Raw genomic sequence first — 60,948 nt, 5'->3', positions numbered from 1 at the left:
AACATTACATTTGTTTTATAACAATTTGATTCAACTAATTCCTAGCTAGATCAAAGTGTTAGAAGATAATAAAACTAATATTACTTTCTTGCAAATATAGTAAAACACTTCTAATGTTAATCTGATCAATTAAATAGTGTTTGGTTACTGTTTTGAGATAGAAGGGGCGGAGATAGTGGAGACAAAAATATGTTTGGTTGAAGAGATAGAAACAGAGACATAAAAATAAATTTATTTTTGGGACAGTTTTGGAGTAATATTTCTAAAATATCCTTGTAAAAAGCTCTTAATTCTAAAATTATTCAACTAAAACATGAAAAAATAAAAATAATTATTATCATGATTTTAAAACCCAACTTAAAGGTTGATTCGGGGCAATGGTCAGGTCATTGGTCGTGGCCTATGTCATAGGTATGTATATAAGGAAAAGTTGCATAAAAATTATTTTTCTCTTTTTTAATTCTTGTGACTGTCATAACTCTCCTCTCGTCAAACCAAGAATTTTAGTTTTTAATCTTGAGTTTAAGAAAGGTGAAAGTAGCAAGTAAGTGAGTTCCCTTTCATGCTATTTTTTATTATGGTTTGTTTATGGAAGGATTAAAGAAGATATTATGGTTTATAAGGATTTGAAGTTTATATTGTTAAGATTGATTCATGATTATTATAGGTTTAAAGTTAAGTGATTGATTTTGGGTGTGTTGTTAGAAATAAAGATTAGTGAATTGATTTGTTTAATTAATTTTTTATGGGTTAAGAAATTTGTTCAACTTTGCTTGAAAATCTAGACAGAATGGTCTTGAGGTTGAAGATGATAAAATTTTATTTTAATCATTGACTTATGAAAATTATAGTTTAGTCCCTTAACTTTGGAAAATTATAATTTGACCCCTAAATGTATTTTGGGATTCTGGGTAGTATTATTATGAGGTTAAGGATGATGAATCTTATTTTGATAATTGATTTGGAATATTTTGAGCTTGGTCCTTTAATTTTAGAAATTTACATTTTAGTCCCTGGACTTTAAAAAAATTAAATTTAGGTCCTTGGTTTGTTTCTGGACATAATTAAGGATGGTTTATGGGTGAAATTTCAGTATGGTTATGTATTTACAGTTTGATCCTTTAATTTTGGTAAAATTACATTTTAGTCCCTATTTTTGAAAAATTATCGCTTTAGTCCTTAAACTTAAGAAGCTAAACCTAGTTTTCTTTTATGCATTGAAATATTTTATTTGTGTTTTTTTTTCTAGTATGTTCTGTATATTTGTTGTAGGTTCTCCTAACGATTCTTAATAGAATTTTCAGGTCTTTCATCTGATATTCCTTTTAATTCTAAATTTTCTAGGTAAGTGAGATAATCTTTAATATGAATGTAATATAAAAAAATATGCATGTCGATTATATGATGAGTACAACTAGTTAATTTATTGAATATTTATATATGTTGCTTTATTTTTTGAGTACTTATCTATTCTTGAATTTGCACTTGTATTCCGTTAAACTAAATCCTATTCGATATGATATACATTACTTAATAATTATGTGAAAATCTATTATGCCTTGATATAGAACTTGTTAGTAACTTCATGTTAAGAAAAAGTAGTAGTCTATGTGCACATAGTATTCTATATACCTAGCTGGTGAGAGAAGCATCAACCTGTGACGACTGATCCTCTCACAGTGGTCACCTTTGGGTGTCATCTGGTCACCCTTTGACTTGTGTTTATCCTTAATATTCAGATTTGAAAACATAAAAAAAAAACAAGTCTTTCAAAAGTAGCCTATAACATATTAACATTTCATTTGTGCAAACCAGACTACAATAGCTATATTTTTTAAAGTAAAAGGCCACTTTACATGTATAATTGCTAGAATGTAAAGATATGAGACAAGAAAAACCCATATTTTTATTTTAAATAAGTTTATTGCAGAGAAACAAAATCTAAACTCCAATAGCTTTCTCATATGTAAGATCACTAACAACACAAATAAGACTTAATCTTCAAGAAAAAATATGCATATAAGTTTCTAATTATACCTGCTATCTTTGATGCACTGAATTTTTTCCTTGAAAGTTGGAGTCCTTTAATATACTTGTTAATATGCTCTCTGGTCCTTTAAGATAATAAGATTGTCGCGCCTTGGAAGCATAGATTTATCAGAGATGAAAGTAAGAATGTGACAGATGGGGTTTTTGTAGAAGGAAGAAAGTACATGGGATTTCTAGAGAAGGAAGAGGGGAACATATTGTTGGGAATTCCGACCGGTGATGTTCTGATATTTGCTCATATTGAAGGCTTAAGCACACTGTGACAATATTTTACATGGTTCGGCAAATCGCCTACATCCACGGGAGAGGTCTATTTTATTAGAGATAGAGAAAGGATACAATAAATACATGTAGAGGAGGAGGATTACATCCACTCTACTCAACTCATCAACTCTCTTACTGCACTTGCAACTGCTGCAATGGCAGCAAGGTTGCTGCCATTACAGCCCCTCACTTTCTCTCTTCTTCTCTACATTTCTTACAACTCTCACAATTTTGCTCTCTCATAATGCCTCTATTTATAGGCATTTCATGGCAGCTCTTCTTGCTTTGTTGTCAACATTGGTGGCTGCCAAACTCCAGCTCATTCAACAATGGTGGCTGCCAATAGTCAATGGTTGGTGTCAACCATTTGCTGCACATGCAATGGCAACCAACCTAACACATATGTCTAGGTTAGGGTTTTTTCTGGAGAATGAAAGGTTTCTCTCGTGAGATTAGTATGGTTTTCCAAGGTATGCGTGCACCAATTAACTATTAATTTGCAATTATTTTTTACTTTCTTTTCATAAAAGTATAATTCTAATCTTTTCTTTTTAGCAGCATATTTTTCATTGTAAATTTTTTGCTACCATATTAGAAATGAAAAATCCATTGTTGATTTTTAATATATTATTTTTTTTAAAAAATATTTATTCCTTTTTAACAAAGGATTTTTCATTGCTAATTTATAAATCTATTGCTAATATTAAAAATTTAATATATACATAATCCGTTGCCAATCCATTGCTAAATCAGCATCTGAAAGCAAATTAACAAAGAATTGAGAAGCTCTTTCAATTTCGTTCGGGACAACCTTGGACCGTGCATATTTCTTGTTTTATGTTTCAGTGAGTTCATACCTCATAGTCTCGAGACACGGCTGAAATGTCAAAGCTTAATTTTTGATAGTTCAAATAGACGCAAATGCATGGATGATATTATAGTTGTCTTTGGTCAGCGTGAAACGGTAGTGTCGTTGATTACAAGCTATATTTTGTCCACCCGGGGATCGTTACAGGATCAATTCCCACCGTGGAGGATATATAAAGGTGATGGACGAAAACGTAACAGGGTTGGTCATTAATTAATGAGCAAATTCTTGATAAGATTGGTCAACTACTCATGTCTGGATTACTCTAAATATATTCAAATTTTCACATTTAGTGTACCATAATGGTTTAATTAGAAAGTTCAAAAGGGTTAGGAAAAAGTAGTGGTCGCCTTACCAAGATCGATCAAGTCTCGAGAGAAAAACAGGACGATTGATTGCCATAGTGGGCTCAGAAGTTTTATTTTTGGAAAACTTTTGGTGACACGTTTTAATTTCATCTACTGGAAGTGTATATATATATATATATATATATATATATATATATATATATATATATATATATATATATATTAAACTAAGAAGTAAATGCCATGTTTTATTTTTTTTATATGATTTTAGGTGCAATTCATATTGTTACATGTCTGATATATCACAAAGTAAATATTATCCATGAAGGAATAAAAAGTAATTAAATGCCATGTTTTATATATATGATTTTAGGTGCAATTCATATTGTTGGATGTCTGATATATCACAGAAACTACACATACTTATATTAATTGAATTACAGTAAAAGATAGTTAAGCTACTTTAGAGTATGCCCAAATCTTTTTTAAGTTTATTTTCCATGAAAGAACTCAAGTTTTTTTTTAAAAAAATCTTTATAAAATAGTTTTTTTGATAGATTTTTTTTATAAAAATTCAATGAATCTCCATATACACATCAGTGTACGTATCAGGTGGTGCCATCATCAGATGATCTAAACCAGGAAGCGGTCTGACATCAACATTAATCAAGGTGGCCTGGTCTTTTGAGAGACAACAGTACTGGTCCCATTAACCTGCCTCTTATTAAGAATTCAAGCTCTACTATATGTAGACCTCATGATTTTGATTTACAAACGTGGAAAACTGATCCTCAGTGTGTTCATCGTGTAAAACCGTGTTTGTTTTCCTAGTCTACCGCGCGGATTGAACATTTCTCAGAGGAATTTGAAATGGTCAAATGAATTAATCCCATGGACAATGGCAATGACACTCTCTCCTAGCTATTTCACTTACTAATATAAGCATTGCAAGCTCACTCTATCGAGCTTGACTTGCATTGCTTTGAACAATTAGATTCTCCTTTTGTTTAATGTCTAAATGGAATTTGAGAATCATTCATCATCATCAATATCTCCATTGCCTCAAAATTTATCATGCAAGCCATGCAACAACCCTATTAATTATATTTATAATCTAAAGCAAGCACAAGAAAGGCCGGTTACAGTCTTGAAGAAGAAGAAAGCAGGAAGGAAGAAGTTCAAGGAGACTCGGCACCCGGTATATAGGGGGGTACGGAAGAGAAATGGGAATAAATGGGTATGTGAAGTGCGAGAACCGAACAAGAAATCAAGAATTTGGTTAGGGACCTTCACTAGCCCAGAAATGGCAGCTAGGGCACATGACGTTGCTGCCTTAGCACTGAAGGGAGAAACTGCTACTTTAAATTTTCCTGATTCAGCTTTGATACTTCCTCGAGCGAAGTCGTCTTCTGCTAGAGATATACGAAGAGCTGCGCGTGATGCTGTTGAGGCCTTTATACCTAGTGCTTCTTCGTGTTCTCCCCCCTCACCATCTCATCATAAGAACTTTTCATGCGTGACAAGCTCAGGTAAAGTTTTGAGTCCAGCTTTAAGCGATCTCAATCCACATGAGAAGGGCATAGAAAATGTTTTCAAACCTTCATTAATTGGCATGCAAGGTGTTGAGGTACATGGAAAGAAGGCTCTTAATGATGACCCTTTTTCAATGGTCATGATGTCATGCCCTAACAATTGCTCGGAGAAGGTGTCCCATCAACCCAATGCACTGTTCTTTGATGAGGAGGCATTGTTTAACATGCCAGGATTACTTGATAGCATGGCAGAGGGTTTGATCCTAACCCCACCAGCTATGCAAAGAGGATTTAATTGGGATGACATGGTGTGTTCTACGGACTTGACATTATGGGAGGAGGACTAGCTAGATTCTTGGTGATCATAATTTAAGATGTTTTGCTTCTTAATTAATTTGTTTTTGATTTATCATGCATGCGGCTATAGACTAGTACATAATAAAGTTAGGACAATTCTTGATCCTTATATCCAGCTTTCTTAGGATTCATGTTTGAGATCTTCAAGGTATAAATCTCAAGAACCTCAAGTTTTAGCTATAGATCTCAAACCCCCTAACATTAATGTCTTCTTAATTTTCATGTTCATAGGCTATATAGCTGATGGTTTGCATTAATCCTCTTCTGTATTGAAACATGATCTGCTTAATTATTAAACCACAAACTAGATTTAACTTTCCCTTTTTTCCTTCGATTTATGTTATGTTGAGAGAATCTGATCCGTATATTTGAATTTTAGTATAAAGATCAACTATATGTGATCGATATGCCTATACCCTCTACCCTATTGGAAATACTTACGAAGTTAGGGTTTGTTTAGCATGTAATAACAAATTAACAAAGCCACTAGCTTTTTCAGGCCAGGTTAAGCAAGAATTTAATTTATATTACAAAAATATCTTTTCATGTTTATTAAGTGCGTGTACACACACACACACACTAGATGTTTTCACAGTTTTCTTTGTAATTCTCCTACTATTTATACTTATCTCATGTCTTCACAGTACACTTTTATGGAATAAGTATCTTATTTCATTTCACATTCATCAAAAATAGTAAGAAGAAAAAAAAACGGGATCCCTTTATCTATTAATAAAATATGTAGTTGATTTTTGGTCACTGGCATCTCTTTTGAATAAACATAAAATACCCTGAGATCATCTTTCGACCGGATAAAACCACCTCGGTCTCTGGAATAATTAACCTGAAGACATGCCAACGTATGGTCCTCCCTAGACAAGCTCGTCGATCAGGCCAGAGGACCGAACGAGCAAAAAGTTGAGTCGAGAAACATAGTACATCCACAGTATAAATTTTAGGTCGTAAATGTTGTTTTGCTGGCCCGATCGAGGCCACATGAGTAGATGCCAATTTTCAAAGGAAATTATGACCCCCTCATTCCTTGCGCAGCATCTTTTGTAGAAGCTAGCCTAGAGTATCCATCAGGCTACAACACCAAACAACCGAACAATTAATGTGTGTTTGTATTTGAGGTGGAGGTTGAGGTTGGATGTGGAACCACTAAAAAAACCACAAAAAGCAAGAAAAATTAGTTTTTATGATTGAATTTTATACATAAATAGATTGTACCCTACCACAACCTCAACCACAAAAACTAAACCAAACACACCCTTAACTGTCTTCTTCTGGACTCCCGAAGTACAAATTATACACAACTCTACTCTTAGGAGCCGCAAGAGAGGAAAACTGTATCTTCACCTAGGAAAAACCCTAGAAATTAAGTTTACACCTTTCTTTCTAGAGGATCCACGGGTCAGACAGAGGACAAATTGTGTGTCCCCACGCCATATACAGCTTTCAAACGTAAGTGCCCAAAGCTAGGCATGTGAGAAGAGAATATTGTAATAGAAAGGAAGGAAGAACATTTTTGTTTCGTGTTTCCGAAAAAAAATTTGTAATTATGTACGTGAAAAATGTGCAACAAGTTTCATGTGCTCGATCGATAGTGGGACTTAGAAATCAGTGGATCCCATGACATGATAAATTTGTCATGCTAATATGAGTTAGGAGTTAATTTAGCTAGATTGGGTTTTTCCTAACATGATTTATATATAGCTAGAGGAAGAAGTGATTGTTATCATTATATATATAGCTACACGATTTATGTAATTAATTTCCTCTATTTTTTCATCTTCTTATTCACCACTGATAGAATTTGAACCTAAGATTTACAAAATTAAAAATTTTAAATTTTAACCACTAAAGTTTCTTTCTATGCTAAATTAAGAACATTAATTTATACTTACCGGCCAATTTACAAAAAGCCAAATACATAAAATACATTTATTTCATGCCTCCGTTTAGATATATACGCAAGCATCATGATTTTTTTTTACAATGATAATGACATTATAGAGAATTTATTCCAATATTCATATAATATAAGTTATTTTTAAAGTTTAACATGGTTAGTGAGTACTAAATTATTAACTTGCGCTATGTTGTGGGTCTAGTTAATAATTTCTTGAATATAAAAAATATTTGGATGTTACTAATTTTTTTTCTAGTAGAAAAAAATTTAAACCATATGCATGGGGTTGACTTTGTAGGTCCAAAAAAAACCTGAGCGACCCATAAAAGCATTATTTTACTAAAAAAAATTTAAAATAATATTTTTTTAATATTAAAATAATAATAATATATTGGATTGATTTGAGTTAACTTAGATTAACATTTCAAATTCAAGATCCAAGTTATGAGACTATGATAACCCAATATAAATCAAATCAAATCAAATCAAATTATAAAATTTAATTCTCAATCAATCTAATGTTGAATGATGAATTTGAAAAAAAAATAATTAAAAAAAACCAACAAAAGTGATCCGAGTTAACATGTCATACCTGCGATCTAGATCATAAGATCAAGATAATCTCATAAAAAATAAATTGAAATAATTTTTTATTTTTTATTTTCAATTTTCAATCAGTCGAATGTTAAAGGATGTGATTAAAAAATTCAATTTAAAAAAGAATATAAAAAATAACTCGATTCAATCCGCCAAACTTATGACTTGAATCATGAGATTGAGATAACTTTATAGAAAAAATAAATAAAAAATTATCTGATTTATCATAGGTTAACTTTTAGTTATGAGACTAATATAACCCAGTAGAGAATAAATCAAAATAAATTATAAACCTCAATTTTCAATCGAGCTTGTTAAACTCAATATTAAACATTAAGATTTGTAAAAATTTTAAGTAATAAATGACATAAAAAAATCAGCCAAGTCAATACAGGTTAACTTGTTAAGTATTATTTCTAAGTCATAAGATCAAGAAAACTTAATAAAAAGTAAACAAAAAAATAATGAAGCCTAATTTCCAATCAAACATAATATTAAATAATAAAATTAGGGGAAAAAGTAAATAAAAAAAATACAGAGTCAACTAAGTTAACTCATCAAACTTGCGACTCGGGTTATAAGAAGGGGTCAGCCCGATAAAAAGCAAATCCAATATTGAATAAGCCATGATTCGGGTTATAAGACAAAAACAATCTCTTAAAACAAAACATTGATTTAACTAGGGTAAAAATATCAAAACCTACAATCTTAATCATGAGAACAAGATATTCTCATAAAAAAAAAATCAAAACATATTATGAAACTCAATTCTCAACAGATTTAACGTTGAATAATTAAATTAGAAAAAAATTAAATAAATAAAAGGACACAAAAAATAACCTCAGTTAACTCAGGTTAACCCGTTAAGCACCATTCTTGAGTTATGGAGCTGAAACAACTTAATATAAAACAAATAAAACAAATCATAAAATTTAATTCTCAATCAACCTAAAATTAAATGATAGAATTGAAAAAAAAATTAATTAAAAAAAACTCTGAGTCAACTAGATTAACCTACTAAAGCCGTGATTCATACCATGAAAATGAGATTACCTAATAAAAAATAAATTTAATATTAAAAGATAAAAATTTTAAAAACTATTATTTCAATAAATAGTATTTTATGAGAAGAGGTACAATAAAACCTCTCTTTTAGTTTTTTTTTTATTAAAGTTAATTCTCTTAATTATCATTTAAAATTGTATAAAGAAAAAAACTAAGGTTTCTTATCAGTTTAGTTATGTATAGTCCGATCAATAGCCAATTAAATATATTTGTTTCGATAAATTAAATAATAAATTTACATATAAAAAAAATTGAATTCTTGGTCGATAATAATTAAAATGCATCACAAAAAATATCAGTCATTTTCTTGAAAAAAAAAAATTGTTCCTGGAAATGGGCTGAAATCTTCAAACGAACACATCATTCCCTTCTTCTTACTTCGTTGTGGGCTTTTAAGAGGTCCGTATCTCACGAGAATCGGCCGTAATCTGGGCCAGGCGCATATAAGCTCGGTTCGTTCTAGGTGGAAGTACATAAAAGCCATCGATACCAATGTTATATTATCCTTAGAAATTGCTAAAATAAGTTTCCAATTTATTTTTATATATTTAATTATATTAATTTAATGTCTAAATAAAATATAGTTATTTTATATACACTTCTATTTATTTTTTTCAATAAAAAATTAAGTCACATATTGATGTAAAAAATGTAATAACATAAGTAGCTTATATGTTATTATATCTTAAAAGTTGTGTACAATAAGTCTTTATATGGATAATTGTATAATTATATCCTTGATTTTAGTTAATACATCAAAAAGAGGATAGCTCATATAAAAATTAAATTCGGAAGTTATATGAAATTCACCTGAAAAGATTTAGTTGAAAAGCAATTTATATACAAAAAATTATATATTATATCTTAAAATATCTTAAGATAAAACATGTATTATTATAATTTGAGATTTATTTTAAATATGTTTATTTGTGAAGCAGTAATTAAAAATATATAAAAAGAACAAATGCTAATTAATTTGTATACTAATCTCTATTTCAAATAATCTTAATTTTAATTAATAATGAGCTCCCCGCTAACATGTTGGTTGTTATGATTTTATGTTATTTTATTTTTTCAGCCTGCAATGCTTCGTGGCATCCTTGGATCCAAGTTTTTTTGTGGCTGGGCGGAATTCGTGAAAGTTTCATAGGAGCTTCCAACTCCATTATCCTTCGAGGGGACGGGCAAGCAGACAAAGCTTAGTTTTCTTATAATAATGTCACCATTACGTTGACTAGCAATATTGCTTTGAAGGTTGTTGTGCACGTCATGGAGGGTCCACTGCCGAACCCACTTGGCATTAGTCATGCCCTCTGCTATAGTCAACTTCAACAGTGCATGCTTTCATGGCATCTTGTCTTCCATCAGAGAAGGCTAGGAGAAACCGAGTAGCAGTTACAACTTGATTTTCCAGTTGAACTCGGGAACATATGTTCAAGAGGTTGCCTCCTGCTGTTTTAGATAATGTAATGAGAGATGAAGAAGTTTGATTGTATTATTATATTGTAAACCACCTTGTTCTATTTCCTTGAAACTACTCAATCTGAATATTTTATTGGATATAATACCTTGTTCTATTTCCTTGAAACTACTCAATCTGAATATTTTATTGGATATAATCATATTTTGACGTCTTGAGAACAAGTCCAGAGGTCGGGCAGAAGCTAGGAATAGTTTTGTATCTTCTGCAGAGAAGGTTTGAAATGTCCAGCAAGAAATCTTATTAGTATAAATTTATAAAATAAATAAATTGACCTCAGAATAGTTTAATGGAAACCAATACAAGTTGAAAAAATGCCGGAACTTTCCTCCGAACTTTGAGCTTTATCTTCTTTCTCTTTTTTTTTTCAGGTTTCTTCCTATCTAAGAAATTACTAGGGGGATTTTAAAATCTGAATAAAATTATTATGTGAATTGTGTTTAGAATCTGCTGAAATTCTCTGAAGAAATACATGGAAACAGAATTAAGGCTCATCGGAGACCAAATACAGGAAAATGCAGGAACCTCTGATGATCATGTCACTAGCATCACGGAGGCAGACAGGCAATGGCTAAAATCAGTGGAAACAAAGACTAAGCTATTGCCAAAATTGTTAAACAATTCAGCCGGCAAGAGCTCTTGTTGCATCTTTAGAGTGCCTCAAAGCCTCTTCGAGATTAACAAGATGGCCTATCAGCCTCATATTGTCTCCATTGGTCCTTACCACCATGGCAAAGTGCATTTCAAGATGATCGAAGAACACAAATGGCGGTTTCTTGGCGGTGTTCTTGCTCGAACACAGCAACATGGTATTGGAATCAACGACTTCTTCAAAGCCATAGCACCGATTGAGGAGAAGATAAGAGATTGTTACTCTGAGACTATTGAATGTAGCAGACAAGAATTCATTGAGATGATGGTGCTCGATGGATGTTTCATTATTGAGCTCTTCTGCATCGTTGGAGGGATAGTGCAAACAGATATTGATGACCCTATATTCAATATGACACGGATGTTTTTCTTTATCATGCGTGATCTTCTCAGGTTAGAGAACCAAATTCCCTTCTTTGTTCTTGAAACACTGTTCGAGACCTCAATCTTATCTTCAAGAAAACAAAATGTTTCATCCCTTGCGGAACTAGCCTTGGAATTCTTTGATTATGCTGCTGAAAGACCTCCTGAAGTCCTAAGAAGGTATAAAGACATTAGGGGGAAGCATTTACTAGATTTGTTTCGCTCGACTATCATCCCTTCATCCCAAGAAGTGCCTAGAAAAATCAGTCCATTCCTTCAATTGATTCAATCTGCCAAGAAGCTCCATCAAGCTGGAATAAAGTTCAAGCCAAGGGAGACTGACAGCTTCTTGGACATCGATTTCAGCAATGGAGTCCTTGAAATCCCACTTTTAACAGTAGATGATTTCACTACGTCTGTCATACTCAATTGTGTTGCATTTGAACAATGCTATAACCATTGCTCAAACCACATTACAAGTTATGTTACCTTCATGGGCTGCCTCATCAACGCCCCTAGTGATGCGGGGTTTTTATGTGATTACAAAATAGTTGAGAATTACTTCGGAACCGACGAGGAAGTTGCTCGTTTCTTTAATAATGTTGGCAAGGATGTTACTTTTGATATTCAGAGGAGTTACCTGTCAAAAGTGTTTGAGGATGTCAACGAGCACTACAGCAACAATTGGCATGTTAGATGGGCAGGGTTCAAGCATACTTATTTTGACACCCCATGGTCCTTCATATCAGCTTTAGCCGCAGTTGTTCTACTCATCCTCACTATGATACAGGCCTTCTTTGCTTTCTATGGATATTTCCGTCCTCCTAAACAATAATTACATCCTGCTGTTCTATCTTGCAAATTGTATAATCGGAATGCACTGAGCGATGAAAAACCATTCTCCTTGCAACTCTTCGCTGTTTTACCAAAACTCTGTAGTCTGCAGTCCCAAGTAATGATAGTTTTCATGAAGCCTATGATGACAGTTGTACATTAGGCTTTTGCTTGCTCAGAATCATTTTTCTGCGCGTAATTTGACAAAGGAAAACGCAGCCAACGCCTAATTTGCTTGCTTATTATTATTAATATTATTATTATTATTTAAAAAAAAAGCGCTCGGTTGAATGACAATAAGTGTGTAAATACTAAATAGCCATCATTAAACTCTATGCCACAATAAACTTTTGAAAAAATTATGAGCCCTTTAAATTTATTTCTCAATGTTTTTTTTGTCAAATATCTTAGCAAAAAATCATAACATGAAATCCTACTTGATTTTAACAAAAATAATCATCAAAAGATGTCAATTTTAAAAAGAATTTTTATTTAAAGTTTTGGCTTAAAAATTCTCTATTATCATACTTTAATTAAAAAAACCCAAGAAAATTAAAGAATTAATTCATACTTAGACATTATAAATGATTGATATGACAAATCCTACATAATGTTAAAGACTAACATTCTCATGTTCTTAGATTCTTAAGATTATGAATCTTCAAGAGTGTACATATTTCACTCTCAGAATTTGTATTGTAGAATAAAAAATCTCCAACCATGGAGTTTTAAACATGATCATGCTTTGTCTTTTGAAACCACAACTTTACGGCCGGCTGTATTTGGGGTTGTGTTTATACTATAATTTCAATAAAATTTGAACTCTGATTTTGTTTAAAATTATTTTATATATATATTTGAATTATTTTAATCTCTTGATATCAAAAATAATTTTTTTCAAACTAAAAAAAATCTCTAGTTTAATTACTTTCGGATAATGTTAGTGATGCAAGGAATGACAATGTAAAATGCTTTGTAGGATGTTAGATTTGTGGGTTTGAAGATGGTTTGTACAGTCAACCGATGAAGAAAGCTTTATATATAAAGTGTTATGTCATTGAGGCATTCAACAAATGCCTACCGCTGGAACGTTTTATTGTTTTGTGAAGGAGTGCTTGCTTTCAACTAGTATTGGTTTGGCAACAAGTAAGCCAGTCTGCCTGAACTTGGAGCGAAGGCAGGCGAGTGATACCTCGACATTATCCTTCTCAAGCAAATCAATGATGTATTCGGCCCTGCTTTTCTATAGAACCTATTCCTTTGTAATTCCTTCATTTATAGCTGTGTTTTTCATCAGCATTTTGAACATATTTAATTTGCAGAGAGCGTTAAGATTGGAAACTTTCTAATGAAAGCACTTCGGACGTGCAAAGTTACAGGAGCAAGTATGGCGCGTAAAAGTATTGAGATGTTGCAAGAAACTAAGATTAGAGAACTCCAGATTGTTCTAGGAAAATCAGAGTATAATTGATGATGACAATTCTTATGATGAAACAAGGACTGTTATTAGCAAAACTGTTTACTTACATAATACATTTGAACAGTAAAGAACCCAAAATTCTTACAAACACATGATATTCAATGGGCATTCTCTCATTCAGTTAACCAGAGATTTCAATAGCCTTGACACCGTCCCCAGATTTCTTGAGGTCCTCTTTAGGCACAGTCACAGTAAGAACTCCGTTTTCCATAGAAGCCTTGACCTGATCCATTTTCGCATCCTCGGGGAGCCTAAACCTCCTAAAGAACTTTCCACTGCTTCGCTCCACCCTATGCCATGTATCGTTCTTGTCTTCCTTCTCCACATTCCTTTCTCCGCTAATCTGAAGCACCCTGTCATCTTCAACTTCGACCTTCACTTCCTCTTTTTTAAGCCCTGGAAGATCTGCCTTGAAGACATGGGCTTCTGGTGTCTCTTTCCAATCCACGCGGGTGTTTACAAAAGCTGAATTTGAGGTGGAAGTGAAAGGAGAGAAGACCTTGAATGGATCCCAAATGTCAAAAGAAGAGAATGGATCGAAAATGCTTCTGCCTCGGTGGTTGTCAAGGAAGCTTGGAATCATTTCCATCTTTTCCAGAAAATCTTGTAGCTTGATGGGTTGCTGTGAATCACCTGACTGGTTCCTTGTTCTTGATTTCTCAACGTCATGTGAGAGGCGACACGGGTTGGTATTTATAGGAAGTAAACGAGCCATCTGGTACATTCTGGACGGTCGCCTGGGACCCTGTTTCAGGAAAAATCTGGGTCCACACCCAGATTTTAATTTGAGAAATTGAGGAACTTACTCGAAAGTTCCTGTTTCTTTGTGGCTGTAGATTTAAACTGTGGGCCGATTGGGCTGGAATACATAATGGGCCTAAGCCTTGGTTTCGTATTTTGCTTTTGGGCTTTGTAATGTTTGATTTCCCTTACAGCAGATGATTTATCTTTTGTATCAGTTTAATATAGGGGTGATTTATGGATTCCGTTTTAAGATCCCAGTAAAAATTTTCATTAAGTTGTTTATGGGTTGGGAAAGCTCTTGGTGAAGACAACCCATGGATCCTTGTAAAAAAAATTCAATAATAACTTTGAAAAGCTTATAAAATAGTAAAAATAATTTCATTAAGTTGTTCATGGGCCTAAGCCTTGGTTTCGTATTTTTTTATATATTAATATTACAAATAAATTTTAAAAAATAAAAACTATATATTTTTAATATATTTTTAAACAAAAAAATATCTAAAAAAGCAACTTCTATTCCTTTCCTATACTACACTCGAAATATATGAGTCTATTTGAAGGAATAATTGCGGATGTTTTTTAAAATACTTTTCATTTAAAAATATATTAAAATAATATCTTTTTATTTTTTAAAAATTATTTTTTATATGAATGCATCAAAATAATCTAAAAATATCAAAAAAATATTAATTTAAAACAAATACAAAATTTTAAAAATTTAAATTTTTTTTAAAATACTTTTAAAACACAAAAACAACCAAACACATGCAACTCAATTTGAAAAAGACCATTAGTTTACAATGTATATGGTATCCTTTTCAGCTCATTCACTTAAGAAATTATGGGTCACCTTCAACTCTAATTTCCAAAAGAAAATAACAAAACTAAACAGCCAAGAAAGATGGGACGATGCATTTTGGCACAGGGCCAAAAGCCAAACTACTCGCCTTCCTAGGAATTACTTGCACGCACCCACTTCTTCCTATCCTACAGCCGTCTTGCGCATGAGCTCAATTCTCTGGAAAAAATATTTCAAATTCCGGTTGCATATACCATCTTAACACAGACAGACTTCAATGGCAACATTTGGGTGCAATGACACTGATGCGAAGAAAACTGAAGTCAAAAGCTTGCAGGTTCTTAGACCTGTGGGTTCCCAAGGCGGAGGAACTGACGGACTTCCTTATCTGTACCATCGACCAATGCACAAAGGTCTAGCAAAGGCAGATGATGATTATGTCACCGAGGCATTCAAACAACTTCCTATGCCAGATCAAGAGAAACTTATAGAAGAACTTTCTAACCAGCTTCATCAAGATGTTATGGTTGAAAAGTTGTTCGACGAGAGTGAAGAAGCTTATAGACTGAGATGTTTCACAGAGCTGCGTATGAAGCTTCCATCGGATAGCCGCCAAGGTTTCAATAACGAATTTCGCCGGAGATACTATTCAATCAGAGGTTCTTCTTCACAGTCCCTACATTGATGCTTGGTGTTTGGTTATGGTTACCCAAGTCAAAGCCCAAAATCATTTATTTTTTTTGGAAATTGATTATTAGCACCAATTAGCAACAGAGAATAACAATCCAGAATTTTTAAAAATCAATTATGCACTAGTATCGTTTTAATTAAATAATGTTTTTTTTAATGTTAAAAACACTTAAGAATTAACAATATTTAATAATTTCCTCCAACTGCAGATACATAAACTTACAAATCGAGGTGTTTTGCAGGGTTGCCATTGAAGCTTCCCTTTAATAGCTACAATAGATTCGAGAATAATTACAATCATTGTTATCCTTGCAATATTATAGGCACACTAGTTTCTGGAACAATTGTTTCTGGGATATGTGAAGGATTTGGTCAGCAGATCGTTCAACAGATTTTTGAAGGTATAGTAGGTGGAAGTGAAGAGTCTTCTTTAACACTGGAGTTCTTCAAGGTGAAAACCCTGGATTTGCGAGGAGCAAACGAAGTGGGAACCGGTACGACTTCTACAACCACTCGGTAAAAATAGCAGGCTATGGAAGGACGTTACAAATTTGATCGTGGCAATCAAATAGATATGGTAGCTTTGGTGAGAATCTGAGACTGTACTTTTGATGTTTCTCCTAGAGGTCTTTTGTTGCTCTTATGAAGCCTTCAGGATGATTTTGATTCTATCTGTATGAAGTAATACCTATAAACTACTAATTATTGTAAGACGTGAAATATATTTATTGTAACACAGGATGAGATTTTAATTCTATGATAAATTTGTGATTATAGCGTTGGCTTGATGGGGTTTGGATTTGCAGTTAAGAGAGCCTTCCTCTGTCGCCAGAATTAATGATCTTTCAGAGGCAGTCTATGTTGAAGTTCAAGGCGATCAAGAAAGTATAAAAATATATTGTAAAGAAACTTCACAGGATTGTTGAAAGAACTTCTCTGATTTTGAGGGTTATATTATTATCTGAAAGCCGAAATTTAAACTCGTGACAGGTACTTAAAACTCTGATAGAATAGGACTGATTCCTACGAAGACAAGATGCCCAGATGGTGTCTTTTGAAACCAGGCCAAAACTCAAGCTACGTACTAAACCTAGTACAGGACTCAAACTCACCACTTTACTTGGCATCCAATGATATTTTGCAGACAAACGAGGCCGGCATTTGTCTTCCTTAAGGCGTTCTCTCATGATGCATTGCAGGAAGAGGACAAAAGACGTGAATGTAAGGTAGAAATGAAAATACCAACAGCATTATTGCCAAAACCTTTTGGGCCAACGGTTGAGAACATATGAGAATCACGCAAACAGTAAACTAACAAAAAGAAAAAGATTAGCAAAACTCTGATGTTACATTCATAATAGATTGAATCCTTAATTTGTGCACACTGACAGTAACAGAGAACTTCGAACCACTTAGAAAAACACAAGAAGAACAATTCTTACAGACACAGAATATTCAATAGGCATTCTCTCATTATTATAAAAAAATTATTTTTAAAAAGTAAAAATTATCATAATATTCAATGTATTTTTAATGCTATAAATAATCGGTCATTTTGATTTATACAAAGTTTTATGGTTGTTAAAATATAAAGTGACTTGTAAAATTGTATGATTTTACTGTAGATGTACATATTGTTAGGATAGTAAGATTTACACAGAAAAGAGAAATAGAGAGAGATGAAGAAAAGCAGAGAAGGATTCTGTTAAACAGAGAGGAAGAAGAAATTCTGTTTTTGATTCACTGTTTTATTAAGTGAATATTGTTCCCTTATTTGACATCAGTTTATATATTGCTACAGTAAGAAGCTTATTCACGTTATCTATTCTTCACTAAACAATACTAACTAATTCTCTTAACTGACAAACAAGACTAACAACTACTAACAGCATTCTAACCGTTTCATTCTCTAATCTTTTGACATGTGGCGGGACTAGAGCCTTTGATATCTTTACACATATCATATGAAATTGAGTTAAAAACTCAGGTAAAAGTTAAAAAATTTGTCATTTTGCTGACTTCATTCCCTGAGTCCCCGACACTTCACCCCCAGTCTCCTCTTTTCTCTTTGTTAAATCTCAAATTCTCAACCCGAGCAGACTAACACCAGCCGCTGCTAAAAAGTGAGAGATCACGAGAAAGAGACGGAGTCGAGAAGGTATTTCATGTGATTTTCTTTTCTGTTTTGGACTACCCGCAGTAGAGATCGTAGACGGTAGATCTATATTTTCCTATTTAATCATTCCTGCTCTGTATCAAAAGAAAAGGACCCTCCGTTTCATAATTAGTTAGTACAACCCCTCCCCTCCATTCAATCTTTAAGTATTCTGTAATGCATTAAATAATCATTCTTGTTTCAAAAACTAATTATTTAGCCCTCTTTGTCCGTTTTATGTTCTTTTCCATTTTTTTTGTTTTTTCATAGAGAAATGAAAAAAAATAAGTAGATATTATGGAAAGTTCGATAGAAAAGAAGACATTTTATGAAAAAAAAATAATATTAAATGAAGGGCTGTCAACACTGGTTAAGAAACTAGATAATTAGTTTTTGAAACAAGACTCGTTAATTTAATTCTCAAGATTAGGAGGGCTAATTACAACTTGCTACATATTAATAAATCATGCAATCACTTAGCATATGCTATCACTCCGTATTGCTGGAACTTATTAGGAAAGAGAGAGGTTTGGATTTTGAAACTGTGGATTTTTCTGAGCTCTAGTTGAGGGGGCTGAGAGTGAGTGTTGCAATCTTCTCGTTCTGAGTGTCCTGGGGTCTATGGTAAGGGTGCGTATCCTGGTTATGCTGGGGATTTGTTAATGGACTCTACAACTGGTGCTAGCTATAATGCTCATGGTGTTAATGGAAGGAAATGCGTGCTTCCAGCTATATTTGACCCTTCAACTTCAACTAGTTCCACTTTAATTTGAGAGGGGATCGCATTAGTGCATGAGAGTACCGTGGAACTGCGAGAGAGATTATTCTTTGATTTAATCATTCTTTCATTCAATTATAATGAAATCAAATTTTAAGCATATTTGAGTGTTGTCTGCTGAATATGATGATTCAATACTAAACTGGCTTGTCTCTTCTTCTAATTAAATTTAATTAATTGATCAGAGAAAGCAAAAGGACAGTTTTTTTTAATGGTAAAAGAAGATGAAAACGATAATGAAAAATATTGTAATGATGCTGAAATGATCAAAATTTTAGGTTTGTTAATTTTAGTTAATGAAATTTTATGGATATAATAGTATTATATTGTATTTTTAAGTTATTTAAACCATATATAAATTTTTATTTGAATTATATATTTTAAGATGTTTGGACATTTATATATATTGTTTATTTCATTTTTATTTTAATTATGTTATATTATTATTTACTACTTGATTGAGATTGTCAATGTATAATTAGTTAAAATATTTTACTTATAATTTTATAATTTTATAATTCGAGTTTATATTATATAATCTGTGCCGTGTCAAAAAAAAATTCTCTACTACTCAAAACTTTGAGCTTCATCTGTTTCTTTTTTTGTTCCAGGTTTCTTCCTATCGAAGAAATTCCTAGGGGGATTTTAGAGTCTGAATAAGATTATTATGTGAATTGTGTTTAGAATCTGCTGAAATTCTCTGAAGAAATACATGGAAACAGAATTAAGGCTCATCGGAGACCAAAGCCAGGAAAATGCAGAAACCTCTGATGATCATGTCACTAGCATCACGGAGGCAGACAGGCAATGGCTAAAATCAGTAGAAAAAAAGACTAAGCTATTGCCAAAATTGTTAAAAAAATCCGCCGGCAAGAGCTCTTGCTGCATCTTTAGAGTGCCTCAAAGCCTCGTCGAGATTAACGAGAAGGCCTATCATCCCCATATTGTCTCCATTGGTCCTTACCACTATGGCAAAGTGCACCTCAAGATGATCGAAGAACACAAATGGCGGTTTCTTGGCGGTATTCTTGCTCGAACACAGCAACATGGTATTGGAATCAACGACTTCTTCAAAGCCATAGCACCGATTGAGGAGAAGATAAGAGATTGTTACTCTGAGACTATTGAATGTAGCAGACAAGAATTAATTGAGATGATGGTGCTTGATGGGTGTTTCATTATTGAGCTCTTCTGCATCATTGGAGGGATAGTGCAAAGAGATATTGATGACCCTATATTCAATATGACACTGATGTTTTTCGTTATCATGCGTGATCTTCTCAAGTTAGAGAACCAAATTCCCTTCTTTGTTCTTGAAACTCTGTTCGAGACCTCAATCTTATCTTCAAGAAAACAAAATGTTTCATCCCTGACGGAACTTGCCTTGAAATTCTTTGATCATGCTGCTGAAAGACCTCCTGAAGTCCTAAGAAGGTATAAAGACATTAGGGGGGAGCATTTACTAGATTTGTTTCGCTCGACTATCATCCCAGCTTCGTCCCAAGAAGTGCCTAGAAAGATCAGTCCATTCCTTCAATTGATTCATTCTGCCAAGAAGCTTCATCAAGCTGGAATAAAGTTCAAGCCAAGGGAGACTGACAGCTTCTTGGACATCGAATTCAGCAATGGAGTCCTTGAAATCCCACTTTTAACAATAGATGATTTCATTACATCTGTCATCCTCAATTGTGTTGCATTTGAACAATGCTATAACCATTGCTCAAACCACATTACAAGTTATGTTACCTTCATGGGCTGCCTCATCAACACCCCTAGTGATGCGGGGTTCTTATGTGATTACAAAATAGTTGAGAATTCCTTCGGAGCCAACGAGGAAGTTGCTAGTTTCTTCAATAATATTGGCAAGGATGTTACTTTTGATATTCAGTGGAGTTACCTGTCAAAAGTGTTTGAGGATGTCAACGAGCACTGCAGCAACAAATGGCAAGTTAGATGGGCAGAGTTCAAGCATACTTATTTTGACACCACATGGTCCTTCATATCAGCTTTAGCTGCAGTTGTTCTACTCATCCTCACTATGATACAGGCCTTCTTTGCTTTCTATGGATATTTCCGTCCTCCTAAACAATAATTACATTCTGCTGTTCTATCTTGCAAATTGTATAAGCGGAATGCACTGAGCGATGAAAAACCGTTCTCCTTGCAACTCTTTGCTGTCTTACCAAAACCCTGTAGTCTGCAGTCCCAAGTAATGATAGTTTTCATGAAGCTTATGATGGCAGTTGTACATTAGGCTTTTGCTTGCTCAGAATCATTTTTCTGCGCCTAATTTGGCAAAGGAAAAGGCAGTGAATAGATGAAGACTCGGTAACTTTGTTGCAATGAGTGATCTATATACATTCCTGCCATCCAGGTTCTGGTCAGGACTGCGAGACATATAAAATAGACAACAACTCGAATTGCTTATTCTGTAAGAGATGCCATTTAATTGGTTTGTAATTAACACATATTAAACTGAACTTTAGTTCAGATGGTTTTCATCAATTTTTGCATCCATTTCATTCTCGATTCCATAATGAACTAAATAAAAACCAGGACGTGCAGAATGTGAAATGAATACAGAGAAGCTACTTGTTCAAAGATCCCATTGACACATTGTTAAGAAACAAAAAGTCTACCAACGCAATGATTTTGCGAGCATCATAGTTAATGAGGGAAAATAATGATTTAAACCATCAACAGAATTGATCTACAGATTGCTGCAGTGATTGATAGTGAGCTTGTAACCTTTAATAATCTCTGCTAGTATCTAGTTGAATTTGATTCTATTAGAACAGGGGGGAAAAAAATAAAGTTAACATGCTTTATATCGCGCCATTTCAATTTTTTTTTTAGAAGGTATTAATCATGTCATTCGGCCAGAGATTTCAATAGCCTTGATATCAGGTTTCTTGACATCCTCTTTAGGCACAGTGACAGTAAGAACCCCATTCTCCATAGAAGCCTTTACCTCATCTGTTTTCGCATTCTCAGGCAGCCTGAACCTCCTCAAGAACTTGCCACAGCTACGCTCCACACGATGCCATGTATCGTTCTTGTCTTCCTTCTCCACATTACTCTCTCCGCTAATCTGAAGCAATCTGTCATCTCCGATTTCAACCTTCACTTCCTCTTTTTTAAGCCCCGGAAGATCTGCCTCGAATACATGGGCTTCTGGGGTCTCTTTCCAATCAATGCGGGTGTTGACAAAGGCTGAGTTTTCACGAGAGATGAGTGAATTAGGGGAAGTGAAAGGGAAGTCTTTGAGTGGATCCCAAACATCGAATGCAGAGACTGGGTCGAAAATGCTGTTGGCTCGTCGGTTGTAAAAGAAGCTTGGAATCGTTGCCATCTTTTACTTCTTTTTTCAGAGAATTAATCTTCGTTTACTTGCTGCTAATGTTTTGATTGCTTCTTCTTGTTCTCGATTTTTTCGTGCTAGAGATGGGACAGGTCAGGTATTTATAAGTAAAGGTGGCATCTGGTATGTTCTGGACGATCGAGTAGTACGCTGAACCAGGAAGATTCTGGGTCCAACCAACATCAGATAAGATTGAAGAACTTTCTCGTAAATTCCTGAGTCCTCGGTTGTGAATTTAAAATGTGTGGATTTGATATTCAATTGAGTTTGATTTTTTAATGGGCTGAAGCCATTGTTTTCCTATTTTTCTCATGGGCCAGTCTACTGTTATCATTGTTTTTTTTTCCTTGAAAGATTTTCAGCTTATTTTTATATTTTAAAAGTATTTTAAAAATATTATTTTAATGTATTTTCAAATAAAAAAATTTTTAAAAATTATCCCTTATACTAGACAAACTTTTAATACACGGAAAGGTCTTGTAAATGAATAAAAGACATAAATCATGAAAATAAGAATTTAATGTATAGACATCTAATTGGAAAGTACTTAGATAGGTTCTTGAATTAAGAATATTATAGGTGGGAAAATGCCATTAAATATCAACTTAATGGTCCATGAATTTGAAACGCTCTTAATTGAGTGCTAGAAAATAAATAATTTCGTCCTCTATTTATTTATCTATTTATCACGTGTAAAAGTTGAAAACTATCTATTATACTTTTAATCAGAACTTTGTATAAATAAAAATGACCGATTATTTACAGCATTAAAATTCATTGAATATTGTGATAATTTTTACTTGTTTAAATAATTTTTTTATAATTTTGATATATTAATATAAAAAAATATTATTTTAATATATTTTCAAATATATAACCAACACTCCAGATTAAAAACAAGGAACTAGTTGGATAATAGCTTCGATGTTATGCTGAGCAGCTCAAAACTTAAAAACTAATGGTCATTGACTGAAAATTCCCAGCTCTTTATTATCCTGGGAAATTCAATAACTTCAATGTTGCGTACTTGAAATCTAGTGGTTACCATGATCTTTTGGACGGCTGGATCTGTATAAAGTATCGTTGTCACTTCATCCATCTATTATCAACAATATGATCGATGGTCATTATCTCACCACAGTATCATGGACGAGCAAGCATGGGGCGGAGAAACGAGATGCTGCAAGAAACCGAGTTCCATCTCCAGATTATTCTAGCTAGGAAATTCAAAATATACTCGATATGATGAACAATTTATGTTCTGAATGCATCCTTCTAATTCTTACGCCTCAAAGAGATTTACAAAGGGAGGGAAGGGAACATCAAAAGGCAAGATACGCACAAAATTACAAGCAACCGAGAAAGACACAAGAAAATTTATTAGCAAAACTTTTGATTACATTACTCCTCTCTGCATACTGACGAGGAGACCAAACCTTTCAACTACTTGTAAAAGAGCACACAAGAACAACAAAGACACACAATTCTCAAAAGAGGTATTCTCTCGTTCAACCAGTAATTTGAATAGCCTTGACATCAGGTTTCTTGATCTCTTCTTTAGGCACAGTCACGGTAAGAACTCCGTTTTCCATAGAAGCCTTGACCTGATCCATTTTTGCATTCTCAGGCAGCCTAAACCTCCTGAAGAACTTGCCACTGCTTCGCTCCACCCTATGCCATGTATCGTTCTTGTCTTCCTTCTCCACATTCCTTTCTCCGCTAATCTGAAGCACCCTGTCATCTTCAATTTCGACCTTCACTTCCTCTTTTTTAAGCCCTGGAAGATCTGCCTTGAAGACATGGGCTTCTGGTGTCTCTTTCCAATCAATGCGGGTGTTGACAAAGGCTGAATTTTCACGAGAGATGAGAGAATTTGAGGCGGAAGTGAAAGGGAACTCTTTGAGTGGATCCCAAATGTCGAATGCGGAGAATGAGTCGAAGATGCTGCCGCCTCGGCGGTTGTTAAAGAAGCTCGGAATCATTGCCATCCTTCTTCTTCTTCACAAAATCACTCGTTTGCTTACTTTGATGGGCTGATACTGTTATTTTGATTGCTTCTTGTGCTTTTTTTCCTTGATGTTGTACAAGAGACGGGACATGCTTTGTATTTATAAGAAGTAAGAGGAGACATCTAGTGTATTCTGGATGACGAAGTTGGACGCTGATTGAGGAAGATTGACGAACTTTCTCGTAAATTCCTGAATCCTTCTGCCTGTGAATTGAAAATTAAAATGGACTTGGTGTTTAATGGGCTTTGATTTTTAATGGGCTCGGGCCTATTTTTCTCCTATTTTGCTTACAGGCCCTTTACGGTTTTAATTTTTCTTTTTCATCTTTAATTTTCGATTTTCTTTTTTCATAGACATAAATTTTTACTCCAGGATGGGTTTATTTAAAAAAAAACAAAAATTTTAATTTCTAATTAGGAAGTTCCTGCAAAACCGGTTAAACACATGAATTAGGAAAATAAAATTTAATGTTTAGAGCACTTAAAGGTAAATATATCAAAAGCTATTATATGGTCTATTTTAAGAAGGGGGATAAAAATAAAAAGAAGGAGAAAATCATATATCAATCCATAAAAAATAATAAAAATGTTTTTATCTAATTTTGAAAAATCATTTTTTATTTTTATTTACCTTGATTTTAAATTTGAAATAAAAAATAGAAACAAAGAAAAGAATAAAATGGCAACCAAATCCATAAAAAATAATAAAAATATTTTTACCTATGCTGAAAATAATGTTTCATTTCTATTTTTCTTCACTCTTTTTTATTCTTGTATTTATCTCTTCGTGTGAACAATTCTTGAATAAAAAATATTTTATAAAGACATAAATGCCATTAAAAATCAACTTAATTTTTCAAAACTAAATATCTGATTACAACATTTGAAGTGGGTTTTGCAGGTAGAGTACTATGATTCATACCATCATGATCCACTACAAAACACCTCCAAACGAATTTCTAGTCCCCGGAACTTTAACTGTGGGTTTGGAATTCGCAAGATACATCATGTATTTTTGTAATTCCCTGAATTTTAGTACACCGAATATCATTCAAAGCAATGAACTCGGGATAAAACAAGGTAAATCTTTAATTTCTTAGATGATTAATTTTTATTGCACTGAGGGAATAAATAAATAAAATATTATTTCAATATATTTTTAATTAAAAAATATTTTTTAAAAGAACTCTACACTTCAATAACAAATAATTAGAATAGATGTACCAAAACTAAATTACAACTTCCTAAATGTCTTCATTGTTATAAAAAAAAATTTTGCTCATCATACCTCTTTATAGAGTGAAGTTCTTCATATGTTGAAGGGGTTGTTTGGCGTATCAATTGAACCACCACTTTATTATTTTTTAGATTTTTTAAAAACTATTATTTTAATATATTTTTAAATAAAAAATATATTTTAAAAATGACTTCTATCACTATTACGATCATCCCCAAAATATGATTAATCAAGGGCAATATAGTTTGAAAATGGCATTAGCTGCCGGTGTATATGGTGGTGTCCTGTAAGCTCAGTATCATGTTGAGTCCAAGTAGATATAGGTTTGGTGAACTGCTAGACCAACACCATTAGAATTGGTTGCATGCCTAGTCTAATTGGACATGGATCTATCGAACTGCTAGACCTATCGTCTTTAGGCTTGGTTGCGTCCAAGTCCACTTGGACATGTGTCTAGCAATTCTCTCAGTACATTAGTCTTGGATTTGGTTATATGCCAAGTTTATTTGGGTATGAATTTGATTTGTTGTCACACCTGTTAACAATGAGCTTAGCGATGTACAAAATTTAAAGGACTAAAAATTTATACATCAGTATAAATCTCGTATTCGGTCATAAGCCTCCAATTGTTTGTTTATGCTACATGAAAACTCTAATTAGATGGTTCAATAATAAAAAATAAAAAATAGGAAAGAGTTGTGGAACTCAGTTCCATCACTAAGAGCTTTAATGAAAAGATATATATAACGCCGTCTAATAACTTCTACCGTGACTCGTTGATCAGCTACCTTAATCTACCTTTCATGGAGTGTTTCGTAGTTGTATTTCTTTGAAGACTAATTTTTCTGTTGACATCATATTCATAGGTACTCATGCCAATAGCTTAATTTGATTAGTTTAAGAGGATGCAGTCTCGTGATTAATTGATTAATTAGGAATTTACCACCCGGTTCAGGAATATGTTATTAATTAACCAATCTGCAACCAAGAAGCTTATAGTTAAGAGTGTTTGTTTTCATTTTCAAACTATTTTTTTTTAGGAAAATATTAAATTGATGTAAAAAACAAATAAAAAAAATAAATAAATTGTTTTTAATATATTTTCAATTAAAAAATATTTTCTTTTTAGTTACCAAGCGCGCACTAAGACATCGAATAATTTAAGGTAAAAAATTTAATGTAATTAATCATGATCACATTGCCAGGTTAGCTTGGATCATTAGCAAAGGTAATGTCCAGCATTTCTTGTCAATAGCTTTCTATAATGGCTATTAAGCTAGCTAATGTCAAGATCTTCATGTGGGCATGCTTTCTCAATAATTAAAGAAGATTGCTTGTTTGGATAGTCCAATGTCTGTGATTTAACCGGCAACTCCAACCTCAAACTAAGAGAACTGCTTATCAATGTTCAGATTTGAAACAACATGTGAAAAAAGTATGAAAAACCTTTGTTGAAGCTTGTTGATCATTGCTTGGCTGAGAATCTAAAACAAATCCTTTGAATCGACTGTGTGTGAGAGGTGTTTGAAAGTATGATGGTGATTGCGGTTTAAAGTTTATTTAGCTCGGAAATATATTTAAATAATATTTTTTTATTTTTTAAAAATTATTTTTAATATCTTCAAATTAAAATAATCTAAAAATATAAAAAAAATTAATTTCTTTAAAAACACGGTTTCAACGGACAAAATCATAAATGAAATAGGCTGTTTTATTTGTTGGGCAGTCGCTAACCATGCTTTTGCAATGTGCATGAAACTGAAATGTCCAAAATCATGATCTTCATGTGTGTTTTTGGGAGTGAAATGATCTGCATGGTAGTAACCTTACAACTTCCCCTTTTTTGTGAAGGGCTTAAATGAAGATTCCTTAAAGATAAGAAGGGATATGGCATCCATTTATTAAGTCCAAGAAAGGAGCACACGGGGAAGGACATGGAGGAAAGTTCAGCAATAACAATTGTATGCTTAAATTTCAGTGAGGAAAGGAGTAGTGTCAAAACAAAAGTACTCTCCACTCCAAAATTATTCCACACACATCAAAAACAAAGAGAGCAGAAGGCCTGTCATGTGTGATGATCATGTCTGTGGAAAAAAGTAACGATCACACTAAGATTTTCAAATTTCAAGCAAGATACATGGCACTAAACATCAAGGACCCCATTCATGTGCAAAAGCTAAGGGTCAAGACAATGGAAACTGGACAATTTTTGCTGTGAGGTGGAGGAAAGCAATTGCTGAATAGTGGGTCAATAGGCCATGCATTTATTGTACTTTTTATACATGTTAAGCTGCATATGCTATCCAAGAAAGGGTCCTGATGTTTTGCTAACCCTAGTGGTGAAAAGGCGTCTTGGGGTTTGACAGTACTGGACTGACAAGACTGGAATTTGACACATGAATAATATTTGTGTGTATATATTCTAGGTTTTGGTTGGGGCATTTGGTGCAGGAGCCATGGGAGAGATCAAGCACTTGGTGGTTGTTAAGTTTAAGGAAGGTGTTGTGATCGAGGAAATTATAAAAGGGATGGAGAAGCTGGTTTCAGAGGTTGATCTTGTCAAGTCCTTTGAATGGTGAGTCTATTATTTTTATTAAGCCCTTAGCTTCTATAACTTGTTAGTCAATTCAAGCAATAATATATGTTGCCTTTTGGTCTTGACAGGGGGCAAGATACTGAAGGTCCAGAGATGCTTACTCAAGGCTTTACTCATTCCTTCTCCATGACATTCGACAAGAAGGAAGACTATGCTGCATTTCAGAGCCATCCTAACCATGTTGAATATTCTGCTACATTCTCAGCAGCTATTGAGAAAATTGCGGTGCTTTGTTTCCCATATGTTCGTGTTAAGCCAGCTGCATGATCTAAAACATCATCTCATGGTGATAAAAGGCAAGAAACTGGTACTTGTATGTGTGCTATAAAGTGTGAAATCATTATGTGTTTGCTTTGTATAATTTTTAGTGGCTATTTCCTCTAGCTCACTCTTGTGAATTTTCAACTTCTATATCGTGGAAATGTTCTATGGTCATCTTGCTTTTTGATCATCTTTCTGATGAATAGACAGGTTTCCCTACTGTGAAATTTACATGCCCATGATCATTTTCTTTCACTTTTCACTGCTGAATCTTACACCTGTTAGTCGAAAGGTGATAAAATTACTTCTTTTTTTACTTTGTTGCAAAACCTCATGTAACGTAATCAATGATCCATCAAAGATTGGATTAGCCTTCATCTTGAATGTCCCATCACCCTTGTTAACAGCACTGTCTGCCTAGCTCAACTATTCTTCTCAGATGGCACAAGGAGTTCCAAAAAGAAAAATGTAAACAAACAAAACAAAGGACAGATTAAAATTATTCTATGACTACTTTTTCCTTACTCTATTCTCAAATTAATATTTCCTAATCCAGAATTTATATTGGCTCAAGCTCTGCTGTATTTGAGAAAATGCACTAGCACAATGAGAATTAACCAGCATGTGGGCTAATGACCCATCAGTCACATACTCACATATCATAAGCTACTAGAATGGTGAGAACAAAGAGATGAACAGAATCTAAATAGAGGATATGGCAAAGGCAACCTTTCACTGGAAAATAGGAATTGCAGGAAGTAAAAAGGGCCCTTGTGACATTTCAAATTCCATAAAAAGGGAAGAAAAGGCAAAGAAAAGATGGAACCTATGAAAAACATTTGGTGAAAGAATGTTTTTTCTTTTTTTATCGAAGGTGCCATGCCAGTTTCCACCTAGGGATTAAAACAAAAACACGGGAAATAAGATTCATTGCGAGAATAAAAGTAGATTCTCTCCTGTTTTGTTTCTTTATCCTTGATCATGAATAGAAGTGGATTCTAAGTAATCTGCTTTCATCTAGTCATGAAGAACAGGACTTCTTGAATATTTCTTCACCTGTTCATCATTGATCCAAAGATTAACCAGAAAAGAAGAAAAGAAAAGAAAATGCAAGAAACTCTAAGTGCTTATATCATGTTCTTCTTGTCACCCTCACCATTGAGAAAATGCATACATTCTAGATTTCGTGGAAAATTTCAAATTCAGACTCCCTTCTTCAGTCCAAATTCAACTGCTACATCCCCATTAAACCACATGATCCTATGCAGATCTCAGAAACTGTACTTTAGAACCTCTCTTGGTCTTTTTCCAGCCTCTTCCATTAATTATGCAAGCAAAACACTAACCATTCCTCACTCTTCTTGTTCTTCTTCAAGGCACTATATCTCTCCTTCACTTTTATCTTCTGGTTTTCATACTCCTCCACAGCCCAATACGCTTCTTCTCTTCAACTGCTTAAATAGTAACTCTCCCATGCCATCATTTATGTCTAACATGCAGTCAATTGAATCCATGTGCAGGTTCTGCTTGAACTCAAGGGAAAAATCTTGAAGCCCCTTATTATTCCTGCTTACTTGTTAATGACCTTGAAAATCTTGGCAAGACTTTTCATCCAAAAGAATTAAACTGATCACGTTACAGTCAGGAGTATAGAAGTACTTCAAAAGATGATGACTACAAGGGGCATGAATTGGGTACAAGGATATCATTTGGCATTCCTGATCATGTGCCATATATCTGTAATGAGTGCCAAAAAACTAATGGAAATTGTGGCATTGGGTTGGAGTGCGTATGCCACCCTCAAGATTGTAGTTAGTTTCATCGTCTATGATCTCTCGAATAATTGATATTTTAGTCTGTTTTCTTGTTCATCCAGTTTTTAATGGTTTTAATGTTGATTTCGCAGAAGACAAGGTAATTTCAATGGCAGGATCAACTAAGCCTATTGTCAATATCCTCTTATCTGCACTTCCTCTCTTTGTCCTTCTTGATGCAAGATGACTTAAAAACTGTACAAACCTGTTCTTGAGTTCTTTTCACATTCCTGTTGTAATAAAGATCTACCTGCCTCTCCATACCCTTCCTCTCTCAAGTTTACATTGCGCCTAATCATGGCATTTCCCATGAATGCATAGTTCTAGATGGGGCATCACGAAACGGACAAGGGGAACCAGCTTAAGATAAAATTCAATTCAGGAGGTGACTGGAAGAAAAGAAGATGACTAATGATGTAGCAAATCCAACATTAAAGTCATGCTTAGTGATAAAGTGACCGCAGTGATAAAGATACAGACCCTGTAGCTGGCCCCAAGCGTCAAAAATGGCTGTAGGTGCAACTTGCAATGGCACACATGCACAAGTTGCCAAAACAACATTAGTCATGATTAAGCTGGTGCCTGGTGCTGTCAGAACTATCGAAAGAGCAACTTGAAATTAATCCATCCAACAAAAAGAAACCAACCTTAAACTGTGCATAGAAAATACCTCAAGCATATATGCACAGATATGTTTAGATCTGTGTCTGACTCTTACGCAAATGCAACCGCATGGTATAGTGCTGCGCAAGGTTGTCAATTCTGTTTTGATAAGTATTTTATTTTTTTAATTGAAATGAAATGTTTTAGTTTTAAAGTGTTTTGGTATATTGTTTCGGGGTTGTATTGTTCATATATATATATTCAACAAACATAATTCAAATTCAAGATAAATTAATTATAAATTATGCAATACAAACATAATACCAAACAAATATAATTTTAAAATTTAAAATATTTCTAAATAGTCAAAATTAAATAGATCTTTAACTTAAAGTAATTCAACTTAAACAAAATATCAAAATATTATGAAAGTAAAATGTTTTAACACAAATATTTTAAATATAAAGTTAGGTTAATGTTATCAAGACTAATAGAATCTAAAGCATTCTTTGTTTTGCTCAAATTCCTACAAAGTATAGACATGAAAAAAACAACATGAATATAAATCATATATATTAGTGATAAATCTAATTTTAAAAAATTAATATCATTGTTAATGAAAATAGTAATAATAATTTTCAATATTATTATTAATATCATTGTTGTTGAAAATTGTAATGAAAAAGAACTTTTTTATAATTGAGTGGTTTAATTAATTAAATTTGATTCAATGGCTTTTCAAGAGCGGAACGGAACATGTGGAATGAAACAGGAACGTTCCGGGTGGAATTTAGTCAAAAAATCTGGAACAGACCGAGATTTAAAATGAGATGAAATTTGTTCCGTTTTGTTCCGTTTTTTAAATTGATATGAAACGTTTCGACCATTTCAAACGAAACGAAATAGAATTAACAACCTTGCGTACATATGCGAGCAGAGCAGCCCTCTCTGCACCTTGCATAGATGAATGATACTTAAGAGTGACTGAGCAATATCTTGCTGGGGGCAATAATTTGAAAGACATGAGAGGCATGTAGTGATGCATGGACTTGTTTGTTGATCTTTCGCCAACAATATTTATCCATTCCTGCTATCCTCTCCGGAGATATCACAAGATATATAGCAGCGTATTTACCATGTTTTTATCTGAAGGATTTTATTTTATTTATGGCTTTTCTGATTAATTTGCAAATGATATGGTTCTTTTATATATAATGTATTAAAACATGAATTATAAACTAAACCCTAATGTTTTTTCTGTATTAATTTGAGTCATCTTGGAAAAAAAAAATTGAACAGATAAAAACTCTCAAGTAAATCCAAATAAAAATATATTTTGAATAATGAAATATTACTGATCTGAAAACAATATAACTTGCAAAACAATCTTCCTACGAATTAATTATATAAGAAAATGAAAAGGAAAGAAAATAATATTTGTTCCCAGAGCAACGCCAGATCGTTTTACTAACAGAGTAATATTAACCAATAAACGACCATCGTTTTCGTGGAAAGAATAATATGTAGCATTCCATGGGCCCAATACTGCTCTAATCTGGACTAGCTAGCTAGCCTCCCTGCACTTGAATTCTTCGATTTAGTTAGCCATTCTCCCAACAAATAATAGGTTCAAAGCCCACCTGTCGAAGAAAAAAGGGCCTCCCTGCTCTTAAGTTTTCAATCAAATAAATTAAAGAACACGGGCTTTTGCCTGCCAAGGAGTTTCTAGTTATTTTCGATTGAGTTTAATTTTTATTTAAAATAATAATTAAATTAATTTTTAAAAAATATTGAAACCGTTTTAAATTGACTAGTTTTATTTCGATTATTTTATGATGAAAACCGAAACCCAACCAAGTTATTTTCGATTTGGTTTCGGTTCGGTTCGGTTATTTTATATTAAAAACCAAAAACTATATTGTTTTTTGGGGTTTTTTTTTGTAATTTTCAATGGGTTTAGTTTTGGTTTGGCTTGGTTTTTTTGGTCCGACTCGGTTTTTTTAGCTCGGTTTGGTTCGTTTTCAGGCTTATTAAACCAATACCAAACCAAATCGGTTGGTTTTTTAAATATTCTAATTAGTTTAATAAAAAATTTTATATTTTAGTTTTTTCAATTATTTTTTTTTTCTTGATTTAATTAGTTTTTCAGTTTTTTCCGCCCGACCTTACATTCCAGACTAAGAGTACAGTTCTATTTTTAAATAAATTATTTTGCTAGTTAATTAATTTTTTAAAAAAAAACATACGGCATCATTTACGAGAGTGATCAACTGTAAGTCTCAAGAAAGGGCATCGTACTGCATTGTAAGAGCATCTCCAATGAAAAAAGCTATTTTAAAGAGGCAAATTGATAAAATAGCATTTTGAATAGTATAAATATAGTTTTTCTTACCATGTATGTTCCAATGGAAAAAAGCCATTTGAAAAGCCAATTCTATTAGAATAGAATAAATAAGTGTTTTATTTTTTTTAATAATTTTGATGTTATTTTTTTTCCACATGACTAGATTTAATTGGCTTATTTTTTTGTTGACCCCACTTTATTAGTTTTGGCTCTTTTAAGAGATATATAGAAATAGTTTTTGTAGGAAAGAAAAAGCATTTTAATATTTTGTTTGACTTTTCTCTTTAAGTATAAAAAACAAATAAAGAAAAATTAAAATATTAATTTTTTATTTTTAATTATCCATTTAGCTTCTTCTTTGCAGATGCTCTAACAATACTAGGGAAGCCAATCAATGCACTTACAGCATTAAAGTGGATGGCCTTTGATCTAGGAAATACGAGTGGTTCTCGAGAGAGAGAAAATGCCTGCCAATTGCCCAAAGATAGGCGGTGTGGTCTTCAGTTCTACGGTTGATAGAGTTATGACTTGAACCAACAGTAAGTGCCATGTCATGGATTGACCGGCGCTCTATTCGGTAAAAGTTTTCCTTGCCAGAATGGCAGAAAGCATGCTCTTAATGATTATATATGCAAGCACCCAAAGTTACAATTCAAGAAAGCATATTTTAAGTTCATGCCCCCCACCCCTTTTTGTTTTTTTTTTTTAATGTGGATGTCCGGACTAGTTTACGCGTACCTCGACTAATCTTACGGGCCCTGAAATTAACGACCATGTAAGCCTCTAGTGGCCATTATATAAGCAACCACATGGCTCAAACCTGAGACCATAGAGGGAGCAAACCTCTTGGTCCTAAGCTCTTACGACTGGGTCACTACCTAGATGATTCCTTTTTATTTTTCAATTACGTGCCCACGATGATTTCCAGTTTTTTGTCAAGAACTTGGACAAAATGAGAGAAATTTTGCCAAATATTGACTGGGATTTTATTTGGATCTCGTTTTGTGCCGGTGTGCCTAACAGTATTGAATCTGAATGCCAGTTTTTGGCTAAGTTGACGGTCCCCCAAGAAATAGTAGAGGGGGTGTGAATTTCGCTCTTTGGTTTTTGCAAGTGCCCACAAGACTGACAGCTTTAACCGACTTTACCTTCGTTGGCAATCAAATTGAGAGAGACATTAAATTCTCGCATGCCTGATGTCATGACCACATAGTGCTCTGAGATGCTCCATAAACAGCATTGGAATTTACTGTCAGAAGGACAATATGATGTCGTTAAGAAATTTAAGAGGAATTGGACCTTCCTTGTCGCTAAAAAACAAGAAGAATCAACCTCGCCGGGGAATAGGAGAAACTTGTTGGAAGCAACATGAAGATGATGGATTTCACAAAGCAAATCTGGCCTAGCTAGCTACCATTCTCGTCTTCATAAACTTTTCCCTTTTCCAGTCCCCTTTCCTCTCCTTTTTGCTTTACCAGTCCGTTTCTAGACGTGTCTATGTGTTATGATGTTCTCTCTTTTTTTCATAGAACACTTTTATGTCAGTAAAATATTAAGAGATACCCAAAGTGCCTTATGGATCACGGTTGTGCGGTAAAAGATCCTCACCTCCTCTGACTCTGTAATCAAGGAGTGATGTACTGTAAAATCTCCAAGAGTTGTGCGAAATCCACTGTCATGAAAATGGAACTTTGCCTGTCCAAACAAAGACAACGGTTTTAATGGCAGGCCAAATGGTAATACGAGGGGAACATTGAGGTATAAGTGAAGACAAATCAAGCATTGAAGTCTTGGTACCCTGTCTTCAATAATTACAAGCTTGGATGCTCCAATTAATTTAATTATAATGTCGAAAGCTTGGATTGAATTTGTGGAGCAAAGTTCTTTTGGATCAAATTGAATTGAGTTGAGTTGACTCGTGTCTAAGGATCACAAGCTTGTTCCAGCTTGGCTTAATTGCACGGCGCCAGCTTTAATTTCAAAGCTTTAACTGCCCCAACATTTATACAGCAAAAATGTGGATCCCAGCCCATAAAATTCAGAGAGGTGAGAATGAATTTCTCAGTCTAATTTTGACTCTTGAAAAAAAGCATAATTCCTACTTTAAGTTAAAAGCATAGCAATCTGTGATGTTGTCAAATGAACCCATAGTAATTAGTATTGTCCTCGTACGCTTACAAGTAACGACATAAGCAGTAACAGGAGAACGCTGTCCGATGTCAGACATTTACACCTTGGGGTCTTCAAGTAAACAGGAGAACAGAGAGAAGACTAATCAGTTATGTGGTGCATAACCACAGCAATTAGCGTTAATGATATCTTGGGAATGATCCGAGAGATGTGCTAATGGTTTGTATTTGGGATTTCTAATGTTTACCCCTCGAATTTCAAATCCTAAAGGATGAGATGGCGATTTAGGACGAAGACTGTACGAGGAAAGATAAACGCATGATTTGTTCGGCGTCCCGTTAATTTTCATCGATGCAACTTGCTGGTTGATCATCCGAAAAATCATTTGAAAACTATATAGAATATCCTAACACATGAATAAAAAAAAAATTATGTTGTCAACAAGTATGATCTCCATTTATGTTGTGAATTGATCTATTACAGCAGAAAGCAAGGATCCAGGGCTTGTCTTAAGGACATGGTTGCAAGAACTTATTTGGAGTTCGACTTGGTTGAAGACTTGGATTGAGATCAATCCATGACCTTAGGAAAAATCACCAACAAAAACACAAAACAATTTTCTTAAACTAAAAAAAAAAAGGGAAATCCATAAATGGTAAAAATGTACGAATCATTATCATGATATTCAACTTTATTTCATCATTTTAATGCCAAAAAAGCAATCTTCATCGATATTCTTCACAATCTCCTTAGTGCCCTTGCCTTTCGTCTCCCCTTTTAGCTAATTCGAACCTTCCCATTCACTAGCACTTCAAATTTTAGATATCATATAATTTGGTCTATGCCATCCTTAGCCTAGAAAAAAGAAGAAAAATCGGTCTAAAAAAACAAAGAAAGAGAGACGGACAGATAAAATTAAGAACCAACTAGTTAAATTTTTACATCTGAATTTCACATTTCTGCTTCTGAACAACTGAAATTATTTCTTATATGATCACAAGAATTCAATTATCTATGCCTTTCAAGATGAAAGGAAAACCAACACAAAAAAAAAAAAGCATGGATGAAGTTAGTGAAATTTCCTTCAAGGGCTCTTACTGGCATAAATCAACAAAGAGAATTCAACTCTTTCTTGATCTTTCTGCACTAACTTCTCCTCCAACCACAGTCTGCTATCCATTCCACTTCTTGTCCTGAACATGAAAACAGCATAGCCAGAACCAGGATTATAGAACCAGTCATGGACATCCCACAACAGATCAATAAGCAATCCATCAAGAAAAATTGTCTGGTTGCCTCTAAAATTCCATTGCAGCCTCTGTACACGAATCACTGTCTTCTTATCAACACAGACAGATAAAACTGGATGCTTCAAGCCTTCATTTTCTCCACTACATCTGATCACGATGTCATGTTGAATTCCTGTGTCACAAAATTGTGCCTTCGTAGCATATAAAGTATTGCCTGAACAATGCTCTTGCCTTGAAATGAGAGTGACTTTAGCAATTGGGGTGCTGCTAGTTTTGAACTTCTTGGTCAAAGTTTCTTCTCCAATATCACCCAATATTAGGCCTATTTCTGAATCGACCATGACCAGGACATAAAACCCTTCAACAGGTTCCGGTCCTAACTCATATTTAGCAGAAGAAAGATCCCAGAAGACTTCGATCTTTACAGTATCAGATTCAATCAATTTGTTGCCTTTCATCTTTCTAAAGAGCCTGGTATTTGTGCTGAGTTTGAAAGAAGTTGAAGGGTCATTGCCAAATTTAATGCTGAGGCCTTGAGTAGTGTGGTTTTTGCACCAAGACACTTTGGCCAAGATTTGTTTTTTAGTTGAGAGGATGATTTTATAGAAGCAAGAGACTGCATTTTGGACAGATGGGGTTAGGCTTGGAGAGATACAAGCATTGTTTGAATAACTAGAACATGAAGAATGAGAGACTTGTATGGCATTTTCACTAAAACAAGAAACTATATCTCTCATTGTAAAGATCAAGAACAATTCTTTCGATGAAGATATGGAATAAACCTCGATTGGGTTCTTCAATATGGAGAGAGATAGGGAGGGGGAGAGAGATCTGAGAGTTAAGAGAGTTGGGAGCTTCTCTTTTGGCTTGTGGTAAGAAGAAAATGTTTAGTTTAAAAGCTGACCAGGGTAGGTGCTTTTTTGAACTCTCTTTTTAAATTTTTTTACAAGGAAAATTCGTTTTACAAGGATAGAGATATGGAAAGGCAGGGAAGAAAACCTCTCTCTCTCTCTCTCTCTCTCTCTCTCTCTCTCTCTCCCACCTTAAATTATACATCTGTAAGAAAAGAAAAGAAAGGAGAATTGTTTTTATTAAAAAAGACGAAGAAGAAGAAGATTGAGGCCGAAACCTTCATGGTTTCTTCGTTTAATCACTTTTGCCAGTTCATATATATATATATATATATATATATATATATATATATATATATATATAACAAAAGGAGAAAGAGGGCAAAGGCATACTTAAAAGAGGTCGGACCTGGACCTGGTCTGAATACCATACCAGCATCATTTGCGAGTCTATGAAGTGACCATGGTTTGTCCTTAACTCCATTCCTAGGCTTTAACGAGTGATATAAAGAGAAAGGAATGATTAAAAGAGAAAAATTAGTGAGGGATTTTAATATTAATCATGATTATTTTTTTAATGAGGATTGATATTTTGAATAACGAAAGACCAAATACTCCTTTTAATTACAGGAGGGGAAGGGAGATTAATCATAAATTCACAGTAAAACATCTTGGGTATTATGTGATGGAACAATACTTGTGGGTGAATTTCTGCTAGAGAAATAAATTGTCTGGATAGGCAATGACCCACCCACCAACTGCTACTCCCTGCTCACCTCTGACTAGTTTAAAAGCAAGGGATAATGAAAATTCAAAGAAAGAGAATATTTGTGGGAGAATATTTTAATCAGTGATGATATTGCATGTTATAAGATTAAAAGGGAGTTTAGTACATGATAAATATTATTTTTTAAATTATTTTTTACTTAGAAATATATTAAAATGATATTTTTATTTATTTTTAATATTAACATATCAAAATAATATAACAAAAAACAGAAGACGAGAGAGGAAGCATGCTTTTGTGTTATGGACCACAGGATGGTCTGGTCTGGTCCTACAGCAAGGGCATATTCCCTTATCATGACAATCAAACTGTTGTACAAGCAAACTGTTGTGCAGAAGGATGTTGAATCTGCTATTCAAGAAACGTTACAAAGGATCTTGTTTTTTATTATTATTATTATTATTATTAGTGTCTAGCATCCCATCAAGGCATTTGCGATTTTATGATTTCTCTTCCTTGTTTTTTTCCCCATTGGCTAGACTATACACTAAAAGGTAACTTTTTTTTTCTCACCCCTTTTAATTTCAGGTGATGATTGACTTAGGCCTTAAGTTTGTTCAGGTGAGATGATCAAGTGACGACTCCTACCACATCAGAAAACACCCATCATGTTTGATTATTGAAATTTTTTATGGTCCTACTACCACATCAGGTTTCTATTTTAATTTTTATGGTCCTAAACACATGGGAAAAGGCTTGTCGATTAGTTAGTAGTGCCCTAAGCTGATTGATCCATCATCATTAACTCGTAATCCATGCGTGGGTAAGGCTTTGAATCTTTCTGCAAGTCACAACTTTATTCCTGGTTTGGTTACCGAAAAAGATGTATTCCAAATTTCTTTTATAGCATTAATCCCAGCATTAGGTAGCTGTCGAAGCACCTAAAAACGTCAGGAAACGTGAGAGCGACAACCATGAAGAACACAAAATCCCACTGGGATGGAGTTCTTCTCTTTTGGCTTTACGTGATTCCAAGAAATCCTCACCAACCCAGATCACCATTTGCATGGAAAGGTTAATCATTTGGGTTTTGAACCATAATTTACAGGAATGGAAAGGTTAATCTATTGGGGTTTGACGCGTAGATTTTAATCAGAACTCGGTTGGGAGTTGGGACCACATCAAATTCACATGAGCTACTTTTTTTTTCTTTATTTACATGCCCATTAGTGCTTTGAGATTGGCTTACACTTTAAGAAGCTTCACAGAAATCATACAGCAATAACGAAGGGAATTTTTTAAGAACAATTGGCTTGTAGCCTGCTCATTGATTAGTTAGTTATAGGGAGTGAAATAACAGTAGATGAATCTATTCTTGTCAGGAAAGGAAGTGTCATATCATGCTTGTTGCAACTTGCAGAATATAGAGCCAACTGTTTTCTGAAAGCCTTGTAGTGTGCGAGCCTAAGGGATTGGAGGGTTGAAGAGAACATGATGCTGAGGAAAGTTTCAGAATAGAAGGGAATATATTTGTGGCTGTTCGACTGTACCAAATTCCTGCTAATATCACTAGATGTTGTCCTCTTGTATATACAATCTGCTCGCACATAAAATGGGCATGGAGAGGCTCATAGTTTTTTACTATACAGTTGCCAGTAACTAGCAATGCTCATGAAAATGGAGTCAGAACTCAGAACTGGACAACATAGCATAAATCTTTGTATAGCAACTGATAAAGTTGCTGCCGTCTCATATTTGACTGTACTGCTCAACTGCAAACAATCCCCTAAAACAGAGGGGTGATAAGCTTAATCTAACCACACTGAGAGCTGACTTCTACACAATTTGCTTCTTGGTCATCATGACAAGAAGCTGATAATAAAAAACTGTGCTGTGAGCTTTGATCCCAAAACCCTACTAATAAACAAGAAAAGTGTCAGTAACTTGAACACTTTCCCTCTTCCTTCTCTGCATTATCTTATTCACACCTCCATAGCCTCTCATTTATTATTTCCCTCAGCTAAATCATCACATGACATGCGATTTTAGTTCTCCAAGCTAATTTGCATTAAAAATAATGAATATAATAATAGAGAAAGAAGTAGTAAAGGAAATTTGTATATTAGTAGCGTCATGTGGGAACAGAGAATCTGATAGGTTTGTTGTTTCTGGGAAGTTGTTGAAGGTCCACTTCCTGTTAACATCAATCATGAATTAGAACCAACCGAAAGTGTCACTTCCTATTCCGTATTAATTTTTTGCCCCAGTTTTTTAATGTCACTATTGGATTATTCATAGTTACAAAACTCAAAAAAACAACGTTTTAATTTTAAATAAAATCAAATAAAAAAATATCTTTAAAAAAATCAAATGAGATTTGAAATTAATTTCCATCTAGTTTTTTAAAATATAGTATAGGCTAAATTTATGCAAAAAAATCATCTCAACCCAATAACTTAAGCTGTTAGGTGAGATCCCATGATATAATTTATATTACTCTCTAACACACCCCCTCAAGTGAAAGTCTTTTGAGCTTGAAATTTACACAGGTTCACATTACTTTATATTTAATTTTTATCAAATAAATAAAAATAGTAAAATTCAAACTTGTAACCACTAAGTCATCAAAACTCTGATACCATATCAAAAAATCATCTTAACATAATAACTTAAATTATTAAATATAATTTTAAAATATAATTTATATTAGTTTTTAATAATTCCCCGTTAACCTTCTACCCAAGTTTAATAACTCTGGATTAGTCAACTCTTCTGTCATATCATTTAGACGCCAAGTTTCTTGCCTTCAATGGAGTACAGACACATTGTACATGAATATCTCACAAACTTATTTTTATATACAAATGATTGCCTGAAAACGTGAAATAACGCATTTGATGTTCATGGTGGAAAAATTTGATGTAGAAAAAAAAGAATCAGCTGAATATCAGATCCTTGAACACTTGTTTCTGCCACGTTAATGGAGAATACTTCTCAACGCAAATTCAGCAAATTGTGCCACGTGGACTAATTTAAGAACTAGCTTTCCATTCTTTTTCGCCATCTCCACAGAATACATCAACATCTGCTAAGAGTACCACAATCCAACTTTTACTTAACGAGTCGCAGAAAGTTGGTGACTTCAAATTATTGACCTTGAACACAAGACAATAATTGCCACATGAACTGATAAACCTCGAAAAAATAAAAAAAATAAAATAAAAACATATTGCCCAGGGAGAATACAATGTTTCAACAGAAAAATAAGACACCAATTGCTCTTCATGTAAAGTAGAATATGATGAATCTTAGAAAAACTTGCTTGGACCTATGATACCCTATCAGAATTTTTAACAGAATATTTTGTTGATTTTTATACTCACAATTCATCAAAAAAAACAAATTCTAACAAGGTCACTAACAAATATAATATATAAATAAAACTCTTATCGGTGATTTGTGGTCTGTCAATAAGTCCGTTAATAACAATTTTATGATGGCTTTATTGACAAAAAAGCATGTCAAAAAAAAATTTCCACTTTATTCTATTAGTAATTCCTTGATAAATATAACATATCACCAACATAAAAAAAATATATGTCATTCCATCGCTGATTTTTCTATCTGTCGGTATTTTTTTTTGGTGAATTTGACATATATAGTCATCAAACAGATCGCCTGTTATTTTATCGGTAAGTAAACAATGGCAATGATATTTATAGTAATTTTTTTCAATTCTCTAAAATATACCGACTGGCTTAAGTCATCGGTAACCTCGTCAGTAATAATTTAGAATTTCTTATAAAAAAATATCTATTAAACAAAAATAAAAAATCAGTGATATTTGCAGTTATTTTTTTTCAACTCTCTGAAATATACCAATGGACTAAGCTCATCAATAATAATTTAAAAATATTTTTTGAAAAAAATATGAAATAAAAATAGAAAATAATTAAAATTAATTAAATTAATATAAAAATAAAATATTTACTACAAGTTTAAACATTTATAAGTTCAAATACAATTAAACTAGAATAGAGACACTAGAGGAGGAGGAGGGGATAGGTCTTCGTCGGAACTATGGAGCGAATAAGAGGAAGCACGTGTACCACTTATATGTGATCTCATTTTTATTATCAATCGGTGGAGTTTGGTCGTCTCAGCACCAAGTCGTTTATAATCTGCAGCAAAATAGGTCATCCGAACTTTAATTCACTAGTCTAAAATTACCTCATCATGTAAATGGCGTCGAGATATTCTAAATGTCATCCTATACAGCGGTGTTTGGTAGCTGTACGACCTCACATGCGCCACCCAAACAGCGCCAGAGTCATTCACACACTAGAACATGTTGCATACACCAACAAGTTTTTTAAAATAATATTTAATATATATCAATTAAAATAATATTCTTGAATAACCTTTAAATTTATAATAAAATCAATGTTAAATAATCAAAAAATCCTGGAGTTATATTGATTTTGTTTTAAAAGCATCAAAGTAGTTATACTATTTTTAAAAAAAAAAAGACTAAAAAACCCTCAAGTGAAAGGCAAAATATTTTTTTATTCGCAGATTAAAGTGGTCATTTTCCGGCGGCAAAACAAAAACAAAATGACAAATTTAACTCTGTATATTATATTAAAGGTTATTAAATTACGGTAAAAATATCAATTTGTCCCTGTGCCTATATCAATGGTTTTTCTGTTCAAAGATAATTTCTTAATTATAACATTACAATAAATAGTGTCATGACTCATGAGTCTCGGACCTCTCGGTGGTAAGTTACTTCTCGGGTAAAATTAGTTTTACTATTCTTGTGAATTGTGAATTGCAGGGACGTCAGCAGGTAAGCCCAAATGTTTTAGAATTTGAATACTGCACATTTCACAAAAGTTGCTGTCACTCCATGCAAGCATAGATGATAGGACACTTCAGATGAACCCTAAGGGTACAAGTGGTTACCAAATATCCTCAATTTCCTGTACAAATTCACCTTCCCCTAGCATTTGCATCCTCCTGTAGCTTGTTTTTGGATTTCTCCAGCTCTACCATGTTGGAGTGGACGCAAGTGCAAGCTAACCTCACAAGCAAAGAAGCCCAGCTGTCTCTTTCCTCTACAAATTATATCCACTCGAACCAAGTTAGAGGTTTTTTTCATCTCCGTCAAGCCTAAATTTCGTTTTCACAAGTTAAACACATCTTCCAATTCTGACCATTTGTGCCCTAAGAAAAAACCTCAAACTTGCTCTTCAATGCCGATTTTCTTGTTCTGGTGCGCTACCAAGTTCATTCTACTACCAAACAGTAACCAAAAAAAGAAAAAAAAAAGACCAGCAATATTCACTAAATTATGCATTCCATTTCATAAATATAAAAGAAGGAGAGGAGGGGTGAAAAGGAGTGACCTTCAGAGGACGTGGTGACTTCGGTTGGGGGCTTGGATTCAGGGCAAGCAGAAGCAATGGCTCCGTGTACAGGAAAAAGCGAGCTCAATTCTCGACGCGCCAATCTTGAGGACGAAATGCGGGAATGACAACGGAGGTTCAACTTGGGAAGACGAATTGAAGAAAATTGAGAAACAAAAATTCATATTGTTAACGTGTGATCTTCTTTTTTTTAATTCAATGCGTATATCTTTGGATTAACTTACGCGTCAATCTATTGTTCAAGACATAACTCATTTCGGTCTGATACGTTCAAAAAAAAAAAATATTATAACTTCAAGGATCGAACTTAGAAAGCCGAAGGAAGTAGAACTCCTTGACCATCGAATCAACCACTTAGAATTTCAAAATTACAGCAAACGATTTTACTATACATCATTGCTATGCCCTGCTTTAGGATTGGTATTTTTTTCGGGATGAAATTATCATTTCAAGTTAATACCAAAACTATACATTTTGAAAATTAAAACTCTTCATCGTCAATTGTTGATCTAGTAATGGGTATTGACCATCTTCCCAGATGAGCCGTGTAATTTATACACCGGATAGTCCCTCTACCAGTAGGTCCATCAGGAAAGTCCAGGACACTAATGCTCCCGGCGTCGAGATGGAATGATCCCATCCAGTCTTCGGTCAGATTTAGGCAGTGCCCCATTAATGCAATGTGAATAGCAGGATCACCAACTGCAACCACAATCTTTTCGGACTTGGATTCATCAGACAATTCATTTAACAGAGATTGCCAGGCTTTCCCAGACTGTTCCCACAGTGCTGATAGTGCCTCATCCTCAAATCTATTTAAGAATCCAGGCTGAAGTAGTGGAACCTCAGTCGCATCCTGTGGAGATTATAAAGAAGAAAATTACATGGACAATCGCATACTAACACAGTGAAGTTACTTGCATGGCTTTGGATTAAAACATAGCAAAGTGGCAAGATCATGCATGCATTCTTTTGAGACTCAGCATCCAATTATTTGGCATGCTTGTTTAGTTTCTTACAAAATTCTACTCAGAATAGTCATAATATGCCAAAAGATTTGCTTCATATCTTGCCTTGTTTGATAGTTGAAGGATGTCTCTGACATCAAGTTCCTGGATCTGTTTCATCTCTACACACCGCGGCACGCAATCAGCACCCAAGCAATCTGCAGCTTCTTGCACCTGCAATTGAGTAAGCTGGTCATGGCTGGAAAAAAACTCGGCAGTGAAGCTAAAATACTCCTCAACAAGTCAAATCTCAGAACCAACTCATTTTCCCACTATGTATATTCAACATACTGACTCGAGTACGGAGGAAGAGCTTACTCTGGAGATAGTCGTTGCCATCTCAACACAAGCATTCTGAGGACTGCTGACTATGGTGCTCACATTCAGATCAAGAAGCAGTTCTGCAGTTTTCTGGGACTGTCAAGGGTTGTGAAAAGAAATTCAGGACATGGCTTTGTGACAACTATTAGGTACTGTTATATGGATGAGGTACCTGTATAATTCCAAGCATGCTCATTGGCTGATTCCCAGAATTTGAAAAGGTAGCCTGGAAAACATTGAAGGGGTCAAATATCCCGTCAAAGAGACAAACCAAAATTGCTGCAAAGTAAGACCAGAAAACTTCACATTAACTCTCAAATGATCACATTAACTTTCAGGCAACAAGTGTTTTCTTGTATTGAATGAAATGTCATCTTCAAAGTTCAATAGCGGATTCCACGAACACCAACTCACTCCCTACATCAAGCATCATTGGCTACTCTTAGCTTGTTTAGATATGCTGCATGCTTGCTGTAGTGCTATGTGCGTGAGACTAGTGTTTTTTTGTTTGTAGTTAAACATATTCATTTCCACACGACAGCATGCAGTTATTTTGATATTACATTAACTGTTCCCTTCAACACAATATTTCAAATGTAGAAGTGCTCAAATTTTCTCCTGACTCTTCCCAGTCATAAACTCAAGAAATATAATGCATCTCCCACCCTAACTATCGATGTTACAGAATCCAATATCTCACTTATGTTAAGACTACAAATATCGACCTACACCAAGTCCAAGAGGAGACAAGAGCACTCGCTGTGTTTCCTTTACTATCCTACCGCAAGCATTGAGCATATCTACTTAGACAGCTGATCAGGAAAGAAGATGGAGGCAACATTAGCAAAAACATTGTCTATGATCGCTACAAACCTCTGTACCACCCTGCGTAGTTCCATGAGAAACGAGTATGATCCGCTTACTGGTTTTTCTGCCTGCAGAACTTCCAGCAGCAACAGGTGAATTGGGTGTCTGCATCAATATTTCAATAGAATTTAACAGATAAAGCAACATGTTACAGAAACCATATAGTATAGCTAGACTTCTTGTTAAACTACAAAAATAACTTGTGTGCAAGATATCACTGTAATCTCACATAAGAACTAGGAATTGTTTAACTTGCAATCAATACAGCATTACTAGAAAGCGTTTTGCTGAATCATTCGTCAAAAAATGCATTTTACAGAATCCTTATCAATCATTTCAAGATCCCATAAAGAGTAGATATCAAAGGATTGCCTTCCTAGAGTCGTTGTCCAATGTCACAATTAGTTGTAGAATTCCATACACATTGAAGTTCGAAACATGCCTATTTATTTTCCCTGGAGATTAGTTACAGTGACATGTGCAACATTATACAAGTCGTTATCATTAAACTTGCAGCGTACCTGATTTAAACGATTAAGACAAATATAAGGAGATCCATCTCCATCATCAACTCGTGGGGCGAAATCCAGCACACTCACACCACAATTACTCTGAAGCAAAATCCTAAAATACTCCGTCCCTAATCCTGATTGCACAATAAAAAACATAAACGCAAAATCTAAATCCTCTTTTTCTTCAGCATTACAAATCACAAAACAAAAACAATATACGAGTACCAACCAATAGCTGTAGCAACAAGAGCCTGATTAACAGCGTTATGAGCAACCACAAGAACAGACCTACTTTCATGTGCAAGAATTTTATTCCAGCAATTCCTCGCCCGCCCCCACAACTCCCTCACAGGAAAATGGCCATCAATATTAAAATTCGCCGCATCAACTTGCCATTGCCTAAACGCTGCTCCGAACTTCGCCTTCCCCTCATGCTTCAATAACCCCTTTCAAAATTAAAAAAAAAAAATCAATTACTATAATATTCTAAGCATTATTTTTTAATAAATAAAACAAAATTTCAAAAACGGAAATAAAACTCACTTGAAATGAATAAAGATCAATTTCTCTCAAATCAGAATCCGTAATCATGTTCACCTTTCGCGATCCCCATATGATCTCCGCCGTTCTTTTCGACCGAATCAAAGGGCTGAAAATGAACCACAATTAACCACAGAATTCATTACAAAAATTAACGAAAAAATAGAAACAAAACGACAACTAAAGCTCGATAAACGTCATCGCATAGGGGAGAGACCTGGAGAAGCAAACATCGAAGGAATCATCGATGAGCATTTGACGAGAGGTCTCGGCTTGAGCCTCGCCTTTCTTAGTTAAAACGGAGAAATCAGAGCTGCCTTGGATCCGTCCTTCTTCATTCCACGTGCTTTGCCCGTGACGCACAAGAATTACTCTCTTTGCTGCTTTGATTGAAGGAAACGGTGTCGTGGAGTAGAGCTCGGAGCTCAATAAGTTCTTTTCATTTGATGTTTTTTCCTCTGCAGCTTCTTGGATGCTTGAGGATGAAGATGAACGGACTGTGAAGAGAATACGGTGGTTTCTGTGGTGGACGAGGCTGCGGTTGTGGTGGTTGCGGAGGGGAAGAGACGGAGGAGGTGAAACTGAAAGCATTTGCAAGATTTTCTTGTGTGGGTTTCGTTGTGATTAGTCTTGGCGCTTATTTGTGTTCGTTTTGCTGGTTGAGTGGTCAGTGATTACCGTTGCTAGTGTATCCAAACTGAACGAATGACACGTGTCCCGAATGGGAAGATTTTTCCTTTTCAGTTCGAAAACATTTTATTTCGAAAAAAAAAAATTAAAACACTTTAAACTTATTAACATGGTGCCTGATTAATTTTGTATTTGATATTAATCTGAATGACAATCCAAGCTTGATTGATAACTAAAAATTCACTATTTCAACAAAACTCTTTGATAGACCGGGATAATATTCATTTAAATTGGATTCTTTTTAATATGTTTTTGTACAAAAAAATAATAATAAATTGATGCTTTTTTAATTATTTTAAGATGAATTTATTTGATATCAAATTGAAATGATTCCATTTCACTGTCCAAGCAAATGCCTACGAGGTTCTTTCAAGGAAAAAAGGAGGAAAAGAAAAGTTACGAGGCTGCCAAGCAGAACCTTGATTGAAATTTTGCCTCTGAAATAAACACCAGCTCACTCTATGGAGGTATTGCATTTGCCAGGCAACAAAGAAAAAGTTGCAGAAACGCACAGTGAAAAAGATAGCTGCATATGCAAGGACTCAATATACTTGGAGTTCAATTTTCATAAATACCTGCCTGTCACAGCAAAGAAATGAAAACAGAGCACAATCTTATCCCTCCATGAGTGACCTTGACAACAACGAGCGCATCAGCAGAAATGCTGAAGCACCACCACCGCTATCCTTCTCACGGGATACGAGGCAAAAAAGAAGAAAAGAAAAACAGAGGGAACAAAGCAAAAATACAAACTAAAGAACTGGCTAACAAAATCACTCTTCCATTGCCTGATTTTTCTCGCTTTTTGGTTGAGAAACCTCGACTTTGATCTTGGGTAACGTGAGAGATTGGTCTTGTCGAAGCACTTGAGGAGCCTTGACCAAGTGAATCGACTGCTCCAATTCCTTTTGTGCCTCTCTCCGCTCCTTGCCTTTCCTGACCTTCAACCTGCCAAGATTTTCGATTAACATTGATAGATTCCAGAAAAAAACTGTAACATCTCATAAAGGAGATAATAAGGTGGATGTAGAACCTCTTCTCTATGTGGCTTGCTGCCCGGTCGGATCTGACCTTATCAATCTTCTTAATAGCCTTCAAAGTATTCTCAGCAAGATTCCTATCATATCTCTCAGGCCTATTTCGCTTTCTCTCAAACTCGAAGGTTGTATCCTTTTCCAAACAAGATGGGAATGAGCAGCAGGACAAGCACAGTAACAAATCTGATGGGTTTGATTTTTCAATCCAAAGACAAAAGCAACTAAAGGCATAAACAAAAGTGAGAGGTGTCTCCTAACCTGTGTCATGTCCTTCCCATGCAACCTTCTATAGGCCTTGGTCCATTTTACTTTGCGAGGGTTCCTCTTCATTTTGAAGTTCTTGTGGCACTTGGATCTACAAAATCGAAAAATCTGCAAAAAAGGTTCAGCTTGATGCACAACTTCTTTGACCAACAATATTATAGGTCAGATCAGTAATATAAATCAGAAACTAACTGGATGAACTGTCAAGCAAAATTTCACACGACAAACAATCCAATGGATTACAAACTAATAATATCGTTAATAACAAAACAAAAAACATTCTCCAAAGGAATAGCTAAACATTACACTAGATTTCAAAAATCTGACACCAATGCTGCAAACTTCAATCAATTATTGATCCTCAAAACCACGAATCTTATTTTCAATCCCTTAACTAAGCCCTAATTTGATACAAAAACACTCACCTGGGATTACCAGTGACTTAAAGGTCAACAAAATCTACCCAAACTGCATGCCAATTTGTCGCATGAATAATAACAGATACGGCAGTGCTAACTCTTCCCAAACACCAATTCAACCACTAAAAGTAAACTCACTTATACTACAATGAGTTCAACCACTCGACATACAAGCGAAGCGCACCGTAATTTCACGACTTAGAAGTAACAATTTCATTCCCCTACACAGCCTAACAACTATTCACAACTATAAACCTCAAATTGATTAGTCTCAGTCCACCCTCAAATTGATCCAACAAAAATCATTTGCATACTAGGTTAATAAAATCCTCGTATACCAGTATTTTACCTTAGCATCATTGCGGACAAACTGGATACCGTGCCCCGGGTATACAGTCGAGGAGCAGAACCAACACTTCTCCAACCTCATTGCGTCTCTTCTTTAAAAAAATATCCCCAATTTCTGAAGCAATAAATAAATCATATAAGAAATAAATTACTTCTAAATAATCCGTTAGCCACAAGAAATTGTCACATAACCTAAAAATTCTTTGCAATTTATTACAGCAAGAAAATTAATTAAAAACATTCAAAATGGGTATCGACAAAGATTAAGGTATTCGAGTAGAGATTAGTGACTTAACAATTTGAAGACTTCGCTTCGTTGTTGTCGGCGGCGGCTGCCGGTATAGCTAGTGAGATACCTTGATTCGGTGTTCTGGAAGAGAAGAGGGCAGGAAAACCCTACAAATAAGATTTTAGGTAACCGCCGTTTTTTCTCTATTTATGATGGTCCCGATTAGTTTATAAGTTTACGAATTGGCCCCTCCCGGGATTTTTATTTATGAAGATGTCTTATGCTTTGTGAAGAGTAATTGACCCTCGTTTCAGCAATTACTAACATTTTGGCCCTTGAGTTTTTATACATATTGAAATGGCCTAGTCCTCTTATTTTTAAATTGGACATTTTTGTTTCTACTGATGTATTGGAAATTGGAATTAGGTATTCATTTTTTTTATTTCTCAATTTTATATCTTTTACCATATTAATTACACATTTGTTTTTAGATGTATTTAATTATTTGAAATTTTATTTATTTATTATTTTTTTTCAGTTATTCAAAAGTCAAATTTACGACTCAATGCTCATCAATTTATTTTCAGATTATTTTATTTTACTCTCTATTATTTTTTTATAGATTTGGGTCTACATCTCAGCTTCAGCTACATGAAATGTATCCTTGAATTTGAAATAAGATTAGCAAAAAAACATGAGCCTACAATCATAACATGTAAGGTCAAAATAGATCTCATTACTTTACATTTGATTTAGAGTTTAAAAGTGTTTTTAAAAAAAATAATTTTTTTTAATTTAAATTAATATTTTTATGTTTTTATATCATTTTAATATATTAATATCAAAAATATTTTTTTAACAAAATAAAAAATATTATTTTAATATATTTTAAATAATAAATACTTTAAAAAATAACAAACACCACACTTACAAACATCTAAGAATTATTAAATCTATAAAAATGAAAAAAATTCCAATGCACTCACCACTAAACTGGGCCTGGGCCTAGGATGTCTACAAGATCCAATAAGAGAACACCCACAGGGCTGGATAACATCACACGAAGACCAAACCCTAAATGAAGTCCTCGGAACACCCGAAATCAATTATTACACTCGGATGCACTGTCCTTTGATCAGACCTAGTCTACCCCCAACAAATAATAGGAACAAAACGTATATAACTATTTAGGTGGTGGCTATCGGGAAGAAGGTGGAACTTTAGGGTTTATTTATGTTGTAGTTTAAGTTTGAATTCTGTAATTATTTATATAATAGTTGTTTAAGATTTACATGATTATTAATTTTAAAATTTATAAAATTAGTTGAGATACGTGTAAGTTGACTCGAACATCTATATTAATCTAAAAAAACAAAACCTATATTCACTAGAAATATTTGTATAAATACAATTACATGAGTTTAATATTACATAAACAATCTTCGATTCCAGTCCTTTAAGGATCTTTTCTTTCATAACAAAACAACTTCTGTGTTTAGTTTTGCCCAGTTAACACGCACCACACGATCCTTTAAAGTTATTTTTTTTCTCTCCTTTACTATTAGTGCTAATTCAAATACTGGAAGCTATTCCAAACCCAAAAAAAAATTGTTTTACATATGTCAGGCTGCCCATTGAGAAGACCGTAAGAGATTTTAACAGCCTTGTTAATCGCCAAGCTCGAACGGCTAGTTGGTACTTTGGTAACATCTGGCGGTCTGGTTCCGACTCTGGCTATGGCCACAGCTCCGAGCTGATGACAAAAGAGCCGTTGCTTTCTCACCTCCTGGGGGTCTACATTTATGTTCCTCTCTCTGTTTCCTGATAAATCAAGCATCTGAGAAGAGGACAGATAAAAAAAAAAAAAAAACATCCTCATTTAAATTTATAACCTCGTTATTGGTTTTTTTTTCTCTCAGGATATTTTATACTGCAAAATCTCTAGATTTTTTTTTCATTTCACAGTTAGAAATAGAATCTCAGGACTGGAGGAAAAATCAAGTAACATGCTGTCTGGAAAACTCATGAAGTACGAAACATGTGTGTGGACGTTTGACCAGTTATTTGTGGGGGGGAAATCAGTGTAAGGTTTTCTCCGTGTATAGCATGTAAATTGCGCATTGGATTTTCCTTCTGTGCTATCATTATTTAAAATTTCTCCATCGGGCTAGAGAATCTCGGGACTGGAGGGAAAATAAGTAACTCGTTACAGCACAAAGATACTAAATTTGCATGTGGGTTATGTGGGTGCATAAATTATAAGATATTATACGTCTTATTGATTTTTATTTTTATAAATATATTTAATTTATTAATAAAAATTTATTTATATTTAATATTCATCGAATATTTTACTAGTAAATTTAGAATAAACCACTAAATATTATCTTAAATTATCTTATATAGAAATGTTATGCTTTCATCTTACAACATGTTATCCTAATCAAGGGTAACAAATAAGCAGATATTGAATATAACAAGAACTATGTGAGGGTATTTGAGTAATAAAAAAAATCCATCATCATATGTGAATTAAAAAAAATGTTTCATATACTCTCAAATAGTACTCATTATAAATCCTTATACGAGGTGGAATAAGATTTGAAAAAAATTCAAATCTTATTTACATAATCAATGATTATAGTGTTGAGGATAAACATAATTTGATATGGTACTTGTTATAAATTCTTGCGCGGGGTGAAATAAGATTTTAAAATAATTTCAAATCTTAATCAAATAATCAATGACTATAGTGTTTAGGATAAATATGATTTGATATAATAGACACACTTCATACTATAATGTCTAAATTGAAATATTGTTTATGAATGAATAATAATTATACTGAGAAATTGGTCAGTAAAATGTTAAGTTAAATCACTTATGATTTTTTTATTATTTGAGGAATCATGACAAGTTGTTAGACATTGTACTTGATTTTTAAATATAAATTAATCAATTGTTGAATTGATAATAAATTAATTTATTTAATCATATTCTATTTATTATTGAAATTTATATTTAATTCAACTTATTAGAGAACCTAATGGATCACAAACTTAAGAACCTTCTGCTAAAAATTAGAATATAATGATTAATCAAGTATGACTTAATTGTAAATAAAATTTAGAAACTGAGGTCTATAATTTAATTTATATAGAAAATTATAACTATAGACCTAAAAAAATTAAAGTAAAGAATTGATTAAATAAATTTCTAAAAGTGTCCTGAAATAATATAAGTGCTTTTATTTAGAGGGTAAATTGATATTTTACTATTTACAGGTTTTAATGGTTGTCACATAAATAGAATGCCATGTCTTTTTTTATATATATAGAAAATTATATAGTACATGACACCTAAAAAACACGAAAGAAAAAAGCTAGTACACAAAGGCATAACAACTCCTCTCTTCTAAGTGGATTTAGAAGATTTCTTATTGGTAGTTCGTGTGAATTACTGTTAGATGTTGGACACTTGAATGGTTTGTGATTTATGACAATCTAACATTGAAGTAATTATTCAAAATAAAAAGAACATTTGATCTCCAAGTAATCTTCTTATAAACCATAAACAACTCTAAATCTATCTAATATAATACTTGAAACTCCTGAAATTTTTTAAAATTTATTATTTTCACCACTTGTGTATGTTTCGAGAAACCCAAAACTCTTTTTGTACACTTCTGCAAATCTCACGATGTAAGCTTTTGAAACCTAACTTCTCAAGACATTACTTGGTAAAATGGATTGTTTTGCTTCTATAATTAATGAATTCACTTCTAGAACGACTAATATCCTAATCATATTGTGATATGAATACATATATTATTACTAATAATAACAATATGAAAAACCTCGCTCACATTATAGATAAAAAAACTATTTGATTAAAGATACAGATAAACTAATTAAATTAAAACTCTCTTTATATACCTAATTATATATTATTATAGAAACTCAAACGTTCTACTTGAAAAATGATAGTTTAGCCCCCGAGGAAACCCTAACCATAAAAATACACAAAGCAAACAAGGTTTGCCCTTGCCCTTCTTCTGGTTTTGTAAACACGAAATCAAGACCTGTTTTAGGGTCATCCACGATAATTTAATCCGAAATAAATATTTTTCTTACTATACTTTCATACACAAGGCCACACCTCCCTCGGGTAAAATAACCTTTTTTCTCGTGGAGGCAGCAGATCAAAGAGAAGAACTTTTGCGTTTCATGTATAATTGTCCTTTTCAAAGAACATTCAATGTCACTCTCATAATTAATATTTAATACCAAAATCAAAGCCTTTATTGAACATTTTCCAAATCCATTAGGTTGTTGGCTATAAGATCTCAATCCACTTCAATTCCTGCGACACACTTTTACTTTTATCACCGGAAAACCATGCTGGCCTTCACCGCCTACAAGACCCCATGAAAGACGGCACATCCTTCGTTATAGGGATTCTTTTCTTGTCTTCTTACCCCCTTTCCCTTGGTAGTCGAGTGAAAATTTACATGGGATGTGTATGAGAAAGTTTTAAGTGTAAAAAAACATATAAGTGATTAAACAATCTTTAAACAATAACATAATTTTTAGTTTGATTATTGGATTAGGGTAGAGTTTGATGAACATGTTTTGTAAATAGTGTTTTGTGATATATCAATTTGCTATAATTAGTCAATGTCATCATTTTATGCTATTTTATATTTTTCTAGTTATTTTTATTTTTTTTAGTTGAGTTTTAGAATTTTATTTAATTTAAGTTTTATTAACGATATCAATCTTAACTGCTATAGTATATGTGTGTGTTATTTTGCATGATAGATTGTTGAAATGATTATTATTGTTAACTTTTTAAATTTTATGAAATCATATTTTTTATATATTTTAGTTGTGATTTTTAGGTTTTATTTTTACTATTATTTAAATAACTGGTGTGTTATTTTCAAAATAGATTATTCAAATTATTGTTGTTGTTGTTATTATTCATTTTTTAAATTTATCCTATCAAAGGTTTTGCTACAACTTACTGAAAAAGTATCTTTTCTTTCCTTCCTTCGTGTAACTTGAGAGAGTTACACTTTCCTTGCTCTTATCTCATTGGTCTTGAAGAAAAAACTAATTTTATTTTAAATTATCATTCATTTACTTGTGTGTACATGTTATTAGTAAAGTTTATTGTTATAAATAAAAAATAATTTTAAAAGGTAATTACAACTATATTTTTAAACAGACCCATACAAAAAACATTCCAATCCCCTAATTTTCTTCCTTGGCCGAAACCAATAATTAGCGAGGGAGGAATTTTTTTTCCTTCCATACTTTAAATTAAATAATTACCCTACTTTATTTCATAAACACAAGCGTCATTTCATTATAATATCAACATTTCAACAACCAAAACTCCACGATTTAATTCTTGCATAAAACTAACACTCGAAATTCCTCAACACATAACAAAATCATTCAAATTAATCTTTTTAATTGTTCTTATCTTAATTGAATGCTTAATCAAGTGATGGATGCAAGAAAATCAAGATTTCCTTCACTTTTCCTTTCCTTCTTTTCAACCCCCACAAAAACCCTAACTCTCAATTTGTTTCTTAAAAACAACCCACCAAACCACCCAATCATCTTTCTTGATCGCTTGTTTATCCCTTACTGACTCTAGTTTAGCCTTTACTTTGATTGATTTATCAAGAAACAAAAAGAAAAATAAATCAAACAATTATCACCCTTTCTTCCTTCAAGCAAGCCACCAGCCATCAAGAGAAATAATTGAACAGGTATTTATAGTCTAAATTTTTTATTTTTTGCACATTGACCTCATTTGTCTGGTGCATCTCATTTTGTCCCCACAACTTTTCTTTCCTAATTAATTTGTACCATGTTATTTCACCAATCTCATATTAATTAAATTTTTTTCTTTTTAATTTAATCCATTTTTATTTATGGATTAATTAATCAATAAATTTTATTTTACTCCAGAAGAGTTTTAACCGAGTTTTACATAAATACATTGACATTATATTCATATATAGAGATTACAACTTCTAATTATTATAATTTAATAAACATTCTAATTAACTAATTAAATAAAGATTATAAACTTGATTGACAAAACTTTGCATTATGATCTGTAAGTTGAAAAAAATGATAAATTTAATATTCTAAACTCCTAAAACATGATCCTACTTTCTATCTTTAAGAAGCTCTAATATTATCTATTGTTGAAAACACCACAAATAAATATTTAAATTTTTTTATTTTTGATTTACTAATATTGCATACGCTTTAAATTTTGAATATATTCTATCTTTATATTCATGGAGATACTAAAAATTGTAATTATAATAATGTAATAAGATTTTTAATTAACTAATTAAATAAAGATTTTAAATAAAAATTCTATCTCAATTAGAAATCCTTCTTGCCACAGTCAATGATATCTTTGACTGCATTACTACCACTAATTAATCAACAAATAAACAAAAGTTGTTGCAAATTGACCTGGAATTGCGTCCTTAGCCGGAATCGCTCGCAATTATTTAAATTAATAACAAAATTACATATCAATACATCCCATCCACAACAACGGCTAATTAAAATCTCTCTTTTAAAAATATTTTTAAAACAATTTAAAATTTTTATTTTTATTAACTTCAAATTAATATATTTTTAATATACTAATATCAAAAATAATTTTTTAAAAATAAAAAAAACTTCATTAAACATTTTTATTACATCACTTCTCGTAATCTCGCCTCAAAAAAACCTTAAAAAAACCAAACGACAAATGGCTAACGCGGTTTTTATCTCCTTCACTAGCTGTCTTCCTCTCTCTCTTGTCATATCTTTCTCTCACTAGAAAAATACAGCAACAAGCTTCAGTTTCTCTTTCCAAGGAAGCTACGTACAATCTTTTATCCCTAAAACCCCACTGCACACTCAAAAAAAAAAAAAAAACCCCACTGCACACTCAAAACCCTAACGACCCATTTCAGATCTGCACAGCGTCTCATCCTTCTGCTATGCACTTTCGAGGGAGAGGAAGGGATTGAAGTGTTAAGATTAGAAAATGTCTAACTCTGACCCGAAAGTCGGGCCCAAACCAGGTCAGTGGCCACCAGCACCAGAATCTGCAGCAATGCCGCCGTCTTCCTGGGCTAAACGAACTGGGTTTAGGCCCAAGTTTTCTGGTGAGACCAATGCGAGTGATTCTGGACAGATTTCACTCCCTCCGAGGCCGACAGAGCAAAAGAATTCACAGCCGGATGTTGAAGCGGGTCGGGTCAGGGCAACACTACCACAACCGCCACCAGCGCCGCCTCCGGCTGCAGTGAATGGGACCGATAAGGCGGTGGTCGTGCCAGCGGAGAATAAGGATCAGACAGTGGTGAAGAGGAGGAGGGACTCTGATGGTGGTAGTGGTGGGGGAGCGAAGAAGGATGGTTTGGGTCATGGGGCAAATGGGGCGGGTCCGAATGGCGTGCCGGAGGGTCCGAGAAGAGCAGTGGTGAGGAATGAGGAAGTGATTGATGTGGAGGATGATGGATTTGTCAGAGGGAGACATACACATATGAAGTACGAGTTAAGAGACACTCCTGGTCTTGGTGAGTGTTTTTTTTTTGTTTGATTGGTTAATTACTGACTTAGTTGCAGCCCGATCGGTTTTAATGAGTTCGAGGGAAGTGAAAGTAGTGTGCTATTTTGTTGTTTTAATTGATAATTTGAATTGGATTTTGTTTGGTTTCATAGATCGTATGGTTCTTTTTGGAGTTGTGACTAGTTTGGATTAGGTTTTCATGCTTTATCAGGTATTGTGAGAGTAAAACAAGGTGTTATAAATGGATTTTTAGCAATATCTTTAAATTGGATTATGCTGATTTTGAGTTTTGGAGTTGAACTTGTTCGTTAGGAATTTTGCGAGTAGACATAATATTTTATTGTTTTGCTGGTAGTTTGAAATAATTGGGTGGCGCTATGATCGAATATTTGATGCGTGGGATTAGTTTATTTATTGGTGATCATTAGATATCGTGGGGCAAAAAAAAAAAAAAAGACGCTACTTTTTGGTTAATTTTAGTGGTCATTTTAAATTCGCCAGGATTTGGTTTTTGGTATCGCGCTTCATGTTTTATTTGTTTATTTGATATGATGGAAGGACTCCTTTTTGTTATTGGATTTACTGGCAACTTAGAAGGGTTTTGTTTCATGGTTTGATATATGAAGCTTTATTTATTGATCTGAAATATAGATTGTAATGTTTAACTTTTTTATTTTTATTTGGTTTGTGGTTAATTTTGCTGGCTTATTGTTTTGTGTAATGTTTCAGTTCCCATCGGTCTATATGGTTTCCAGCATTACCTTTCGATTTTAGGTTCATTGATTCTCATTCCACTTGTCATAGTTCCTGCAATGGGTGGCACTCATGTGAGTAGTAGTGGATTATTTCCTTGAACTTCTTATGATATTCACCATCTGGTAGAAAATATACTGTGGTTATCTTGATCTGATCTGATTTAGTTGGTGTAGGAGGATACTTCAATGGTGGTGTCCACAGTGCTATTTGTTTCAGGAGTAACCACTCTTTTGCATACGTCATTTGGGTCAAGGTTGCCTTTGATACAGGGCCCATCATTTGTTTACCTTGCTCCAGCACTGGCAATAATCAATTCTCCTGAGTTTCAAGGACTAAATGGAAATGTAAGTTTCTTTTGTTCAGATTTTGTTTAGTTAGAACATACATGTCAGTGGTTGTTTTTTGTGTTTGTCACCATGCAATTGAGATCAAAAGCGAGCTTGTTTTTTTTTTTCTGCTTGCCTCTGCTAAAATAGGTGATGTTTTATACAAATTTCATTCTTTGTTCACTTGAATAATTATAACACTTTGATGTGGAAAGCACTCTGTTCACCTTTTACCATGTTGTTGTTTGTGTTTGCACGGCTTAGTTTTTCTTCAATCATTTTCTTTGAAATGTTTTGTATTATTTAGAGCATTAACAGCTTGCAATACCGAAAAGGCCAGTAGAATGTAGATGATTGATATTTCATCAAATCAGCTTGCTAACAAGCCTCAAATAATGTTAACTGCACAGCCTTATTTAGCTTTGAAATTAAAATTTTGGGTTACTAGGTGATATTTATGCCTCAAACATAAAATCTGATAAATATGAATTTGCTTAACCAAATCATACACTAGAATCTAGATACTGTGTCAGAACTCTGGGCTAAAACTAAAAAGGCATCAGAGTTATATGGCATCTCTGTTATATATATAGATCACCTGAAAGACCCAAAAATGTGAGGGTTCTTGAGAATTTGTAAAATTTCCTCCTTGTAGTCCTGGCCCATCAATTGACTTGCATTATCAAGAGAGTTGGTATATATGTGATTGGTTGGTGGATTGTCATATTGGCTTGCTAATTAGCTCCTAAATTTTCATATTTTTATACAAATTGATTGCTTAATTTTTCATGCCTAGCTGTTCAGACTTTTAAAATTTAAAGAATCTGAGAATTTAGTAGTGATCTAAAGCAGTGGTTAGAATTTCTGAAAAATATTAAGTTTGCCAGGGTAAGAAGATATAAAGAAAGTAGAAAAAGACAGGACATACATAGCAAGACTCGATCTGTAATTCTGTATCATTGATCGAAGATTGAAGTTTTATTATCTGTAAACCAAGCAATCATAAGTTATTATCTAAGGTTATGAAGAATAATTTTACAAGCAAGCTCAGCATAATGTTACGGAAAATTTGGTTACTGAGAAATATATCATCCTTGCAAGATTTGTAAAATATTTTTCCTTTGGCAGAATTTCAAGCATATTATGAAAGAGCTACAAGGAGCTATAATTATAGCTTCAGCTTTTCAAACAATACTTGGATATAGCGGACTGATGTCAGTATTTTTGAGGTACAATTTCAGCATCTTTACTAGCTGCACTTTTTAATGAGTTACTGCTCCACATTTTTGTAATTCCATGTTTTCTTTGAACAACATGCACTTTTTCTTTATACCTGCAAATTGTAATACCAAGAGCACCATAGCCTCTCTCAAAAACAGTATCAGAATGCCCTTGAAGCATGAGCTGAAAATCATCTCTGTCAATGCTGGTGTTCTCAAAAATGTTTCTAGCTTGACGACTGCCTCCCTCCCTGGCTGTCATTTGTCTCTCTCTAAAGATGCACAATAACTCAACGTCTATTTGTCTCTATTCCTTTTTCAGGTTGATCAATCCAGTGGTTGTTGCCCCAACTTTGGCTGCTGTTGGGCTTTCTTTTTATAGTTACGGCTTTCCACGAGCTGGTACCTGTCTTGAGATTGGTGTAGTGCAGATATTACTGGTTATTATGTTTTCTCTTGTAAGTTTCGGTGAAGCTAAAGTTTGCCTTGAATTATAGTACTTAGTTTCTTTTGGGAGTATTGCCTTTTAATTCAATTTTTATTACTGCTAAAATTATTTATTATTGTTGTGTGCTAAAACATCTAATTTTTTTTTACATTCTTTCTGCAGTACCTGCGCAAGATTTCTGTATTTGGTCATCGCATATTTCTTATTTATGCAGTAAGTTTTCTGTCACGTTTTAGCTCTCCACTAGCTACTCACCTGTACTCCACCGCGGGTTAAATACTTTTATCTTCCATGAAAAATTATATATGCAGGTTTTTTCAACGCATTTTTGTAGTTCAAAAAATTTAACAAATCAAAAAGTATATGCACACATGTAATCAAATAAACTAAGAATTATGTGCACTAATAAATAAATAAAAAATCATTAATGACACCTGAAAACAAAACTTGAAAAACCGATAGACAGATGTAGATCAAGATATTTAATCTTGAAAAATAGAACATTTACCTGATCATGTTTACTAATTAATCAAACCATAATAGAAATAAACAAACATATTAAATTGATTGAATAAAATAAAAAGAAAAAAAAGAATAACATGTAAAGCTATACATATTAAAAATATCATCTGAAAAAAAATATTTGTTGTTTTCAAAAACATAGTTTATCAACATAAAAGATAAAAACAAAACCATAGATGAATAAAAAAAACCTCTCCAAAACTTAAACGCATAACAAAAAAATCAATATTATTTAAAAGAAGTTTTGTAAACAAAATAAAAGAGAAGAGATATTAATGTAAATATAATTAAGTTTTATTTTTT

General features: G+C 33.5%; 13 protein-coding genes across 15 annotated transcripts in view; 7 read left to right on the top strand and 6 right to left on the bottom strand.

The window, feature by feature from the left end:
* The first annotated feature begins 4,507 nt into the window (after positions 1 to 4,507).
* LOC133698314 (dehydration-responsive element-binding protein 1B-like) lies at positions 4,508 to 5,368 on the top strand. Its single transcript, XM_062121194.1, has one exon. The coding sequence runs from the start codon at positions 4,508 to 4,510 to the stop codon at positions 5,366 to 5,368; it is 861 nt and encodes a 286-aa protein (XP_061977178.1).
* A 5,536-nt stretch (positions 5,369 to 10,904) lies between these two features.
* LOC133699391 (UPF0481 protein At3g47200-like) lies at positions 10,905 to 12,281 on the top strand. Its single transcript, XM_062122622.1, has one exon. The coding sequence runs from the start codon at positions 10,905 to 10,907 to the stop codon at positions 12,279 to 12,281; it is 1,377 nt and encodes a 458-aa protein (XP_061978606.1).
* A 1,479-nt stretch (positions 12,282 to 13,760) lies between these two features.
* Positions 13,761 to 14,435, bottom strand: LOC133700106 (18.1 kDa class I heat shock protein-like). Its single transcript, XM_062123667.1, has one exon. It carries the CDS (start codon positions 14,347 to 14,349, stop codon positions 13,882 to 13,884), a length of 468 nt encoding a protein of 155 aa, XP_061979651.1. The 5' UTR covers positions 14,350 to 14,435; the 3' UTR covers positions 13,761 to 13,881.
* Positions 14,436 to 15,436: 1,001 nt separating this feature from the next.
* Positions 15,437 to 16,769, top strand: LOC133698190 (uncharacterized). Its single transcript, XM_062121040.1, has 2 exons — positions 15,437 to 15,962; positions 16,236 to 16,769. The coding sequence occupies exons 1-2, from the start codon at positions 15,581 to 15,583 to the stop codon at positions 16,511 to 16,513; spliced, it is 660 nt and encodes a 219-aa protein (XP_061977024.1). The 5' UTR covers positions 15,437 to 15,580; the 3' UTR covers positions 16,514 to 16,769.
* Positions 16,770 to 19,569: 2,800 nt separating this feature from the next.
* On the bottom strand, positions 19,570 to 22,439 carry LOC133698707 (17.3 kDa class I heat shock protein-like). 3 transcript variants are annotated; one of them, XR_009843182.1, is made up of 3 exons: positions 21,898 to 22,439; positions 20,901 to 21,212; positions 19,570 to 20,823 (listed from the first exon to the last, which is right to left on the bottom strand). XR_009843182.1 is itself a non-coding variant. In XM_062121736.1 (2 exons), the coding sequence occupies exons 1-2, from the start codon at positions 22,276 to 22,278 to the stop codon at positions 21,278 to 21,280; spliced, it is 393 nt and encodes a 130-aa protein (XP_061977720.1). In that variant the 5' UTR covers positions 22,279 to 22,434; the 3' UTR covers positions 19,570 to 21,277. The 3 variants fall into 3 exon arrangements, 2 of the variants coding, with proteins under 2 accessions (XP_061977720.1, XP_061977719.1); XM_062121736.1 differs by having other exon boundaries at positions 19,570 to 21,289; positions 21,898 to 22,434; XM_062121735.1 differs by lacking the exons at positions 19,570 to 20,823; positions 20,901 to 21,212 and having other exon boundaries at positions 21,543 to 22,425.
* LOC133698706 (UPF0481 protein At3g47200-like) lies at positions 19,639 to 21,160 on the top strand. Its single transcript, XM_062121734.1, has one exon. It carries the CDS (start codon positions 19,639 to 19,641, stop codon positions 21,016 to 21,018), a length of 1,380 nt encoding a protein of 459 aa, XP_061977718.1. The 3' UTR covers positions 21,019 to 21,160.
* Positions 22,440 to 23,633: 1,194 nt separating the features above from the next.
* LOC133699193 (18.1 kDa class I heat shock protein-like) lies at positions 23,634 to 24,386 on the bottom strand. The gene has a single exon (XM_062122348.1). It carries the CDS (start codon positions 24,273 to 24,275, stop codon positions 23,796 to 23,798), a length of 480 nt encoding a protein of 159 aa, XP_061978332.1. The 5' UTR covers positions 24,276 to 24,386; the 3' UTR covers positions 23,634 to 23,795.
* Positions 24,387 to 27,845: 3,459 nt separating this feature from the next.
* Positions 27,846 to 28,616, top strand: LOC133699090 (stress-response A/B barrel domain-containing protein At5g22580-like). The gene is made up of 2 exons (XM_062122227.1): positions 27,846 to 28,107; positions 28,197 to 28,616. The coding sequence occupies exons 1-2, from the start codon at positions 27,989 to 27,991 to the stop codon at positions 28,393 to 28,395; spliced, it is 318 nt and encodes a 105-aa protein (XP_061978211.1). The 5' UTR covers positions 27,846 to 27,988; the 3' UTR covers positions 28,396 to 28,616.
* Positions 28,617 to 28,753: 137 nt separating this feature from the next.
* Positions 28,754 to 30,341, top strand: LOC133699390 (uncharacterized). The gene is made up of 2 exons (XM_062122621.1): positions 28,754 to 29,934; positions 30,020 to 30,341. Exons 1-2 carry the CDS (start codon positions 29,497 to 29,499, stop codon positions 30,203 to 30,205), a joined length of 624 nt encoding a protein of 207 aa, XP_061978605.1. The 5' UTR covers positions 28,754 to 29,496; the 3' UTR covers positions 30,206 to 30,341.
* Positions 30,342 to 36,190: 5,849 nt separating this feature from the next.
* LOC133698996 (uncharacterized) lies at positions 36,191 to 37,606 on the bottom strand. Its single transcript, XM_062122119.1, has one exon. It carries the CDS (start codon positions 37,265 to 37,267, stop codon positions 36,365 to 36,367), a length of 903 nt encoding a protein of 300 aa, XP_061978103.1. The 5' UTR covers positions 37,268 to 37,606; the 3' UTR covers positions 36,191 to 36,364.
* A 6,203-nt stretch (positions 37,607 to 43,809) lies between these two features.
* On the bottom strand, positions 43,810 to 47,463 carry LOC133698226 (probable 2-carboxy-D-arabinitol-1-phosphatase). The gene is made up of 9 exons (XM_062121080.1): positions 47,002 to 47,463; positions 46,788 to 46,893; positions 46,474 to 46,690; positions 46,254 to 46,378; positions 45,739 to 45,837; positions 45,038 to 45,091; positions 44,863 to 44,961; positions 44,611 to 44,718; positions 43,810 to 44,393 (listed from the first exon to the last, which is right to left on the bottom strand). The coding sequence occupies exons 1-9, from the start codon at positions 47,373 to 47,375 to the stop codon at positions 44,019 to 44,021; spliced, it is 1,557 nt and encodes a 518-aa protein (XP_061977064.1). The 5' UTR covers positions 47,376 to 47,463; the 3' UTR covers positions 43,810 to 44,018.
* Positions 47,464 to 48,022: 559 nt separating this feature from the next.
* Positions 48,023 to 49,980, bottom strand: LOC133698703 (probable ribosome biogenesis protein RLP24). The gene is made up of 5 exons (XM_062121731.1): positions 49,839 to 49,980; positions 49,544 to 49,658; positions 48,770 to 48,883; positions 48,508 to 48,644; positions 48,023 to 48,422 (listed from the first exon to the last, which is right to left on the bottom strand). Exons 2-5 carry the CDS (start codon positions 49,622 to 49,624, stop codon positions 48,248 to 48,250), a joined length of 507 nt encoding a protein of 168 aa, XP_061977715.1. The 5' UTR covers positions 49,625 to 49,658; positions 49,839 to 49,980; the 3' UTR covers positions 48,023 to 48,247.
* A 6,585-nt stretch (positions 49,981 to 56,565) lies between these two features.
* The window catches only part of LOC133699433 (nucleobase-ascorbate transporter 12-like), a 9,005-nt gene continuing 4,622 nt past the window's right edge, over positions 56,566 to 60,948 (top strand). Inside the window, exons 1-6 of the mRNA XM_062122673.1 lie at positions 56,566 to 57,380; positions 58,103 to 58,200; positions 58,303 to 58,473; positions 59,584 to 59,684; positions 59,998 to 60,133; positions 60,286 to 60,336. Of these exons, the coding sequence (XP_061978657.1) occupies positions 56,846 to 57,380; positions 58,103 to 58,200; positions 58,303 to 58,473; positions 59,584 to 59,684; positions 59,998 to 60,133; positions 60,286 to 60,336 (1,092 nt within the window). The 5' untranslated portion in view covers positions 56,566 to 56,845. The remainder of the gene's footprint in view (positions 57,381 to 58,102; positions 58,201 to 58,302; positions 58,474 to 59,583; positions 59,685 to 59,997; positions 60,134 to 60,285; positions 60,337 to 60,948) is intronic.

This window comes from Populus nigra, chromosome 7, assembly GCF_951802175.1.
Source record: "Populus nigra chromosome 7, ddPopNigr1.1, whole genome shotgun sequence".
In the NCBI taxonomy this organism is placed as follows: Eukaryota; Viridiplantae; Streptophyta; class Magnoliopsida; order Malpighiales; family Salicaceae; genus Populus; species Populus nigra.
This window is presented reverse-complemented; position numbering and strand designations above follow the sequence as displayed.

What these genes read in the sequence shown, in the direction of transcription:
- LOC133698314 (XM_062121194.1), top strand. Translation starts at nt 4,508, where the DNA reads ATGGAATTTGAGAATCATTCATCATCATCAATATCTCCATTGCCTCAA.
- LOC133699391 (XM_062122622.1), top strand. Translation starts at nt 10,905, where the DNA reads ATGGAAACAGAATTAAGGCTCATCGGAGACCAAATACAGGAAAATGCA.
- LOC133700106 (XM_062123667.1), bottom strand. Translation starts at nt 14,349, where the DNA reads ATGGAAATGATTCCAAGCTTCCTTGACAACCACCGAGGCAGAAGCATT.
- LOC133698190 (XM_062121040.1), top strand. Translation starts at nt 15,581, where the DNA reads ATGGCAACATTTGGGTGCAATGACACTGATGCGAAGAAAACTGAAGTC. An exon ending in GAGATACTATTCAATCAGAG is followed by an intron (nt 15,963 to 16,235) that starts GTTCTTCTTCAC and finishes GGTGTTTTGCAG; the next exon opens with GGTTGCCATTGAAGCTTCCC.
- LOC133698706 (XM_062121734.1), top strand. Translation starts at nt 19,639, where the DNA reads ATGGAAACAGAATTAAGGCTCATCGGAGACCAAAGCCAGGAAAATGCA.
- LOC133698707 (XM_062121735.1), bottom strand. Translation starts at nt 22,278, where the DNA reads ATGGCAACGATTCCAAGCTTCTTTTACAACCGACGAGCCAACAGCATT.
- LOC133699193 (XM_062122348.1), bottom strand. Translation starts at nt 24,275, where the DNA reads ATGGCAATGATTCCGAGCTTCTTTAACAACCGCCGAGGCGGCAGCATC.
- LOC133699090 (XM_062122227.1), top strand. Translation starts at nt 27,989, where the DNA reads ATGGGAGAGATCAAGCACTTGGTGGTTGTTAAGTTTAAGGAAGGTGTT. An exon ending in CTTGTCAAGTCCTTTGAATG is followed by an intron (nt 28,108 to 28,196) that starts GTGAGTCTATTA and finishes TGGTCTTGACAG; the next exon opens with GGGGCAAGATACTGAAGGTC.
- LOC133699390 (XM_062122621.1), top strand. Translation starts at nt 29,497, where the DNA reads ATGCAAGAAACTCTAAGTGCTTATATCATGTTCTTCTTGTCACCCTCA. An exon ending in GCTTGAACTCAAGGGAAAAA is followed by an intron (nt 29,935 to 30,019) that starts TCTTGAAGCCCC and finishes GAATTAAACTGA; the next exon opens with TCACGTTACAGTCAGGAGTA.
- LOC133698996 (XM_062122119.1), bottom strand. Translation starts at nt 37,267, where the DNA reads ATGAGAGATATAGTTTCTTGTTTTAGTGAAAATGCCATACAAGTCTCT.
- LOC133698226 (XM_062121080.1), bottom strand. Translation starts at nt 47,375, where the DNA reads ATGCTTTCAGTTTCACCTCCTCCGTCTCTTCCCCTCCGCAACCACCAC. An exon ending in TCTTGTTGCTACAGCTATTG is followed by an intron (nt 46,379 to 46,473) that starts GTTGGTACTCGT and finishes TTGTGCAATCAG; the next exon opens with GATTAGGGACGGAGTATTTT. An exon ending in GTCTTAATCGTTTAAATCAG is followed by an intron (nt 45,838 to 46,253) that starts GTACGCTGCAAG and finishes ATATTGATGCAG; the next exon opens with ACACCCAATTCACCTGTTGC.
- LOC133698703 (XM_062121731.1), bottom strand. Translation starts at nt 49,624, where the DNA reads ATGAGGTTGGAGAAGTGTTGGTTCTGCTCCTCGACTGTATACCCGGGG. An exon ending in TTGTCCGCAATGATGCTAAG is followed by an intron (nt 48,884 to 49,543) that starts GTAAAATACTGG and finishes CCTTTTTTGCAG; the next exon opens with ATTTTTCGATTTTGTAGATC. An exon ending in GCAAGCCACATAGAGAAGAG is followed by an intron (nt 48,423 to 48,507) that starts GTTCTACATCCA and finishes AAATCTTGGCAG; the next exon opens with GTTGAAGGTCAGGAAAGGCA.